Source organism: Chionomys nivalis, chromosome 3 (genome assembly GCF_950005125.1).
Source record: "Chionomys nivalis chromosome 3, mChiNiv1.1, whole genome shotgun sequence".
NCBI lineage: Eukaryota > Metazoa > Chordata > Mammalia > Rodentia > Cricetidae > Chionomys > Chionomys nivalis.
This window is the reverse complement of record NC_080088.1, coordinates 71,043,068-71,114,103: the sequence shown is the minus strand read 5'-3', so window position 1 is coordinate 71,114,103 and position 71,036 is coordinate 71,043,068. Positions and strand designations below refer to the sequence as shown.

The 71,036-nt window shown below is 41.9% G+C and overlaps 2 protein-coding genes and 5 non-coding genes across 8 annotated transcripts; 6 read left to right on the top strand and 1 right to left on the bottom strand.

Annotated features, from left to right (window-relative positions):
• The first annotated feature begins 40,709 nt into the window (after window positions 1-40,709).
• On the top strand, window positions 40,710-47,335 carry Eif4a2 (eukaryotic translation initiation factor 4A2). 2 transcript variants are annotated; one of them, XM_057764438.1, is made up of 11 exons: window positions 40,710-40,880; window positions 41,655-41,700; window positions 41,785-41,917; window positions 42,182-42,321; window positions 43,056-43,224; window positions 43,312-43,421; window positions 43,652-43,795; window positions 44,528-44,665; window positions 44,898-44,987; window positions 45,212-45,291; window positions 46,554-47,335. In XM_057764438.1, exons 1-11 carry the CDS (start codon window positions 40,852-40,854, stop codon window positions 46,696-46,698), a joined length of 1,224 nt encoding a protein of 407 aa, XP_057620421.1. In that variant the 5' UTR covers window positions 40,710-40,851; the 3' UTR covers window positions 46,699-47,335. The 2 variants fall into 2 exon arrangements, with proteins under 2 accessions (XP_057620421.1, XP_057620420.1); XM_057764437.1 differs by having other exon boundaries at window positions 41,652-41,700.
• On the top strand, window positions 42,018-42,084 carry LOC130872325 (small nucleolar RNA SNORD2). The gene has a single exon (XR_009056932.1). It is a non-coding gene; the product is annotated as a small nucleolar RNA SNORD2 (small nucleolar RNA).
• On the top strand, window positions 43,458-43,582 carry LOC130872296 (small nucleolar RNA SNORA63). The gene has a single exon (XR_009056906.1). It is a non-coding gene; the product is annotated as a small nucleolar RNA SNORA63 (small nucleolar RNA).
• On the top strand, window positions 43,832-44,009 carry LOC130872324 (small nucleolar RNA SNORA81). The gene has a single exon (XR_009056931.1). It is a non-coding gene; the product is annotated as a small nucleolar RNA SNORA81 (small nucleolar RNA).
• On the top strand, window positions 44,708-44,839 carry LOC130872294 (small nucleolar RNA SNORA63). Its single transcript, XR_009056904.1, has one exon. It is a non-coding gene; the product is annotated as a small nucleolar RNA SNORA63 (small nucleolar RNA).
• Window positions 45,011-45,150, top strand: LOC130872304 (small nucleolar RNA SNORA4). The gene has a single exon (XR_009056912.1). It is a non-coding gene; the product is annotated as a small nucleolar RNA SNORA4 (small nucleolar RNA).
• On the bottom strand, window positions 47,321-65,934 carry Rfc4 (replication factor C subunit 4). The gene is made up of 11 exons (XM_057764439.1): window positions 65,885-65,934; window positions 64,713-64,854; window positions 60,899-60,977; window positions 55,179-55,258; window positions 51,205-51,324; window positions 48,805-48,948; window positions 48,477-48,597; window positions 47,927-48,052; window positions 47,754-47,834; window positions 47,566-47,682; window positions 47,321-47,485 (listed from the first exon to the last, which is right to left on the bottom strand). The coding sequence occupies exons 2-11, from the start codon at window positions 64,841-64,843 to the stop codon at window positions 47,390-47,392; spliced, it is 1,095 nt and encodes a 364-aa protein (XP_057620422.1). The 5' UTR covers window positions 64,844-64,854; window positions 65,885-65,934; the 3' UTR covers window positions 47,321-47,389.
• Window positions 65,935-71,036: the final 5,102 nt, after the last annotated feature.

Here is a 71,036-nt window from a genome sequence, read left to right as displayed (position 1 = left end):
TCTGTAGACCAGGCTGGTCTCGAACTCACAAGATCCGCCTGCCTCTGCCTCCCAAGTGCTGGGATTAAAGGCGTGCGCCACCACCGCCCGGCCAGAACACTCTTCATAGCAAACCACATTATATGTTTCCTGCTGCATAAACCATGACATATTTAAGTTTCCTTTTCCAAAACTTGGCAAGGGTAGGGAAATACTGTGGTTGTTAAGAGAACCTGCTGCTCTTTCAAAGTCGTGAGTTCAATTCCCAGTACCCACAGCAGGAGATCCAGTGCTCTCTGCTGGCCTCTGGGGGCAGAGCACACGCAAAGTGCCTGTACTCAAGCAAACACTCACACACATGCAAATAAAAAATCTTTAAAATATGAAAAGTATAGGCCAACCATTAACCAGCTGTTCTACCAGACAGTTCTGTGTGGGAGGCACTAGAATTCGTGGTCTGTGAAGCAGCATCAGCGACAATGCTGGTCATGGTGAGGATTTTGTTTTTGTTTTTTTGAGCCTCAGTATTCTAACCATAATATAAGAAGGCTAAAATTGGACGGTTTTTCAATGCTCAAATAACCCCATCATGCTCTTGCCTTTCCTTTGGATTCTTTTCTTTTTCCTTTCAGATGTTCAGTGTTTCCTCGTTCTACTCTCTCTCAAGAAGAAGTTGTAGAAAAGCTGTGCATTGGCCTTGCTGGTGGCCGAGCATTGAAGGCTGTGACTGTCAGAAAGGAAGCTGGCCAGGTGAGGCAGGTAGACGGTGTGTGCCCCTCAGCTCCCCCACCAGGTCGGAGCAGGGAAAACTCACCACTTTTATAACCCTCTCTACTCAGTCCACTCGGAAAGAGGCAAAGCCATTGTTCTCCTCTTTGTACTTGTCCAAGGCATTATGGGCTTGTTGTCTATGAACCTTGGACTCTTCAAGGTAATCAAGGAGCTCAGGGCTGTCTTTGGTGTTGCTCAGGGCTAAGGAGACTGAGGAAAAAGAAAGAGGGTGAGGCCGCGGGGTCAGAGGACCAGGTCTGAATACAGCTCATGTAAGTGCAGTGCGCAGGGGACACTAGGTTCTGTATTACAGACAGAAGAATTGATGCTTAAAGTAACGTGTCAGGATCAGTCAATCAAGCTGCACAGACACCAGGCTGTCCCTGCCTGCTGGTACTTGTTGGGTCCTCTACCCATGATGCCTTGCCTACTCCAGACTTCACAACTTATTATTTTTGTCAAGGAGAGAGCTTAAAGTTAAAGGTACAGAAAAGGATCTAGCAGTCTCTTTCTCTATTTCTCTTTCTCCTTTTTGTTTTTGTTGTTGTTGTTGTTGTTTTGGTTTTCGAGATATGATTTCTCTGTGTAGCTCTGACTGTCCTGGAACTCACTCTGTAAACCAGGCTGGCCTCAAACTCGCTGAGATCCACCTGCCTCTGCCTCCCAAGTGCTAGGACTAAAGGTGTGCAACACTACGGCCCAGCTCTCTCCTTTCCCTGTGGTCTTTCCAACCACAGGGAATCACTCTGTAGCTGGCCTCAAACTCAAACCTTGACCTCCTGACTTCTGGGAGGTCAGACCTGTACCACTATGCCTTGCTTCTTTCTTTCTTTAAACAATTTCCTATGGAAGCTGCTGGTTTGTTGCATACATTCAGTCATTATGAAATCTGTCCTTCTGAAACTAATTCTTTCAGAAAAATAAATAGGAGTCTGGACTCTGGAACCAACGCTGTAGAGTTGTAGCTATAGGCATATCTATCATGTCTCCATCGCTTCTGAAAATACACATTGGATCTTTGCCAGATCCAGTTAGTTTTATCTCTAAAATAGAAAGTTTTATGATGATTACTTCATAGTCTTATGTGAGGTTAAACAAAATGACCAATGCATGACATAATACAATATATAACTACTCTGTACACTGTGGAGTGATATAGAACGTCTAACTGTCGAAGCAGTTCTTACCAAGTGTTAAGGATTCTGTGAAGATGACACAGTCTATTTGATTCCAACAAGAATCCTAAATGAGAAAAACCTGAAGAGGTTACATAACTCGCTCCCCAAGCCACAATTATTTGGAGATAACATATCTGGGCTGGCAGAAGTTCATGACCTTGAAAACAAAATCTAGACATAATGAAGACATGATTCCATCCCAACGGTGTTGATTCCTAGGCAACTGTCAAATAAGGAAGTTTGAACTTAAGCTCAGGCAGGTCGAAACTCAGAGCTAAATCTCTTTAATGGTATGTGTACTGTCTCTTTAAGTCTCTTTGTTTACATAGTAAATCTCTTTAAATGACTTTTGCCAGGGTGGGGCTGTCGTCTATTTCAGCAGTGAGTGCGAATGGAGAAGGGAAAGGCAGCAGCCCTCTCTGATGGCTACCATGTGTTCCATTACGAACATCACCTTATGATCCAGCTCTGTGTTAATCTGGAATGAGCAATTCGGCAGACAACCTTACCAGAGCTCATGGTGCGGGTATAGCCATTAATTCTAAAGTCTTAAGACTCGTTAGAGTATCTTGTAGCTACGACCTTAAATTGTCCAGTTACTTGCAAAACAAGACAATTTTAAGCCCTTATAGAACGATGTGCACAGACGGCCTATGGCAGAATACCAAGGCCGTGTTACACTGTCTCATGTAACGTGTATTTGGGGATTCGTCCATCAGTCTTGTCCCAGAGCGGCCTTTTCAGCCTGCTCCGTGTGCTGCACACCATTGGCACGCCACACCCTGCTGAGAGCAACTGTTTAAATGGATCGTGACCACTTCCCAAACATTTTCAAAGGAGACAGAACTAGGGCCCCTCGATGTGCAAAATTCTTCTGGCCCTGACATCCCATGTCTGCTGATTCCCTTGTGCTGTCCCCTGTGACAGGGAGACTGGCCTCAGTAACCAGGGCTAGCATGCACAGCAAGGCCGTGTTCCTCACTGCAACCCTGGCTGTCACTGCTAACAGAAGGACCGATCATCAGTCTTCACAGCACACAGTTCCCAGTTCATAAATGTATAGACTGTGGGTCTAGAAATGACATGGGCGTTCCAGTTGAGGAGACTGAAGTCTAAGATAATTGGGGATTTGCCCAAGGCTCCTACCTTCTGATGCTCTCCTGGGGAGACCACAAACCCTAACAACTTATTTCAACAGGGTTCCCGAGAATAGTACTTAAGAGAGTACTACTTTAGGTTGACGTCATCTTCATGCATAAGCAGCTTTTTCTAACTTCCATGTGGCTCCACTGAGTGAGCGGAGTGGATAGAAGGAAGAAGAGCAGCAGTCCTAATTACTTACTATTTCAGCTGGCCGTGAAGCTTCAAGACAATCATTCCCGGATTTTGTGGATAGGACCCAACAGTCAGATTCTTTCACATCTAGGACAAAGTAGTAGATGGTGGCATTTCCCTAAGGATGACAAGGAAGGACCAGGTCAGTAGGATGTGGGAATCCAGAGATTTCTTGTTTTGGTTTGTTTCTGTTTTTATTTTTAATGATAAGAATTTCTTCCTTTCCCTTTCCTTCCTTTCTCTCCTTTTACCTCCCCTCCGTTCCCCTCCCCTCTGTTCTCCTCCCCTCCATTTGCCTCCCCTCAGTTCCTCTTCCCTCCATTCCCCTCCCCTCCATTCTCCTCCTCTTCATTCCCCTCCCCTTTTATTTTTTCTGTCCCTTGCTCCTTCTCTTTCCTGTTTAAGAACAGATCCTAGGATGTGAAAATCCTGGCTGGCTTGGAATTGAGCTTCCTGCTTCACACCCCCAAGTGCTGAGGGTCATAGGCATGCATCACTATGCCCAGCAGCAACCACCTTTCCCAAATCAAATTTCTTGGCATACCCAAATTTCTGCAGATACTCTTTCTATTGTTTGGGTATCAGGGTAATTGTAGCCTCATAAAAAGAGTTTGGCAATGTTCCCTCTGTTTCTATTGTGTGGAATAATTTGAGGAATATTGGTATTAGTTCTTCTTTAAAAATCTTGTAGAATTCTGAGCTGAAACCATCTGGTCCTGGGCTTTTTTGGTTGGGAGACTTTTGATGACTGTTTCTATTTCTTCAGCAGTTATAGGTCTGTTTAATTTGCTTATCTGGTCTTGATTTAATTTTGCTAAGTGATATTTATCCAGAAAGTTGTCCATTTCCTTTAAGTTTTCCAATTTTGTGGAATACAGGTTTTCAAAATATGACCTGATGATCCTCTGTATTTCCTCTGTGTCTGTTGTTATGTCTCCCTTTTCATTTCTGATTTTGTTAATTTGAATATTCTCTCTTTGCCTTTTGGTTAGTTTGGATAAAGGTTTGTTGATTTTCTCAAAGAACCAACTCTTTGTCTCATTGATTCTTTGTATTGTTTTCTTTGTTTCTATTTGGTTGATTTCAGCTCTCAGTTTATTTCCTGCTGTCTAGTTGTCTTAGGTGAGTTTGCTTCTTTTTGTTCTAAAGTTTTCAAATGTTCTGTTAATTCACTAGTGTAGGATTTTTCCAGCTTCTTTATGTAGGCGTTTAGTGCTATGAACTTGCCTCTTAACACTGCTTTCATTGTGTCCTATAAATTTGGATGTTGTGTGGTCATTTTCATTGAATTTTAGGAAATCTTTAATTTCCCCCTTTATCTCTTCCTTTATCCATTGATGATTCAGGTAAGTATTGTTTAATTTCAATGTGTTTGTGGGTTTTCTAGAATTAGTATTGCTGTTGACTTCTAGTTTTAAATCATGGTGATCTGATAGGGTACATTGGGTTATTCCAATTTTTTTTGTATTTGTTGAGGTTTGTTTTGTTGAGTGTGTGATCAATTTTTGAGAAGGTTCCATGAGGTGCTGATAAGAGGTATATTCTTTTCTGTTTGGATGGAATATTCTATAGATGTCTGTCTGTTAAGTCCACTTGAGTCATAACATCTGTTAGTTATTTCTCTGTTCATTTTTTGTCTGATTGACCTGTCCAGTGGTGAGAGGGGAGTGTTGAAGTCTCCCACTATTAGTGTGTGGGGTTTAATATATGATTTAAGCTTTAGAAGTATTTCTTTGACATATGAGGGTGTCCTTGTATTTGGGGCATCTGTTCAGTATTGAAATTTCCTCTTGATGGATTTTTCCTGTGACTAATATGAAATGACCTTCTTTGTCTCTTTTGACTGATTTTAGCTATTTTGTTAGATATTAGGATAGCTACACCTGCTTGTTTCTTAGGTCCATTTGATTGGTATATTTTTCCCAACCCTTTACTCTGAGATGATGTCTGTGAGTTTGAGATGTGTTTCTTGTATGCAGAAGAAGGATGGATTTTGTTTTCGTATCCAATCTGTTAGCCTGTGCCTTTTTATAGGTGAGTTGAGACCATTTACATTAAGGGATATTAATGACCAGTGGTTACTGTCTACTGTTAATTTAGTTTTTATAGTTGGTGATGTTAATTTGTGCATTTTTTTCTTCTTTGGGATTTGCTGTAATGAGATCATCAATTGTCTGTGGTTTTGTTGATGTAGCCATCTTCCTTGAGTTGGAGTTTTCCTTCTAGTAATTTGTGTAGGGCTGGGTTTGTGGCCAGGTATTGGTGAAATCTAGATTTGTCATGGACTATCTTGTTTTGTCCTTCTATGGTTATCGACAGTTTTGTTGGGTATAGTAGTCTGGGCTGACATCCGTGGTCTCTTAATGTCTGCATAATGCTTGACCATGACCTTCTGGCTTTCATTGTCTCCATTGAGAAGTCAGGTGTAATTCTGATAGGTCTACTTTTATATGTTACTTGACCTTCTTCCTTTGCAGCTCTTAATATTCTTTATTTACTCTCTATGTTTAGTGTTTTGATTATTATGTGGCAAAAGGACTTTTTTTGGATCCAGTCTATTTGGTGTTCTGTAAGCTTCTTGTATCTTCATAGGCATATCTTTCTTTGGTTAGGGAAAGTTTTCTTCTATGATTTTGTTAAATAGATTTCCTGTGCCTTTGAGTTGAACTTCTCCTTCTATACCTATTATTTTAAGATTTGGCCTTTTCATGGTGTCCCATATTTCATATATATTTTGCGTTAAGCTTTTGTTTGATTTAATGTTTTCTTTAACTGGTGAGTCTATTTCCTCTATTGTATCTTCAGCGCTTGAGATTCTCTCTTCCATTTCTTGTATTCTGCTGTTCATGCTTGCATTTGTGGTCCTGATCTTTTTCTCATAATTTCTGTTTCTATAATTCCTTTGGCTTGTGTTTTCTCTATTGTTTCTATTTCGGTTTTCAAGTCCTGGATAGTTTCTTCTATATGTTTGATTTCTTTTTCTTGGTTTTCTTTAAGTGATTTGCTGATATCTTCCAATTTTTTGTTTGTTTGTTTCTTCCATTTCTTTAAGGGAATTTCTCATTTTATTTTTAAGAATCAGGGCTGGAGAGATGGCTCAGAGGTTAAGAGCATTGCCTACTCTACCAAAGGTCCTGAGTTCAATTCCCAGCAATCACATGGTGGCTCACAATCATCTGTAATGATGTCTGGTGTCCTCTTCTGGCCTGCAGGCATACACACAGACAGAATATTGTATACATAAGAAAGAAAGAAAGAAAGAAAGAAAGAAAGAAAGAAAGAAAGAAAGAATCAAACATTCTCTTGAAGTTATTTTTTAGATCATTTTCTTTTGGTTCATCCATATTTAGTTATCCAGGTCTTGCTGTTGTAGGGTTTTTAGGTTTTACGGGTGTTGTGTTGCTCTTTGTGGTGTAGCGTGTGATCTTACCTTTTATACTCATCTTTTCCTCTAATAAGTGTAGTTGGGACTGTCTGAGATTCTGTTGAATAATCTTCTAGGTGCTGGTGAATCCAAAGCTCAGATGGTTGTTCCTCATGGTACAGTCAGTGTCACAGTTCTAGTTACCCTGTTGGTTATTCGGTGTTCCTGGCAATCACTCAGCACTCCTGTGCTTTGTTCTGCTCCCTTGGAGTTTTCTGTCTCAGGTCTTCTTTGGCCTAGGCTACTGGCTTTGATCTGTTTCTGTAAATCCTAGTCTGGATCTCCTCCTGCAGAAGTCCCTGGCTTGGAGTTGGACCTGTTCTGATGGAGATGGCTAACTCTGGATCTGGTTGCTGGCTCGGTCCTGGTCTGCCAGTGTTCCGGGACTGGGTTGGCTCCCAGGGCTGGGTTTGCTCCTGGCTTCTGCTCGCAGTGGAGCTTGTTTCCCCAGCCCCCTCTGTCCTAGGTGTCTAGTTCAGTTCCATCCCTGTGGGATTTGTTGCCCAGGGTGGTGATCCTTGCCTCCAGACACCTTTGACCTGTATCTGTAAATCCTGGTCTGGATTCCCTCCTGTAGAAGTCCCTGGGTTGAAGTTGGACCTGGAAAGGTTTCTGGTTCCAGTCTACTGCCTTGGAAGTCCCAGACTCAGGTGGGCCTGAACCCACAGACCTGCAGGGGTTCCAGGTTACAGTCTATTCCCTTTGATGTCCCAGACCAATGCCCAGACAAGCAAAGGTCCTGGCTCAGGCCCACTCACTCTGAGGTCTCAGACTCACGTCTGGTCCAGCCGAGATCTCTGGTTCCTGCCTATTCCCTCAGAGGATCCAGGTTCACTCACGCCCAGACTAGCAGAGATCCTGGCTCAGGCCTATTTCCTGGGAGGTCCTAGACTCTCACCCAGACCCACCAGGGTGTTGGCTTAGGTCTACTCCATTGAAGGTCCCAGATTCATGTCCCCAGCAGTCTCTGGCTCACTTGCTCAGCAGTTACTCCCCTGTACCTGTTCCGATGGAGATCACTGACTCTGGATCTTATCGCTGGCTCAATCTAGATTCGCCCATGTCTCAGGACTAGGTTTGCTCCTGGCTTCTGCTCCTGTGTCCTAGGTAGCTCGTTTAGTCCCACTCTGGTTCCGGTGAAGATCAAAGACTCTGAGTCAGGTCATTGGCTCAATCCTAGTCTGCCAGTGTCCCAGGCCTGGGTTGGCTCCTAGGACTGGATTTGCTCCTGGCTTCTGCTCCTGGTGGAGCTTGTTTCCTCTGGCCCTCTCCTCCCTAGGTGTTGGTCTTATTTTAAATTAATCCATTTATATTAATCTACATTTGCCTCGTAGCTTTTTCCCTTTCTTTCATTCTGTATGTCTGGCTCCTTCCATGTCTCACAGCCACCTCAGATATTCTCTTGTGTCCTTTAATCTACATATTTGAATAAACAGCTTCAAATAGTGATTTCTAAATCCTCTCCTTAAGGATCAGGATGTTTCTTCTTTCTCCTTTATAAAGGTGCCACTAAATGGCCCTGTTGGCTTAAGTAGAGGTATTGGATATGCAAGCCTGGAGTTCAAAGTGACAGCAGCCACTGCCTTCTCTGGTCTGTATTTGTGGTCCTGTCCTCTGTTCCTGAACTGACTTTCCCTCCTTAATCTTGTCTGGAGCTACATGAGATGTAGGCAATGTCTCCCGGAATCATTTAGAAGGGAGCCTCCACTGGCCTGTTCTTCGCAATAGCTTCTAAGCATTGTGTGCCAACTAAATGGCCCGATGGGTAAAGGGGCTTTGTGCCAAACCTGATGACCTGAATTTGATCTCCCCATGCAGCCCGGGGTGAACCTGAACTGGTGATCATCCTGGTTCAGCCTCCTGTGTGCCAGGATTACAGGTTTTTTACCATTATAACCCATACATCCTTAAAACAATGATATTGCACATGAGCCATGCATAGGACAGATGTATTTCAGAGGTTGAAGCTGTAATTATCCCCTCCTCTTTTTAATGGTAAAAACATTATTATTCATTTGTTTTTTCATTCTCTTACTGCCCACCCCTAAAAAAACTAACCATTTTTTTAATTTTATGTTTATAACTGCTCTCTTAGACTTTCTATAGTCCAAAGAGACATCATGATCATGGCAACTCTTACGAAGGAAAATATTTAATTGGGGCTGGCTTATAGTTCAGAGGTTTAGTCCATTATCATCATGGTAGCCACTCTGCTATCCGGCCAGCTGTGGAGTAAAAGTGAAAGTATGATATTCAGAAGTAAGAAAAGGAAAAGGTCCAGAGGCAGAAGGTAATTGGGATAATTCAAGTTAAGAAAAGCTGACAAGAAACAAACCAAGTTAAGGCCGGTTCCCGATACCTGAGCCCGATGTCCAGCGCGTACATGGTAGGAAATAACCGACTCCTGCAAGTTGTTCTCTGTCTCCGTATGCACAGATCCGCTGCCCTGAAGAACAGGGAGCAATGTTAGGTGCCCACCACAGCCAACTGCACGGTTTCTCTCATCTACAACCATATATGCAATAAGAAATGAATTTAATCACTTAAATTCTAGATAAACTTTAAAGTTTTATTTTTATTACCAGTATGGGTGTTTTGCATGCCTATCCATGTCTCAGGTCCGCTGGAACTGGAGATACAGTTGTGACCTGTTCCGTGGGAACTCAGAATCAAGTCTGGTTCCTTTGGAAGAACAGACTATGCTCTTAAACACTGAGTCAGCTCTCCTGCCCTCTAGATAAACTTCCTTAGATTTGATTTAAAATAACCTAGCTCAGCCGGGCATGGTGGTGTATGATTTTAATCCCAGGACTCAGGAGGCAGAGAAGGTGGATCTCTTTGTGTAAAGAACAAGTTACAGGAGACCCAGGGCTACTCAGAGAAACCCTTTCCTGAAAATCAAAATCAAAGCCAGAGGTGGCACATGCCTTTAATCCCAACACTGGGGAGGCCAAGGCAGGAAGATCTCTGTGAGTTTGAGGCCAGCCTGGTCTACAAGAGCTAGTTCCAGGACAGGCTCCAAAGCTACAGAGCAAACCCTGTTTTGAAAAAAATAAAACAAATAAACCCCAAAATCGAAACAAAACAAAAATGAAAAATAACTCACTCACGAAAACAAAACCTAATTCTTGATTCACGGTACTTTGTTGTTGCTATTTTTCAACACAGCGTTTCTTTGTGTAGTTCTGGCTGTACTCTGTATGCCAGGCTGACCCCAAACTCACAGAGCTCTGCCTGCCTCTGCCTCCCAAGTGCTAGGATTAAAGGTGTGCATCACCACTGTCCTGTTTCCCAACTTTTATTATTTATTTACTTTTATTGTGTGTATGTGTGTGTATGTGTGTATGGTTCCCAAGTGTGTGGGGTGGGGAGTGAGATGTATCCCAACAGTGTTTCAGCCTCTTCTGAAGAGAAGAAATTAGCTGTCTTAGCATTTGCTGTCTATACCCTTTAGTAGCTTCTCAGGTGACATCTCAGAAGATTGCTAAAAAGCCCCTCTCCCCACTTTCTCTCTCCCTTCACATAAGAGAGATGAGTAAGCTGACTCTAGAGAACACAGATGGAAATGGAGAGATTCCTGGAAAATTGCAGGTTCGTGACTGGAAGGGGAGAAGACCTCAAGCAGTTGGTAATTTCTGAAATTCTCCCTCCTTTCTCCTCTCCCTCTCTTCCTCTGTGATATCTTTTGCTTGTTTTGCTATTAAAAGCTCTATTCATATATGTAATTTACCTCGATTAATGCTCCCCACTACCTTCCCCAAGATAGCCCTCCACCAACACTTCCATCTCCCACCTTCATGTCTTTTTCTTTCTCAGTCCAATTAGTGCTGCTGAAATGCACACAGAACTGGGGACATCCCATCATGTTGGACAATGAGGTGTTTTAAATAGGTATGGCCCCCATAGACTCCTATGTTTGAATGCTTGACCCATAGAAGTGGTATGGCCTTGCTGGAGTACGCGTGGCCATGTTAGAGGATGTCTGTCACTATGGCAGTGGGCTTCAAGGTCTCCTATGCTTAAGCTATGTCCAATGTGGCCCACAGTCTCCTTTTGCTGCCTCTGGATCAAGATACAGGACTCTCAGCCCCCTCTCTAGCACCATGTCTGCCTGTATCCCACCTTGTCCTGCCATGATGATAATGGACTGAACCTCTGAACTGTAAGTCACCCCAATTAAATGTTTTCCTTTCTGAGAGTTGCCATGGTCATGGTGTTCTTCACAGCAATAGGAACCCTCACTAGGACAGAAACTTCCCAATTGTGCCGGACAATTTGCTACGATGCTGGTAAGTGTAGACAGAGTTGTTCTTCAGGATCACCAGCTCCTTAGTAAATCACATGGAGACTTAGGATTAATTACAAATGCTCAGCTGATAGCTTAGGCTTGTTACTAACTAGCTTTTCAACTTAACCCATATTTCTTATCTACGCTCTACCATGTGATGGTTCCTTTTTTCAGCATGGCATGTTTATCTTCTGCTTCCTCTATATCTGGCTGGTGAGTGACTCCACCCCCTTTTTTCCCAGAGTTCTCAGTCAGTTTCTTTCACCTAACCTCTTTTTCCTACCTACTGGCCAGTTGGCTCTTTATTAAACCAATGAGAACAATGCATCTTCACAGTGTACAAAAGGATTATTCCACAGCAGGTAGGTAGCTTCCACTAGATGTGGAGGTGAGGAACCTCTCCCTTCTCTTTCATGCTCCCCTCCCCCAATTTTTGTCCTTCTCCATCCTGGTGGCTTGACTGGAATTTGAGACACATCTTCAAGGGTCTATGAAGCCCTTCACATACGCAGCTTCTAGGCAGCTGTGTTCATTGGGTTGTTATGGAAAAGGAGAAGAAAGATAACAAGAAACCATCACATCCTGTGAGGGTAGAGGGATGTGTGGGGGTGAGAGACAGCTCAACAGACAAAAGCGCTTGTCAGGCCTGTGTTTTATCCAAGAGCCCACATCATGTTCCAAAGTGAGAGCCAAGTGCACAAACTTATTCTCTGATCTCCACACATATTTCATGGCACATGAAGACTCACACTCACACATACAATAACAATAAAGTGTATTGATTTATCTTGAAGAAAAGCAGACCACAAAACAGTGCCCTTAAGTATATCTGGCAGACCTGGTTGCCAAGAACAAGTTTCTTTTTCATTTTCTCATCCACTGGGCTTTGGACAAGGCAGTTTTGTGACAAACTCAGTAGGTGAACTCCCTACAGGAGATGGAAACATGAAATGTCAGCACCCATCTAGGAGATGCTGGAAGCTCTTAGGCCAGTTGCTCTAAAGTACAGCGTGGCTACAGACTAGAGACGTCAATCTCACCAAATCAGAAAGCTAGAAGCAATGCCTGTCTGTTGTCCTCTGATCTCCACACACACGATGTGGTGTTCTCTGCCTCTCTCTCTTCTTCCTCTCTCTCTCTTATCCCCCCCCCCACACACATAAATACATAAGTGAACATGTCTAAGCACAGTACTATTCTGACTTTTAGCAGATGACACATCTCCTAGGATCTGCTGTGGGAGCTCCTTCCACTCCTTCAGCAAATAGCCTTTAAGATACCAGACCACTGGGGTATGGGGTATGGTCTCTTTTGCTTTAGAAAGAAGCATTAGCCCTGCTCACTCTCTCTCTCTCTCTCTCTCTCTCTCTCTCTCTCTCTCTCTCTCTCTCTCTTGCTTTCAGCTCTGGCTTCCAGCTGCTAGGCTTTGTTCCTGGTCATGCTGAGGGCTGTTTTCTAGAAAAGTGTTCTGTTTTTCCCCTTAAATAAGTAACCCTTTCATTAATCATAATTCCAAACTAGTGTGGGATTGTTTTATAACTTATACCTTCATTTTGGCACCCAATGTTTGGCTGCCTGCCGCCAGCTCGAACTTCGCCCAGCTTGGCATGAGCCTTCCCTCAGTGGCCGTGACCTTTATATTTTCTCTTTACATGCCTCGGATTGACGTCAATCATCCAAGGTTTAATTAGCCTCTTTACCTACAGCATGTGTGAGGTTTTACAAGACTTATATGATGATCCTTCTACATCATTAATCTTAATTCTGGGGATTAGTTTTTTCCTCAATATTTTTTTTAAAAAAAAATGGTTTGACAATAGGGTTAAGAATGAGGCGTTTTTAGAAATGGTGCAGTCTTTACAGACTGAAACCACATTTCTCAAAAAAGAGTTTGGAAATCTGAAGAAGTATACAACTTCATTTAACTAAAGATTAAGCACTCTGGAGAAGGAAACAGATGATTTGGCACATAAAACCCAATCAATGACAGTGGGTGCTGAAACATTATTTGAGAGAATTCGCACTGTTGATGTACTAATTGGACTCTGTCAAAGGGGTATGACAGATTGACTGGTAGAATGTCTCTACAGGAAGGTAATATGTATGCTCTAAAGATTATGTCCAAGGATGAGACATTATCTCTGCTGGACAAAGTTCATACCTTGGAATCCTCAATGAGGGCATTAGAGCAGAACACTGGACAGGAAATCCAGACATTACAAAAGGCAATAGTAGACAGATTTGAAAAAATTGAGGAAATTATAGAATTTGATGACCAGGAACAAAAAGTACAAAGGCAAAATTAACCTCGTTGGTTCATAAAAATATCCAGGATAGCTTCCCCAGGGTTCTGCCTGCCTTTCCAGTAATAACAACAGAAAAAGTATCTGGCTCCAAGTATCCTAAGGTTGTCAAAGAATATACATGGAAGCCCATACATATGACTGATCTAAATGAAATTAAACAAGCAATTGTAACTTACAACTATATTCGTCCTTTGTTAGGTAAATGGTCAAAACCTGGGTTTTCAGTAACAAAGCAATGCCTCAAGATTGGGCTCAGTTAATCTCAGCAGTCCTAGAAAGTGAACAGCAACTAATTTGGGGGTGCTTTTTTAAAGAGGAGGTGAGAATTTTAGAGCAACAAGAAAAAGCAAATAAACTTGAGATTTCCCTAGATCAAATTCTAGGCAAAGGACCTTACTCTGATCCTAAGGATCAAGCTCTTTATGATGACCACACCTTGTCCCTATGTAGCACAACAGCTTTAAAGGCTTGGGACAGGATTCAGAAACCAGGAAATAGAGTTGAGTCATATCTTAGGGTTAAACAGGGTCAGAGAGAAACTTTTAGTGACCTCTTGCAAAGACCAACTAGGGCTGTATAGATAGGGGTAACTGACCCAGAAGCTAGACGTATAGTAATTGAATCTTTGGCTTATGAGAATGCCAGCATTGAGTGAAAATGGATCCTTGGGCTTTTAAAGATCAGATCAACACCCATGGATGAATGGGTCTTGCATACAGTGAATGTTGAGACACTCAACTATGGTACAGAAGCATGGGTAGGAGAAGCAATTTCCAATGGTAAGAGAAGACATCAAAATACCAAATGTTTTAATTGTGGTGGAATGGGACATCTAAGAAAGGATTGTAGATGATGGATTCCTAGGAATAATACCTCCTCTGGGAATAGGAGGACTCAGCCTTCAGGTGTATGTAGGATGTGTAACAAAGGCCAACATTAGACAAATGAATTTAGGTCAATGAAAGATAAACAAGGCAACCTGATACCATCGAGAAACACTGTGTGTGGGGGGGAGGGGCTCTCGCAGGCTCCCATGATGAATGTGGTCCAGTCATTCCCAGTTACAGTGGAGAACGTGTCTCACCAAGAAAATTAAAAAATCCAATGCCTGCTATAAAAAGCAATACTGGTCTGAATGATGGGTTAAATGTGGAGGATGAGTCAAAAACTCCAGTAGGACAGAGGAAACGTATATTTTGGCAGACTTCCATAAATGATCAAAGACCAAAACTAAGAGTTTGTATAAATGGCATTTTTATTGAAGGCTTATTAGACACGGGTGTGGATATAAGTATCATTACTCCAGAATCTTGGCATCCGAATTGGCCTCTTTAAAAGGTTCAGTTCCTGGGAATTGGAACCCTATCTTGAGTAAAACAAAGCATGAGATAGGTTGAAAGGAATAGGGCCAGAAGAATAAATAGGAAGACTAAGGCCATATATAGCCAATATTGCAATGAATTTGTGGGGTCGTGACTTATTGCAGCAATAGAATAAGCAGATTAACATTTCTGCAGCCCCAAAAACTTATGTTTCTGAGGAAAATATTAAAAGATATTATAGACGAAGGACACCAGCCATTTGGGCTGTATAAGAACACAAAGCAATTGATAAACCTTCAGAGGTACCAACAGCCCCACCTTTAAAATGGTTAACTGAGAAACTAATATGGGTTAAGCAGTGGCCTCTAGCTGAGGAAAAGTTGCAGGCTTTAGAATAGCTGGTACAAGAGCAACTAGATGCTTGACATATAGAAGAATCTACCAGCCCTTGGAATTCTCCTGTATTTGTTGTTAAGAAATCTGAAAAATGGAAAATGGTGATAGATCTAAGGACTATCAACAACATTATTCAACTTATGGGCCCTCTACAATCTGGAATTCCCCTGCCTTCTCTGTTACCAAAGGGATGGCCTCTCATAGTTATTGATTTAAAGGATTGTTTCCTCACTATACCTTTACAAGGAAAGGATAGAGAAAAGTTTGTTTTCACAGTGCCTACTTTTATTATATATATTCTCAGCTTACTAGAAGATATCAATGGACCATCCTCCCACAGGGAATGCTCAATATCCCCACCCCATGCCGATACTTTGTCAGCCAGCCATTGGAAATAATTCGTAAGCAATTTCCTAAGTCTATAACCTACCATTACATGGATGACATTTTGTTATCTGATTCAAATATAGATACTTCAAAATGGATGTTTGAAGAAGTAAAGAAAGTCATGCCTAAATGGGGATTACAAATTGCTCCTCAAAAGATTCAAAGAGGAGATTCTGTTTATTACCTAGGTTACAGAATAGGTTTATAGAAAATTAGAACACAAAAGGCACAAATTTGGAGAGGCCGGTTGCAGACTCTTAATGACTTTCAAACATTATTAGGAGACATTTCCAGTCTACAACTGGCTGTTGGGATAACACCTGCCCTAATAATTCATTTAAACAAAACCTTAGATGGTGATAAAGACTTAAATAGTCCCAGAGAATTAACAGTTGAAGCAGAAAAGGAATTGATGGTTGTTGAGAAGAAATTACAGGAGACACATTTGGATAGGGTAAATCCAATTCTTAATTGTATTCTAGTCATATTGCCTTCTAGAATTTCTCCTAAAGGAATTTTAATGCAGAGGGACGACATTATCTTAGAATGGATCTTTTTACCACATAAACCAAGTAAAAAATTAAAAACTTATGTGGAAAAGGTCTCTGAATTAATTATAAAAGGTAAATTGAGACTTCATCAATTAGCAGGTATAGACCCAGCAGAGATTATCGTGCCTTTTACTGCTGATGAAATAAAAAAGTTATGGGAAGACAATGAACCCTGGCAAAGAGCTTGTGCTAATTTTGGGAGAAATTAATAGCAATTATCCCAAAAGCGATAGATGTAACCTTATAAAGAGAACTTCTTGGATTCTTCCCTGAATTGTACATGATGACCAATAACTGGAGCCAGTGCATTATATACTGATGCAAATAAATCAGGGAAGGCAGGTTACAAATCAGAGAATTAAGTAAGATGGAACAAAGCTTTTATTACAACAAGCTAAGGAGATTATAAAGAGATGTCCTACTTGTTCTTTTTATAATCAAACACCATTGCCTGCAGGGAGTAACCCAAAGGGTACGCAAAGGAATGAAATCTGGCAGATGGATGTGTTCCACTGTTTGGAATTTGGTAAACTAAAATATGTACACCACACCATAAACACATATTCAGGTTTTCAATGAGCAACTGCCTTGAGCTCAGAAAAGGATGATTCAGTAATCACACATTTATTGGAAGTTATGGCCATCATGGGTATACCTGCACAAATAAAGACCGAAAATGGTCCAGCATATGTATCTAAGAAAATGAAATGCTTTTTTGCTTATTATAACATAAAGCACATTACAGGTATACCAAATAATCCTACAGGTCAGGCAGTTATAGAAAGGTCAAATTGTACTATAAAGGATATGCTGAACAAACAGAAAGGGATGGAAAATACCCCCAGAAATAGATTACATAATGCTTTATTAACCTTGAATTTTCTTAATGCTAATGAGAAAGGAACAACAGAAGCAGAGAGGCATTGGATAATGGAAAAACCTTCTGAATTGAATCAACCAGTATATTTCAAGGATGTGTTGACCTCACAATGGAAACCAGGAGATGTACTACACTGGGGAAGGGGTTTTGCTCTTGTTTCCACATGGGAAGAAAAATTATGGATACCATTAAAATTAATAAAGATTTGCTTTGAAAGGAAGAAACCTCCTGAGAAAGAGAAATGACAGCTCATCCATAGAGGTGTCAATCATTACAGGTGGTAAGAAAAGCCATACAGTTTTGGGGCAGGGTTCTGCTCTTATATTTGCAGGAAAATACACATCATCAAAAATTCAAGAGAGAGAGCACGAGCAAGGAACTCAGGACCACGAGGGGTGCACCCACACACTGAGACAATGGGGATGATCTATCGGGAACTCACCAAGGCCAGCTGGACCGGGTCTGAAAAAGCATGGGATAAAACCAGACTCACAGAACATAGCGGACAATGAGGACCACTGAGAACTCAAGAACAATGGCAATGGGTTTTTGATCCTACTGCACGTACTGGCTTTGTGGGAGCCTAGGCAGTTTGGATACTCACCTTACTAGACATGGATGGAGGTGGGTGGTCCTTGGGCTTCGCATAGGGCAGGAAACCCTGATTGCTCTTTGGGCTGATGAGGGAAGGGGACTTGATCGGGGGATGGGGAGGGAAATGGGAGGTGGTGGCGGTGAGGAGGCAGAAATCTTTAATAAATAAATAAAAAAAAATTCAAGAGACCCTGGATGTTTGTATGCTGACAGAAGAAAAAATAACTATCCACTAAGGAGCATCTAGGAAACAGAATATGGTTTATGAATCCAGGTATGGGTTACACTTACATTTACACACACACACACATATATTAATATATTCAGCTGGTTTTGGAGTTGGACAATGGCTCTGTATTTCTCAAAATCCAAGAGTGTTGTTAAGAGGAACATTCAGAGTTTCTGTCTCATATCAGGAGCTATCTGGTATGGGACAGAAGAAAGATTTTAGGAAAAATTTTACTTTCTTCTTTTTCTTTTTTCTTTTCTTTTTTTTTTTTCGAGACAGGGTTTCTCTGTGGTTTTAGAGCCTGTCCTGGAACTAACTCATGTAGACCAGGCTGGTCTCGAACTCACAGAGATCTGCCTGCCTCTGCCTCCCAAGTGCTGGGATTAAAGGCGTGCGCCACCACCGCCTGGCATAAAAATTTTACTTTCTCCATGCCTTTTTGTCTATATCATATTCTTCATTGAATGTATGTTTATATGAATGATGTTTAAGTTTTTCATGATGAACAATAGATTTTCCTACAGATCCTTTTCCCGCAGTAATCTTTGAAGTTTCCAGGAAGAAGATGGGGCCCCATAGCAACAACTCTACCTAGTTGAGATGACATCGTGATGCAGTGATACTATAAAACTGCTTCTTTTTGGGGGTACCAGCTGCTGAAATGGTGCCCAACGTGTGGACAACTGCATCCACATAAAGCCTGACAGAGCTTAAGAAGTAATTTTAGACAGCAAAGAATAGAGTTAAGCATGGTTTTTTAATAGCAGCATTTTCTCAGATGGGCTCTGCTTGCTAGAGGCAAGTGCTCTCATTTAATAGAGGTTTCCTGACTCAGGCTTAGCTGCAAAACCTTGCAGCTCTTTAAAGAGGTCCTGCCACAAAACACTTAAATGGTGTGGATGAAAAGCTGTTGGAGGCAGGGACCTTGAAACATAGAGTTGTGACTCTAGCTGGTACCTCAGCCACTAGGGTGGAATATCAGAAAGCTAAGGAATGGGCTGGATCCAGCCATCAAGGTCATGGCTTTAATCCTCTCCATATCGCTTAGCAAATTAAAGACTCATATGATCATGAAAAGAGAGAGAGATACAGTAAAGATAGATTCAAAGAAAAAAACTCTAAACAGTTTACTGTGTTTAAATATATGTAGGCTTGGAAAAAAGAGCATAAAGTCCTTAAAAGAAAAAAGGAAAAAAGGGAGTAGTTGGGTGTGGTGGCACACACCTTTGATCCCAACACTTGGGAGGCAGAGGCAGACAAACCTCTTTGAGTTCAAGGACAGCCTAATCTACAGGGTAAATTTCAGGACAAAGATACCCAGAGAAATCCTGTCTTAAAAAGCCAAGAATTAAAAATAAAAGAAATAGAGTTTAAAATAAAGCCACGTATAGATGAAAAATACACAGAGAGCCTGGATACTGTATGTTATTATGTTCTCTTTGAATTGTTTGAATGCTAAGGAAGGAGCAACAGCTGCTAAAAGATATTTGCTTATAAATGCTGCTGAATTAATCCAAGGCTCACAGGATACTCCAGTCAGGACTTGATTATAATTCTAAATTTTCTTAGGTCCCCATAAGATTATCAGTGCCCCCAACCAGCACGAAGTAGCCTGGAAAACTATGCCCTAATTCCGAAAAAATAGACTATAGATATTTTCCTTTGTTTAGAATGTTGGTTACCAGTTGTTATGGATAATAGAAGAAAAGCTAAACAAAGGACATTAGATTCAGAGTTCTTGCTTAGAAAAAAAAAACGAGGGGGAAGTGGTGTGGGACAATGGTTTATATTCTGTCAATTACATTTTAAATATTTTATTAAAAAATATATACTGGTCTGCAGTAGCCAGGCAGGAAGTATAGGTGGGACAACCAGACAGGAAGTAGAGGCAGGTCAAGAAAAACAGAAGAATTTTGGGAAGAAGGAAGCCCATTCCTCTGCAGCTGTGAGCTCACCACAGAAGAAACAAATGTGACTGTCTCTCTGAAAAAGGTACCAAGCCATGTGGCTAGCATAAACAAAAATAATGGGCTAATATAACTTATTATAGTTAATAAGAAACCTGAGCTAACGGGCCAATCCATTTATAGTTAATGTAGACCTCTGTGTGATTTCTTTGGAACTTAATGACTGCAGGAACCGGGCAGGACAGAAAACTCAGACAATAGTATAATAAGATTATAGAAGGGAAATAAATCTTGTAATATTTTCTATATACATTTCAAGCCATTTTATCTTATAAATGGTATCTTTATTTTTCAGATTATCCTCTCAGAGCCATATAGTCCAAGCTTTTATGCCTTCAGTGCCTTACAAAGTATATTGATGTCCTCAGGCCTTCATATTTTTGGACTATATATAATAAGTATATATATATATACACTTACAATATATATTGTCATAATTATTTTTTTCTGAACTTATACATATTTCTATATTTTATAAGTATTTTATAGACATAAAGCAGTTAGACTGTAGTTTTATTTAACTAATCATATAGAACTCTATAACCTAGAGAATTTCAATATATTGATTAATTATTAACTTATATTTTGGACCTCAATCCTCCTTTTACCTTTAAAGAACATGGTTCCATTTTTAACAAAACTATTGTGCAGTGAAGAATCACCAGTGTTATTAAAGAAAACTGAGCAGAATTAACATGGTTAAAATCTCCAACACTTTTTATAGTATCCTTTAAACTCGGTACTGTTCATAGACAAATTCCTTTTCCTATTTTATTTCAGTCTCTTGTTTGTCCTCTTGTCCTTCAGACAGCATGCAAATCTCCATCAATGTCTCCTCTCATGATTTCTTCCCCAGAGTCTAGAACATTGCATAGAAACATTTCAAACAAGTCTCTCTGTGTGTACATATCTATCATAATAGGAATAACTTAAATTAGCATGAACATATAAAAACTTATACCAAAATGAAACTTTTGAAGCTAGCAGTAGTTTTCTTTATCTTAATAATAATTTGAACACAATTTCCTAAAATGATGACAAGTATTTGTAACCCAATGGATCTAAATGATTAAAACCCATATATTTTTCTTTTCCTGTAGAACCAAAACCCTAATTTACCAAAACGTAATGTATCTTTGACTTTTATTTTAAAGTCAAATCTTCCCAAAGTATACAGGTTGGTATAAGTCAACATTTTTATTTCAAGCAGTCAGGACAGAGAAAGGTTAAGATGGGAAGCTGCTGGCCAGCAGAAGAGACCTAGAGTGTCAGCACAGTGAAGAAGAACTTGGCTTAGGAAGGGAGGGGGAACAGCGCTGGTAGGCACAGAGTGTGTCCTTGGCTGCCAGTATTCCTGAAAAAAAAAAAAAAAGTTAACTTCTCCAGCCACAATCCCAGATTCTCTGTTTCATATTCATGCAATTTTTTCAACTGCAGGCAGTTAATTCCCCACCGCCGTGTTTGCATAAGCCTGTCTCCCTGTAGCATCCTCTCTGCCCAACTGAGCATGAGCACCCCCACCCTCTTTAGGAGCCACTAGCAGGCTGTGGGCCAGAGAACAACAGAGGTGGCCCTTGCCATGCCTCTCTTTTAGAAAAATTTTTCTTTCAGGACCGAAAATCCTGGAACTGATCCAATAAAAACGTACAAGGGGCTAGAGGCGGAGGCTGCCCGCCTCATCTCCTCGAGAATAACAAAGGAGGTTAATAGACAAAAACAGACAGTGAAAGACAACCAGGTACTGGTACCACTTAAGCTTTTCAGGGACATGAACACATGAGACAGAATGGCAACAGAGTGACAGTCAAGACACAGGCCAAGACAAAGAGCGCTCATCTCACACACACACACACACACACACACACACACACACACATCTTTTTAAGTTTCTAGTCTCATGCTCCTTCTGCAGGAAACCAGGAGCACACATCCTTTACACATGCCAAAAACTGGGGCAATTGCTGTTGTCCTTCCATAGTACCCTTAACCTTTAAAGTATTAAGAAAAACAGACAAATTCTGAAAATGTACACAGAGCCGGGTGGTGGTGGCACACGCCTTTAATCCCAGCTCTTGGCAGGCAGAAGCAGTGGATCTCTGTGAGTTCGAGGCCAGCATGGTCTAGAGGAGCTAGTTCCAGAACAGGCTCCAAAGCTACAGAGAAACTGTGTCTCAAAAAACAAACAAACAAATAAATAAATAAAATGTACATAGTTGTTGATGCCCTACCTTGGCACCTCTGGCTTTCAAAATATGTTTAATCAAATGTACAAGTTCCAGGACAGGCTCCAAAACCCAAAACCACAGAGAAACCCTGTCTTGAAAAACCAAAAAAAAAAAAAAAAAAAGCAAATGTACAAACAGTTGTTTACACTTACTTGACCCAGAATTATGTTTACACTTAAACTCAAGTTACTTCTTTTTCCTGCTGCCCAGCTAACCTCTTTCATTTACACCACACACTCACTTTTATCTGGACACCTGTGCAGGCTCCTGAATGCAATTCTACTTTCTCCGAGTATACTCTTTTAACCCACGATGGCCTTGTGAAAGTCCCTGTATCCAGCCCCATGCTTGGCACCACTTGTCAGAGCCGGCTCCAACAGTCAGCTGGGGTGCCTGGGAGGGGGCACTGAGGCTGAAGAGATGTTAGACTGAGAGAAATCCAGACAGAAAACACAGGATGGATTCGGGGGACTGCCAGCTTAGTCTGCACAGCCTCGAGTTTATTTCTCAGCCAGCATATATACTAGTTACAGGCAAAAGCTGATCAAAGAGCAGGAGAATCAGGTAACCACCTCCCTGCATTGTCCTTGAGAGAAAGAAGCAAGTAACCTTATTACCTATCTCGAGAGTCCTGCTAGCAGCCAGCACTTGTTATAGTTTTCAACTGGATGTGCCTTTGGCGGGCATTCAGCAGCCTGATTCTTAATAGAGAATGTGTTCTTTCCCATGGGCAGAAGTTTTCTTTCCCAGAATTTTCTCACAGCACTCAAGGGTACTGGAGCGAACAGAGCAGGCAAGCTTGAACTCAAATGATCTTTGAGCCAGGATGGACTCTGGGTGGAAATGGAGTCACCTGTGGACTACAACAATCTCTGAGCTCTTTCAGGTGCAGGAGTTGGGATGCAGATGCATCCGTCGCAGCTTAACTCCGTTGATCTCTGCATCATGACCAGTTATGGTTTTCTGCAATGATCTTGTTTGCTGCAAACAGAACTTTCTTGGATGAGGGGTAAGAACTACATTTACCTGTGGGTATAAGGCTGTCTTAGACTGTAGTTATGCCGGCTTAGTAAAGCGGTTGTAGTGGGTTAAGAGACACAATGCGGGGGCGGGGGAATGGTTAGTTTACGGTTTTTCAATACAGTGTTTCTCTGTGCTGGGATTAAAGGTGTGCTCCACCACCGCCCAGCTAAGAGACACAGTTTTAAAGATTAGCACAGTGGTGACACACATTTTTAATCCCAGCACTTGGAAAGCAGAGGCAGGCACATCACTGTGAGTTCGAGGCCAGCCTGGCCAACAGAGCTAGTTACAGGATCGCCAGTGCTACACAAAGAAAACCCTGTTTGGAAAAACAAAACAAAACAGATTATCAGAAGGAATGAAACTTCACACCAGAGTGAAAAAAACTCAAGAGGGAAGAGAACAGCAGTGTTCTGCCACCTAGTGCCCATGGGAGAAATTGCATCCTGAAACTTCCCAAAAATCCTTCAGGAAGTTTAAGTCTCCCAGGACTGAAACCTAAAGGTTTCCTCTACCAGAAGCAAACAGATGGTGTCTTTGCTTCTAGATGGAAGAGCCTCGGTTAAGACAGCAGTTAAAACTGTAATTCACCATAATAAAATTTACAAATATAAATTACATTCTGAAGAGAACTAAATTATTAACAAAAAGTAAACTCTTAGGTTTTCTAATACACACACACTCAAAAGTAGTCATTAGACTGAGAAAAACAGAATTTCCATTTCTGTGCTCACTTTGGCAGCACATATAGTAAAACTGGACCAATACAGAGAAAATTTGCGTGGTTGCTGGGGCCTAGCGATGGTGGCAAAATGGCTTTAATCCCAGCACTTACTGGGGAGGCAGAGACTATCAGATCTCTGAGTTCAAAGCCAGCCTGCTCTACAGAGTGAGTTCCAGGACAGCCAGGGCTACACAGAGAAATCCAGGGGGTGGGGGACTTCTATGTGGTGACACACCCCTAGAATTCAAGCAACATGGGGGATGGGCAGTGGCAAGGGGACTAACTACATTCTAGACAGGACTACAGAGCAAGAAACTGTCTCAAAAAATAATTATTGGGTTCCAGGACAGGCTACACAGAGAAAACACATCTGAAAAGCCAAAAAACAACCAGACCAAAAAAAAAAAATCCAGTTAATGGTGTCAGTCACATGGCTGAAGAGGTAAAGCCACCAGTTGCCAATCCTGAAGATCAGGGTTGATCCCCAGGACCCACATGGTAGAAGCAGAGAAACAATTCTCATAGACTGTCCCCTGGTTGACACACAAGTGCTATAGTACTTATACACCCAAACATGTAAACACCCAAAATAAATACACACCAAATAAACTGGAGGCTGGAGCCCTGACTCAGCAGGGAAGAGAGCTTACTGCTCTTGCAGAGGATGGCTTTGGGGCTCCCACCACCCACAGGATGGCTTACAATTCCAGCTCCAGGGAGTCTGATGCCTCTTTGGCCTCTGCAAGAACCTATGTGCACACACTGCCCCCCCGACATACCATTAAAATAAGTCTTAAAGGAGACAAATAAATCAAATGTAATTCATAATAGCCAATCAATCAGTATAGTTTCTGAAGATGACAGTTACGGCAGGCCACAACTGTGTATCAGCATTCAAGAGGCAGAGGCAGAAGGATCTTAGTTCAAAGCCAGCCTGCTCTGCATAATGGCACCCTTTTTCAACAAACAAGCAGGAAAAAAAACCCTGAAAATCATGAGGAAGAATATAAATTCCCCAACCAAAGTGAGTTGGTATCCCAATGAAATTGACAGTGCTCGGCGTCTAGCTATCAGTGGAGACTGGCTGGATTGTGTGCCTGGGACCAGATTAGAAAGGTTGTTGCTGCAGATGCTCTGCTCTGTGAGCTAGACTAGGAACCCAGGGAGTTCCTAACCACCTTTAAAGATTTAGTATTTTATTTACTTCCTGTGTATGCGTGTTTGCCTGCCCAACGCCTGCGGAAGTCAGGAGAGAGTGCCAGACCTCCTGAAACTAGTTACAGATGGTTGGGAGCCTTCTGTCGGCTGGGAGCCAAGCCCTGGTCCTCTGGAAGAGCAACCGGTGCTCTTAATGAATGAACTTGTGAGACCAAAACAGGAAAAATACACCATTCAGGATAAGGGTTCTGTAGGCAGCTAAGACTATCAAGAATGGGTTCTTGCTTGTCCTGTGTGGATTAAGCTTTCTGTTCGCAGTTAAAGAATAGGCTCTTGTTTGTCCCACGTTAAGACCTTGCAAGTTAAGGTTGCCTTTTGCAATTAATAATAAGTTCCTATTTCTTACATCTGATATAAACCGCAAACATATTTTTCAACCTGTACTAACCTTGCAACCCCATTCTGTAGATCCTTACCCTTATGCATTGTATTTTTTTAAAAAAAATATTTATTTATTATGTATACAATATTCTGTCTGTGTGTATGCCTGCAGGCCAGAAGAGGGCACCAGACCCCATTACAGATGGCTGTGAGCCACCATGTGGTTGCTGGGAATTGAACTCAGGACCTTTGGAAGAGCATGCAATGCTCTTAACCTCTGAGCCATCTCTCTCCAGCCCTCATTGTATTTTTCTAACAATGTGTGACGCCCACACACATACACACACACACAGTGAAAGGATTATCTCTCCTATAAGAAGGTCGGCTGGCACTGCTCTCTCAAATCCTGACTTAGGGTAAGACAGCTGGCTGGCCAGCCCTGGGTGCACCCCCAAATAGCTGACTTTAACTGGACAGTTGTGGACATGGTCTTTTCACCTTGCAATTCTCAGGTTTAACATTCTCCAGGTGTAAAACCTCCCTCCCTCCCTCCCTCCCTCCCTCCCTCCCTCCCTCCCTCCCTTCCTCCCTCCCTCCCTCCCTCCCTCCCTTCTCTCTCTCTCTCTCTCTTCTCTCTTTCTTATCTAATCTATCTATCTATCTATCTATCTATCTATCTATCTATCTATCTGCTACCTACCTACCCATCTCTAGCTCTCTCTCTCTCTCTCTCTCTCTCTCTCTCTCTCTCTCTCTCTCGCTCTCTCTCTTGGTTTTTGGTTTTTCAAGACAGGGCTTCTTTGTGTAGCCCTGGCTGTCCTGGAACTCACTCTGTAGACTAGACTGACCTCGAACTCACAGAGATCCACCTACCTCTGTCACCTGAGTGCTACGATTAAAGGTTTGCACCTCCACCAGGCTCCTAAAACCTTTTTCAATGTGTACCTCCCCCAATCAGCAGGAGTGGCATTATAAGAAAGATGTTGGAAATGCAAGATGGCTCAGCGGTTAAGAGCACTGGCTACTCTTTCCAAGGTCCTGAGTTCAACTTCCAGCAACCACATGGCAGCTCACAACTGTCTAACTCCAGCTCCAGGATATCTGACCCTCTCATACAGACATACACATAGGCAAAACACACAGAAAATAAAAATAAATTAATAATTTAAATAAAGAAATTCAAATTCCCCTGAAATCTATGTTCGTCAGAATTTGGGGGAAGGGTGAAGGTTAAAAATCTTTTAAATTGCCAGTGTGGTGCCACACTAGAAATGAGTTCTAGGTGAGCCTGGTTTATAAGACACATTCCAGAAGAGGAGAGGCACAGGCTATAATATAATGAATATATTGGGATTCTGTCTCAAAATATACACACAAAAAAAAGAAAGGAGGGAAGGAAGGAAGGAAGGAAGGAAGGAAGGAAGGAAGAAAGAAAGAAAGAAAGAAAGAAAGAAAGAAAGAAAGAAAGAAAAAAAGAAAGAAAAAAAGAAAGAAAGAAAGAAAGAAAGAAAGAAAGAAAGAAAGAAAATTGATGAGAAAAAAGAGAAGGATTGGAGGCTCTGGGCTCTCTAATCCCAGCATACAGAAATGCAGAAAAGAAATAACTAACCTAAAACCAGCATGCTGGGGGCTGTGTTCAAGGGGGCACAACCCAGAAACTGTTGACATGACTGCTTCCATGAAATATTATTTCCATGAAATAATAAATATGCTTTTATTGTGCATAAGAGAGAGACAATATAAGTGGCATCTGGAAGGGTTCACAGCAAAGAGAAAAGGAAACAGACTGGACATGACTGGGGCTGTCTGCAAGAGAAGGGAAAATAGGAGGAGACAGGGACAAGAGAGAGCATAGTGAGAAGAGCAGGGGCAGCGGAAACCCTGTGCTTATAAAGAGAACAAATGGATATCTGGGAGGAGGGAAGCTTAGGGAGGCTAGCATGGACTTTAGAAAGTATAACAGTACTTGTGAATAAGAACTGAGGGAGCTTGGTGGCCTGCATGGGCCACAGGGGTATGTCAATGGAGCTATATATCCCTTTCGTCAAGGTGATGGGGAAAGCCTTGTTAACCAACAATCTTTAAGAGGTGGAACCTAGTTTAGGCATGGCTTTCTGGGACTGGGAGATAAAAACCTGTGCACCTTCCAGTTGTGTTCTTGTGTAGCTTCCCCCGCGGTCGAGCGGAGCTTGGATCTTCTGTTCCTGTGGAGTTTTCCCCTTAAAATAAGTAAAATATGCCGGGCGGTGGTGGCGCACGCCTTTAATCCCAGCACTTGGGAGGCAGAGGCAGGCTGATCTCTGTGAGTTCGAGACCAGCCTGGTCTACAAGAGCTAGTTCCAGGACAGGCTCCAAAACCACAGAGAAACCCTGTCTCGGAAAACCAAAAAAAAAAAAAAAAAAAAAAAAAAAGTAAAATATATTTGTCTATCTTTAAGCTAACCTGGTTATTTCCATATCTAGATAAATTCAACACCCAGGTAAGGAAATGACTCTTTTGTCAAATAACTGGTTTCACAATTCCTGAGCAACTTTTATCTAACTTCCACAAATCCTTCTACAGTTGAAATGGGTCCAGACTCAATTGTGTACTTAGACAGCGAGTCTCGCCTTTTGGGGAATGAGGAATGGGGTACCCTTTTGACCAGGCAGTGAGCAACTATAGTCTATAATTTTAGCTATAGACTTAGTTGAGGTAGGAGGATCACTTGACTTCAGGAGTTCAGTAGAAGACTTAGGTAAGGGGCTGGAGAGATGGCTCAGAGGTTAAGAGCATTGCATGCTCTTCCAAAGGTCCTGAGTTCAATTCCCAGCAACCACATGGTGGCTCACAACCATCTGTAATAAGGTCTGGTGCCCTCTTCTGGCCTTCGGCATACACACAGATAGACTATTGTATCCATAATAAATAATAAATAAATATTTTTTAAAAAGACAGGTAATTGTCTTGAAACAGAGAAAACATATTCAGGGTTTTTCTGATATAGTTTTCTTTCTTTGAGACAGGGTTTCTCTGTGTAGCCCTTCTGGAACTCACTCTGTAGATGAGGCTGGCCTTGACTCATAGAGATCTGCCTGTCACTGTCTGCGTGCTAGGATTAAAGGCAAGCACCAACACTACATAGCTTGGTTCTTCTTAATTAAGTTACAAAAGAATTGTGCTAACAAGTCTTATGTCAATTTGGCATACAAACTAGAGCTATCTGAAAAGTGAGAACTTTAATTGAGAAAATGCCCTATAAGAATAAGGTATTTCTGCTGGGCGGTGGTGGCACACACCTTTACTCCCAGCATTTGGGGGGCAGAGGCAGGTAGATCTCTATGAGTTCAAGGCCAGCCTGCTCTACAAGAGCTAGTTCCAGGACAGGCTCCAAAGCTACAGAGAAACCCTGTCTTGAAAAACAAACAAACAAACAAAAAAAAGTAAGGTATTTCCTAAATCACTGATTGATGGTAGAGCACCCAGCCTTTGGTAGGTGGTGCCATTTCTGGGATAGTGGTCCTGGATTCTATAAGAAAGCAGGTCAAGGGGGCTGGAGAGATGGCTCAGTGGTTAAGAGCACTGCTTGCTCTTCCAAAGGTCCTGAGTTCAATTCCCGGCAACCACATGGTGACTCACAACCATCTGTAAGGAGGTCTGGTGCCCTCTTCTGGCCTGCAGACATGCACACAGACAGAATATTGTATACATAATTAATAAATAAATATTTTAAAAAATAAAAAAAAAGAAAGCAGGTCAAGTTGGGCAGTGGTAGTGCACACCTTTAATCCCAGCACTCAGGAAGCAGAGGCAGGCAGGATCTCTATGAGTTCAAGACCAGCCTGCTCTACAAGAGCTAGTTCCAGGACAGGCTCCAAAACTACAGAGAAAACCCTGTCTTGAAAAATCAAAAAGAAAAAAAAAAAAAAGAACAAGAAGAAAATAAGAAAGAAAGAAAGAAAGAAAGAAAGAAAGAAAGAAAGAAAGAAAGAAAGAAAGAAAGAAAGCAGGTCAGGAGGCTGGAGAGATGGTTTAAAGGTTAAGAGCACGGCTGCTCTTCCAGAAGTCCTGAGATCAGTTTCCAGCAACCACATGGTGACTCATAACCATCCGTAATAAGATCTGGACCCTCTTCTGGCCTGCAGGAATACATGCAGATGGAACACTCTATACAAAATAAATAAATAAATCTTTTTAATAAGTTTTTAAAAAAGAAAGCAGGCTGAGCAAGCCAGTAAGCAGCATGCCTCTGCATCAGCTCCTGCCTCCATGTTCCTGGCCTGTCTGAGTTCCTGTCCTGGCTTCCTCCAATGATAGACTATGATCTGAAAACGTAAGCCAAATAAACCCTCTCCTCTCCAACTTGCTTTTAGTTACGGTGTTTCGTCGCAGCAATAGAAACCTTAACTAAGACAGGGACTTTGCCCTTCTCACACATTCGTAGAAATGTAAAAAGAAAAATTCAAACAAAAAAGAAGAGGGAGGGCAGAAAGGGAAACAGGCGGGGAGGCACTCTCCCCACCCACCTGACTTCCGCATTCTTCTTTGGGGCAGAGTATTCTAGCATATCTTTTTTTCTTGGGGTTCCAGTTCTTTTATGCTTTCGTTATTGTGAAATTTAATCCTTTGTTATTTCTTGTAGACTCTTCTATTTTATGAAGTTTATAGACATCAAATCTCCAGGGCTTGCTCTGTCCTGAGAGAATGTACTAAATCTTGGGTGGAAATTAAAAAAACAAACAAACAACAACAAAAAAAGATCCTAGCAGATGTATCATCTGCTAAAAGTCAGAATAGCACTGTGCTCAGACATATTCATATGTGTGTATGTGTGCGTTTGTGTGTATGTGTGTGTGTGTGAGAGAGAGAGAGAGAGACAGAGACAGAGAAAACCACATCGTGTGTGTGGAGATCAGAGGACAACGATGAGGCATTGCTCCTACTTTCTGACTTGATGAGCCTGACGTCTCTAGTCTGTAGCCATGCTGTACTTTAGAGCAACTGGCCTGAGAACTTCCAGCATCTCCTTTATGGGTGCTGACATTTCATGTTTCCATCTCCTGTAGGGAGTTCACCTACTGAGTTTGTTACAACACTGCCTTGTCCAAAACCCAGTGGATGAGAAAATGAAAAAGAAACTCATTCTTGGCAACCAGGTCTGCCAGAGATATTTAAGGGCACTGTTTTGTGGTCTGCTTTTCTTCAAGATAAATCAATACACTTTATTGTTATTGTATACGTGAGTGTGAGTCTTCGTGTGCCATGAAATATGTGTGGAGATCAGAGAATAAGTTTGTGCACTTGGCTCTCACTTTGGAACATGATGTGAGTTCTTGGATGGAACACAGGCCTAACAAGTGCTTTTATCTGTTGGGCTGTCTCTCACCCCCACACATCCCTCTACCCTCACAGGATGTGATGGTTTCTTGTTATCTTTCTTCTCCTTTTCCATAACAACCCAATGAACACAGCTGCCTAGAAGCTGTGTATGTGAAGGGCTTCATAGACCCTTTAAGATGTGCCTCAAAATCCAGTCCAGCCACCAGGATGGAGAAGGCCAAAAATTGGGGGAGGGGAGAGTGAAAGAGAGGGAGAGGCTCCTCACCTCCACATCTAGTGGAAGCTACCTACCTGCTGTGGAATAATCCTTTTGTACACTATGAAGATGCATTGTTCTCATTGGTTTAATAAAGAGCCAACTGGCCAATAGGTAGGCAAAAAGAGGTTAGGTGAAAGAAACTGACTGAGAACTCTGGGAAGAAAGGGGGTGGAGTCACTCACCAGCCAGATATAGAGGAAGCAGGAGATGAACATGCCATGCTGAAAAAAGGAACCATCACATGGTAGGGCGTAGATAAGAAATATGGGTTAATTTAAGTTGAAAAAGCTATTTAGTAACAAGCCTAAGCTTGTACTGGAGAGCTGGCAAAGAATCTGTTGGTCCATTTGACCTAGGAATAAAAGATGCAAAATGTCATTTCTACACTTTTGGATCACGTCTCACAACTTTTGGATCACGTCTCACAGTTCCAAAAACCCTTAGCATCGCTGCTTTTGTCTACTTTTCACATTAACGGCCTTTGCTCGTGTTTTTAGAATTCCTTTTCTATTGAGTTATTCAGGGCTCTCTATATATTTTAGATACTAGTACGACTGGTTTGCAAATCTTTCCTCCTGTGTAGTTTGCCTTTCTAGATTTACTTTACCAGAATCTTTTAAAGGCGTTTCCACACGGGCGGTTGCGCTGCAGCAGCAGACTGGGCTGCGGATCTTTGCAGGCTCTAGGGAAGGTTGTGCCTGCTTAGCAGCCACATGCCGGGAGGGGGGAGGGGCTGAGGAGCAGGGATGGAAGGAAGGACTGGCGGAAGCAGGAGGTGGATCCAATGGTGGAGGAAGAACAGTAGAAAGGCGGCAGGAGGGAAGATACGACCGGAGGACGCCAGGGGCAAATTCTGAAACTGAGCTGCTTTTCCCGCAACTAAGAAAGTGAAGCTTGCTGCAGGCGGCTTCTAGGGGAGCCCACCTCTGCACCCCAGGAGCGCGGGAGGCACCAGCCCAGGGCACTCTCAACTGGTGACCTAGCCACACAGATGTTCCCACCCCAAGACTTCTGGATTGGCTTTCTTTGTAAGGAGCAGGGCTCCCTGTGGGGATCCTGGTGCTGCTTAGACCCCATCTTGCTGTGGGCCATGTGGCCAGCCTCTAAATCCGAGTCAAAGTTCATAGCAGTTGAGTGTGTCTCTGCTGGCTACAGCAGAATACTCTCCTTTGGGCCCCTTTTCAGCAAGACTGACCCTTCTAGCCTGGGTGTGTCCCACCTTTGAAAGATGGATGGGAGATAGGAAACAGAAAACTGGCTTCTTTGGTGTTTTCGGGCCCCAGGCTCAGCTCCCAGTCCTGCTAGCCCCAACTCCTTGCCTTCTTCCAGCTTCCACGCAGACGCAAAGGGCAGGAGAGTTGGAGCATTGGACACATCGGGGAGCATGGCCCCTAGTGCTGCTTTATCTGCCCGGGCCAGCACCTTGGGACCATCAGCTATTCTCAGTCTCATCCTTCCACAGCACGTACCACAGTTGTGAGCTCTACTCTGTGTGCCCCGAGTTGTAAAGCCTTCCTACCTTTGCGGGGGGGAGGGGAAGTGGGGAGCGAGACAAGCAAAGTTTTGAGGATCCGCCCAAGTTATCCCCCCCACCCATCAAACATACACACCAATACACACACCCATCACCAACACACACACACACACACACACACACACACTAGCACAAACTGGTTTTGAATCCTTAGTCCTCCTGCCTCAGTTTCTCTAGGGCTGGGATTACAGGAGACTGACTCAGAACTACATATCAAGTGGAAACTTTGCTCTAATACATTGGGTTATAAGCAAGAAACTCAGAAAAACAAAACAAAAAGCAAAAACATTTTCTTTTCATCATTACTTTTTTTTTTTTAGTAGACAAAATCTCTTTATGTATAACAGTTTGAGGCTATTCCAACTCACTGCGAGTCTGGCCCCTTAAGCAGATGGGAGATCTACACAGCAAACAGAATATATTGTCAGAATCATTTAAAATACACCAGGGTTTTTGTTTTGTTTTGTTTTGTTTTTCTGAGACAGGGTTTTTCTCTGTGTAGCCCTACCATCCTGGAACTCGCTTTGTAGACCAGACTGGCCTCGAACTCAGTGATAACACCTACCTCTGGCTCCTTAGTGCTGAGATTAAAGGCGTGGACCACTAATGCCCAGCCATTGGTGGTCTTTCTCTCTTTTTCTTTTTGTTTTTAAAGATTTATTTAGGGAGGGAAATGGGAGGAGGGGAGGAGGTAGAAATTTTTAATAAAAAAAAAAAGAGATTTATTTATTATGTATACAGTGTTCTGTATTGCATGTATGCCTGCAGGACAGAAGAGGGCACCAGATCTCATTATGGATGGTTGTGAGCCACCATGTGGTTGCTGGGAATTGAACTCAGGACCTCTGGATGAGCAGCCAGTGCTCTTAACCATCTCTCCAACCCTTGTTTTTTTTTTTTTTTTTTTTTTTAATAGTTGTTGCTGGGGTTGCCTTACCCACCTTGCTGACTGGCAGATTACGTTTTCCTTATAGGAGCACAGAAGACATAATGGCAAACAGAGACTTGATGGTGGTTGTGACCCTGCTCTGCTGCCCTTGAGTTGGTAGTTTGTCTTTAATGTGCAAACCAGGGCTACGTATTCTTTGTCAAGGGAATGGAATCGAAAGACTGGTCAATCTTGGTGAAGGGACATTTACACCCTAGCATCTAAATTTCCTTTATCTTTAGCCGGCCTGGTTGGCATACTACTTATCTTGGGGTGTTTTGGAGGCTTTGTCCCTTTACCTAAATCCCATCTGTGTGACTTGCTGATACCTAACCAAATCTAGTAATAAGTTCTATCATATTACTCTTGTTACTTTTGGGTTTCTTCTATATCAACACAGTCTATGTAGCCTAGACTAGCCTTGAACATCAAGCCCTCCTGCCTCAGCCTCCTGGCCCCGGAATTCTAGATGTGTGTCCTTGAATTCTGTGTGATATTTGATTGAATCCCAGTTTCAAAAATGGAGACTGTATAAAAAAGAATCTATTTGCAATAAAAAGGAAAAACACCTGAACTCAGATTCAAGGTTAATGTGCACCATGAAGTGCAGTGTTTTACTGTTCTTAGAGATAATGTTTAATCAAGAAAAGTAGTGGTTTGTTTTTGTTTGGTTTTATATCTCTTTCTCTCTCTCTCTTCTTTTTCTTCTTTATTTTTTTCAAGATAGGGTTTCATTGTGTAGCCTTGGCTGTCCTGGAACTCATTCTGTCTCACTCTGTAGATCAGGCTGGCCTCAAACGCATAGAGATCCACCTGCCTCTGTCTCCCGAGGAAGGGGATTAAAACTGTGCACCAGGCAGACGGTGGTGGTGCAGGTCTTTCATCTCACCACTTGGGAGGCAGAGGCAGGCAGATCTCTGTGAGTTCAAGGCCAGCCTGGTCTAAAGACCGAGTTCTGGACAGCCAAAGTCACACAGAGAAGCCCTGTCTCGGAAAAACAACAACAACAGCAACAACAACAAATGTGTACCACCATGGCCCAGCATGAAAAAGACTTCTAATATTTTTGTACCATCATGTTTCAACATGGAAATAACAAACTAATTTCTTTGTTATATTGTGTTAAAGTTCTTGACTTTAAAAATTGCTGGTTGAGTTTCTAACTCAAGTTTCTTAATACTCATGCAATGAATTTTGCCTTAGGTTTAGAATAGAATTTCTAACAGTTTCTTAAATGACCCTAAAGATATTCCTGTCGCCGGGCAGTGGTGGCGCACGCCTTTAATCCCAGCACTCGGGAGGCAGAGGCAGGCGGATCTCTGTGAGTTCGAGACCAGCCTGGTCTACAAGAGCTAGTTCCAGGACAGGCTCCAAAACTACAGAGAAACCCTGTCTCGAAAAACCAAAAAAAAAGATATTCCTGTCATCTTATACTATATATTTATACAAAACAAACTATCAGAAATGATGATTCTAAAATCAAATACTGATTAACTATGAAATTTCTGATATGCTGTGTCCTGTAATATCAAAAATTCAATCAAGATTTCTATTTGTAAAAAAAAAGTCCATTCATTTTTTATTTTATTTACCATTCATTCGTTTGTTTGTTTCAAGTCAAAGTTTCTCTGTGTAGCTCTGGCTGTTCTAGAACTTGTTCTCTAGACCAGGCTGACCTCAAACACAGAGAGCCACCTGCCTGTGCAGGGATTAAAGGCGTGCGATTGCGATACCACCACCTGACTTTAACTATCTTTATCTTTAAGAAGTAAACAAAATTCTTGGTTTGTCATTTCCGCTTCAGTTCATTTCAAATGCTGTTTTTTTTTTTTTTTTTTGCTTTTTTGGAAGATCACAAACACTATAAATAGAAGCGAAACAAAATCTTTCCCCAAAATTTAGCCATAATGTTTTCTCTTCTCCCTTTTTGTTTTTATCTCTTTCCTCTTTTTTTCTTTCCTTTCTTCTTTTTTAAGCCAGGGTCTCACTTTGTAGCTAGCCTGGAACTGACTATGTAGACCAGACTGGTTTTGAAAACAGAGATCTTTATGTCTTCATTTCCTGAGTGCTGGGTTAAAGACGGGCACCCACCACCACACCTGGTTTTGCTTTCTTTCTATTTAACATTTTAGAAAGTCACTTAAGGGATAGAAGGCCATGCAGGTGAAGATTCCTGGAGTCAAACCTGAGGACCTGAGTTCAATACCCAGGATCCATGTGGAGGGAAGAGAGCACCAACTCCTAAGTTTTCCTCTGACCTCTACATATGGGTGTGATGTCATCTGTGGTTTCTTCCTCCTCCTTCATATAGATAAATGTTAAAAATGTAAGCTTTTTATCTACTTAGTTAAAACACTTTAAAATGTTCTTGTGTGTGTGTGTGTGTGTATGGTGTGCTGTGTGTGGTATGGTGTGTTGGGGTGCAATGTGTGTGGTATGCATGTGCAGTGTGTGTGGTGTGTGTGGTGTGTATGTTTGTGGTATTGTGTATGTGTGGTGTGAGTGTGGGGGGTGTGGTGTGGTGTGGGAGGTGTTATGTGTGTGTGTGTGTGTGGTGTGGTGTGGGGGGTGTAGCATGTGTGTCATATGGGGGTATAGCATGTGTGGCGTATGTAGAGTGTGTGTGGTATGTTGTGTTGGGGTACAGTGTGTGTGTGGTATGTGTGGTATGTATGTGTGTGGTATGTATATGTATGGTGTGAGTGTGGTCTGGTGTGTGTTGGTGTAGAGTGTGTATGGTATGGTGTGTATGGTGTATGTGTGTGTGGTCTGTCTGTGGCCGTGTGTGTAGTGTGTGTGTAAAGATGGGCATGGGTGTGGAGGCCAGAGAGAGCTTTCAGGAGACTGTCTGTGCCTTCCATCTTGCTGTGGCCGTGCTTCCTTGTTTCTGACTGGCTGTACACTCCAGCATAGCTGGCTGGTGGGTTGTTTCTGACAATTCTCCTGTCTCAGGAAGTAGAACTGCTGGGATTACAGATGGAATTACCACATCCAACTTTTAAAGTGGCTTCTGACTCAGGTCACCAGGCTTGTGCTGCCAGCTGAGCCAGCTGGGCCCCAGTAGCTTCATCATTAACAATAACACTGAATTGCTGGTAGGTCAGTCTGTTTGATCCTCCTGAGACCTAAAATTCTAACTATGCGAGAAAGCACCTTATCTCCCGATGTTTACAACTGTTATGTGATTTAGCTACATTGGTAAAGCAGTTGTGGTAGTTTGAATGTAATTGGCCCCCATAAGCTCACAGGAAATGGCACTACAGAGGTGTGGCCCTGTTGGAGTAGGTGTGGCCTTGTTGGAGGATATGTGTAGCCGCCTCGACGGGTTACTCTGTCTAGGGTTTGTAACCCGCCTGGCTGGTCAGTTATTCCAGGGTCACGGAGAGGCACCACCTAAAAGACATAGGCTGATAAGGGGAAGAAGGCTAAGCATATTTGTCAAAGCCTTCGTTTATTAGAGTCATGGTTACAGCTTATATAGCCCCTGGATGAGGAGCTTGGGGGGCTGGGGCATGGGTCTTGCCACGTGGTCCACGCCCATCACGCAGTCTGAGAGGTTACGATGGGTCAGGTCACGATTCCTTGGTCAGGAAGTCACAAGTTGACACACCTAGTTGTCTAGATAGTTTGGAATGTGAGGCAGGTTCCGTTAACAGATAGCTCTCTATTAACAGTTAATTTGGGTGTGAGATAGGCTTGGTCAATAAGACTATTCTCAGTACAATTGGGAAGTAAAGCTCTCTGCAAAACTCCTCACGGCGGTGCTTCCTATAATAATTTGGGGGGGACACGGCTCCTGACAGATATGTGCCACTGTGGGGGTGGGCCTTGAGGTTTCCTGTGCTCAAGACACTGTCCAATGTCTTGGACCACTTCTTGTGCCCTGGAAGAGGTAGGACTCTCAGCTCCTTCTCCAGCACCATGTCTGCCTGCATGCCACCACATTCTACCATGATGATGATGGACTAAACCTCTGAACTATAAGCCAGCCCCAATTAAATATTTTCCTTTGTAAAAGTTACTGTGATCATGGTGTCTCTTTGGAAAATAGAAACTCTATGAGAGCAGTTATAAACATGAAATTAAAAAGGTGGTTAGTTATTTTAGGGGTGGGCATTAAGAGAATGGAGAATAACCAATGAGTAATAATTTTTTTACCATTAAAAAAGGGGAGGGGATAATTACAGCTTCAACCTCTGAAATACATCTGTCCTATGCATGGCTCATGTGCAATATCATTGTTTTAAGGATGTATGGGTTATAATGGTAAAAAATCTGTAATCCTGGCACACAGGAGGCTGAACCAGGATGATCACCAGTTCAGGTTCACCCTGGGCTGCATGGGGAGAGCAAATTCAGGTCATCAGGTTTGGCACAAGCCCCTTTACCCATCGGGCCATTTAGTTGGCACACAATGCTTAGAAGCTATTGTGAAGAACAGGCCAGTGGAGGCTCCCTTCTAAATGGCTCCGGGAAACATTGCCTACATGCAAACAGAATCTGTCCTCCAACTGCTCCAGCAACTGAATGATAAGAAGCGGTAGGTAGGCAGCAGCAGCAGCCATTCTCGTCCAGCATGGGTCTTCCCAGACAAATTACGGATTAAGACAGCTGCAGGTACTGGGCTGTCAGCATACTGAACAGTAAATTTTCGTAAGTAGTAACTAGGTCTTCAAATATGCATGAATACTATTTTGTGAATCAATTGATTACCAAAATGCTGTTTTATTTTTGCTTGCTTTTTATTTTGTGTGGGTGGGTATTTAACACTGGCTGGCCTGGCACTTGCTATTGTAGGCCAGGCTGGCTTCTAGCTCACAGAGATCTACATGCCTCTGTCTCCTGAGTGCTGGGATTAAGGGTATATGCTATGCAGTGCTCTATTAAATGTTGTTTGTTTTCTTTTTAAACAGTTTTATTTAGCTCAGGGTGGCCCAGGCTCACATTCTAGACCAGGTGGACCTTGAAATTGTGATTCTCCTGGCATAGCCACCTGAATGAGTGAGATCACGGACCTGTGGCCTGTGTAAAAAAATTTTTTGTTGTTGTTGTTTCTTTTGTTTTTTGTTTATATCTTGAGTTAGAGTTTCTCTGTGTATCTCTGGCTATCCTAAAACTTACTCTGTAGACCAGGCTGACCTTGAACTCAGAGATTTGCTTGCCTTGGCCTCTCTGGGTGCTGGGATTAAAGGCAGGCACCACCACCGCCCAGCTGTTTCTTTTCTTTTCTTTTTAAATCATTTGTAGCAAAAGTGGTTTCACAAACTCCAAGACTGCTAAGGAGCATTTATAACTAATTTTGAGGCTAATTTTAGACTGTAAGCAGAGACACCTTAAACTGAAAAGGTAAGCATCTTCAATGCAGATTTGCGAAACATTAAAACATATACGTTATTTTCAGCTCACGTGTTACTTGATGCTATTTATATGGCGAGAATAGAACAAAGCACAGTATTTATTGGAAATACATTACAGGATAGCGATACTTTTATTATCCGTTTATTATTTATATCATTTATTATTTATTTATTTATGGAGACAGGGTTTCTCTGTAGCTTTGGAGCCTGCCCAGGAACTCTCACTTGGTAGACCAGGCTGGCCTTGAACTCACGGAGATCCACCTGTCTCTGCCTCCGGAGTGCTGGGATTAAAGGCATGTGCCACCACCACCACCGGTCTATTTATTTGTATTTTTGAGATAGTGTCACACTCTTTAGCTCTGGCTCTCCTGGAACTCATTATGTAGACCAGGCTAGCCTCAAATTCTTTGCGATCTACCTGCCTCTGCCTCCCAAGTGCTGGAATTAAAGGCATGGACCACACCTGCTTATGCTTTTTAAATATGAAATTCCTTCCATAGTTGTAGTCTAAAGGCTCACCCTAAGGAAAACACTCAACAGGAAGGTGTGTCGACCTATCCCATCCTCAGTGAAGTGAGCCTAGACAGTAAGCAATCACATTTCTGACTTAGTGCTTTGAGTTTCTGAGGTCAGGCAATTTCTTCCCCCAGCCCGAACTTTCCTTTACTGAGACCATCTACAAGAAGGCCAGTCCATTTTGTCTCTCACACATACCTCTTCCCTTGAGGCAAGGTCCCTTTATGTGCAGCCCTTGCTGGCCTGGAACCTCTAAATAGCACTTGGAGGGATCCACATGCCTCTGTGGCCCTAGTCCTGGGTGAAAGGCCTGAGCCACCACACCCGGCCTCTATTTTGTCATCTTGATTGTGTTACAGCTTCTGACTCAATACTTCCACATAAGTAAGTAATTTGTTTTTGAATAAGGAGAGTAGGCTGGCAAGGTGGATCTGTGGGTAAAGGTGCTGGCCTTAGGGCCTGATGACCTGGATTCCATCACCCACTTGTGGGATCCACGTGGTAGAAGAACCAACTCCCAAGGGATGTCCTCTGACTTCCACAGGCGCTGAGGTGCATGCAATAAGTAAATAAACAAATGCAATGTAATCATAAAAAAGAATGGTTTTTAGAACCAAATATCTGTAAAGTAGAAAACTGAGCCTCCCCCCCCACCCCTGTACCTCTGGTAAATCAGCATTTGGTGTTGGTCTTCTGAATTAATGAGAAAAAATTTTCAGCTTTCACAATACTAATACTGTCTTGAATAGAGACCAGAGCTGTGTTTTAAAATTCAATTATTATATATCTTCCTATATTTTTTTAGCAAGGGGTGGGAGCTGGAAACCTCTTGGCTTAAGGAACCATGCAAGTTTATTACGGGCAAAAAGAACTGCATTGCTCTCCATTTCCGTAAAGCGACATTAGGCGATTAAAATCTGTTTTTGTTTTGTTTTTGCAGTAGGGAGGGAATTAACTTTTTAAGTGCTAGGGCTGAACCTGTCGGAAGCACCCTACGTTTCAGTACAAAGAATGACAGGTCCTTTGCAAAAGTTGGTGATGATTTCATTAAACGTTTCTCACATCTGTTAGGTTTAAATTATTAGCATTTTTTTTTAACTGAAGCTAAAGGCAACCAGAAGGACCTGAAAATAGAACCGCCACCAAAAGGGCATCAGTTAAATGACATTACAGGTCTAACTGCGAACTGGATTTCCTAGGACGTGCTGGGCGGCCGACATTTTCCGGGGCAGATCTGGGTGGCTAGGAAAAGGCTGGGCGGAATGCCAGGTAGCCCTTTACCGACCCATTAAACGGCAGTGAGCACGGGCGGAGTAACCGGCATCCGCTCCGGCGCGGAACGTGGCGTCCCGGCCCAGCGACACGCTGACGCGCAGGCAGCCCGGAGCTGCGTCCTGGAGACGCCTCCCGCCAGCGAACAGCGCCACCGGCTTCCGCCCGGGGCGTCCCCAGCTCCGCCGGTCTCTGCGGCAGGGCCGCGGAAACCCCGTAGGAGCAGGGCGGCCGAGGAGCGCGGCGCGCGGTCGCGCTGCTGCAATATTCTTCCGCCGATCGCAAAGAGTCCCAGCCCCGCTCCTGATTCATGGATCTCCGGGAACGCTGTAATACCAAGTAATAATGAATTGTGGATTTTGTCATCGACTCCCCTAGGATTTCAACCGCGGGAAGAAATCCGAGGAGGACAATTTTTGCGGCTTCCGAAGACAGCTAAGAAAATTCCTCCGCGAGAAAAACGGGTTCCGGCCGCGAGCCTATAAAAAACGGGCGGCGCCGCGCGGCTGTCTTTTTAGTCGGGCGCTGAGTGGGTTTTCGGATCATGTCTGGTGGCTCCGCGGATTACAACAGGTACGGTGCTCCCGGGGCGGCCGGTGGCCGGTAGTGAAGGTCACTAGCACCCGCGGTTGAGGTGGGTGGCAGGCGGCCACACTGCAGCCATTTGGGCCTTTTCTTAGGGACACACACAGTCCTCTTGTGCCCTTCGAGAAGCTTCCATCATGGTAGGGCTCCAGATGGTGGGGAGACAGGACGGGTGGGAGAACGGCGTGTTACGGATGCCTTTCCTTAGGAGACATTGTGACATGTTGGCCGCTGCCCCTCCCCATGCGGGACATGGCAAGCAGAGCCGTGGCGCAGTCAGCTGAGGACAGGGTGACCGTGTCCTGGCTTTATTTGCGGCCGGTGGCGCGAGCTGGGGGTTCCAAGGGTTCTGTCAAGGTGGGAGATTGGGCGGCTGGAGGACGATGACACCGGGCCGTAAACGGGGTGCCGACGAGCCGTTGGCATGGTCCTGGCTGGGCCTCCACGGCGTCAATCACGCCGGCTTGCGCAGAGTTAGGGGCGGAGCTCGGCGCGCGCAGCACTCGCGAGAGCTGCTTTAACCCAAACGGGAGGGCCTGGTCCTAGGGCAGTAAGTGAAGGGGCTTTTTACACATTTTACTACATTCCTAGCTAATGGGGAAAGAGAATGGTGCTTAGCCGCAATGTCACCTTGCTTGGGCATTTTCAGAGTACGCATGCGTGGAGGGTACTGAGGCACGGGGTGGAAAGGGCTTTGCGTCTAGAGGTCTGTTCGTGGCTTGGAAGGGGTGAGTTGTCTAACTGCAGTGTTCTTGTCAGCAGAGAACATGGCGGCCCAGAGGGAATGGACCCCGATGGTGTCATCGAGGTAAGAAATGGGTGGTGGATGCTAACGGTTTGAGATGGTAAACCTTTTATACATCTTACTCATAGTTTAATCATTAACTTACAGAGCAACTGGAATGAAATCGTTGATAACTTTGATGATATGAACTTAAAGGAGTCCCTTCTTCGAGGCATCTATGCTTATGGTTTTGAGAAGCCTTCCGCTATTCAGCAGAGAGCTATAATTCCTTGTATTAAAGGTAAAACTCACTGACACACTAAAAGTTGCTGCATATATATGGACCATAAATGGGAAAGTAACTTTTGGGGGAAATAACTAGCACCTGTCTGTATTCCTTAAAGTGAAATGATGGCAATCATCTTTCGGGACTGACCTGAAATGAAGAGATTCTCTTGCTGATCACTTACTTGGGCATAATTTATGTTCCAACTGGAATACATGGTGTATAGTAGACATGACGATTTGATGTGGGATCGGTAAATGTGTATCCTACTTTTTTTAGGGTATGATGTGATTGCTCAAGCTCAGTCAGGTACTGGCAAGACAGCCACATTTGCTATTTCCATCCTGCAACAGTTGGAGATTGAGTTCAAGGAGACCCAAGCACTAGTATTGGCCCCCACCAGAGAACTGGCTCAACAGGTATTGATAGTGTAGTTGAAAAAACTGCTTGCGTGTTGCATAGGTTTCAGGTTTCACAACTGTGAAGACTTTAAAATTAAAACGTATGAATCGTCCTAGTAATATCAGCCCCCTTTTAATTAAAAAATGCATGCAGGAAGGTTTTGTTGAAAGCTAAGCAGGAACTGGGTATTGTAGGTTTGTAGGGTTGTACCTCAACAGTTGAACCTATAGGTTTACTCAAAGGGTGGAGATTGTATCTGTACCCATTTGAAAACTTGGAATCCAGTTGTGCAACATGAAAACTGCAGTGACATGTTAAACATTTGACTGTCTCAGTAGTTTGTGATGCATCTGTTGCATGCTGTTTCAAAGCACTGCTATATTGGCTTTGAAGTAATGCTAATAAAGCTGGAAGTTTTATCCAGGCCAAGGTTATAAGGCACAGTACACTGGGAGAAAATTGACCAACATTTGCCCTTAGAGAATATATTTCACTCTACCCTACACAGTGGAGAAAGTGGAAATTTTTTCCTTAGTGTCCCCAGTTGGTGTTTGAGGCAACAGGGTCCCCAGTTTTACAAGAGAGGAGGGAACAATAAGTGAAAAGAATTGTAAGCTTGGGATTGTAAGTTTTGTGCTATGCATGCATAAAGGCTGTTGGCAGAAAAAAAATAGTGCAATTATGCCTTGGAGCTTAAGTCTTACAACTTATAAGTTTTCATAGGATAATAATTAAGCTTTTTGGCTTTTAGATCCAAAAGGTAATTTTGGCTCTTGGGGATTATATGGGAGCAACTTGTCATGCCTGCATTGGAGGAACAAATGTCCGAAATGAAATGCAGAAGTTGCAGGCTGAAGCCCCTCATATTGTTGTTGGTACACCAGGGAGAGTGTTTGATATGCTAAACAGAAGATACCTTTGTAAGTATTGTCTTCTATAGGTTTTTTTTTATTACTAAAAGTGACTAAAGGAACTTTGAAATACAGTATGTCTTTTTTGATTAACAGCTCCAAAATGGATCAAAATGTTTGTTTTGGATGAAGCAGATGAAATGTTGAGCCGAGGGTTTAAGGATCAAATCTATGAGATTTTCCAAAAATTAAATACAAGCATTCAGGTAAGGTTTATTTCCTACTCGTTTGGGTTTGGTTTCATGCAGGTAAAGTTACAATATAACTGAAGTGTTCTATTGTCGTTCCCCCTGCTGAAAGTATTTGATACTTTACTATCTCTGCTTAGCTCTACCATAGTCAGGCAGAGACACTTGGTTTCAAACATTTCTTTCTCCTGTATTAGCTGAAAGTTCAACAAAATACACAGGTAAAACAACCGTTTCTCTCCTTACAGGTTGTTTTGCTTTCTGCCACAATGCCAACTGATGTGTTAGAAGTGACCAAAAAATTTATGAGAGATCCAATTCGAATTCTGGTGAAGAAGGAAGAATTGACCCTTGAAGGAATCAAACAGTTTTATATTAATGTTGAAAGAGAGGTAATTTCTCATTGTTGAGTATAAAAGTTTTTCCTCACCTTCTTGTATAAGCACTGTGCTAAAATTGCAGAAACTAGGATTTTATCTTAGTTTTTGTAATGATGCTAGCAGAGTACACACAAGAAGAAAAGTAACTGCACTGGATCCCAAAGACAGGGGTGGACCTCTTTCTTAATGTCCAGTGTCCTTTGTCTTAAGATTTGGTGCAATAAGTCTTTAGAAACAGCAGTTTTCAACATGTCGTTTGCATAAGATTATATCAAAATTCTACATACCATACCATATATATTATGATTCATAAGAGCAGCAAAATAGGGAATTGCTGGGTTCTGGATGCACTTTTGTTTTTATTGTTTTTTTTTTTTTGAGAGTGGAATTTTTGGACAGGAAGAGAAAACTAATGTAAATTGGTATTTAATGATAAACTGTGAAGAACAGCTTCTATAAAGTAGCTGGGTTTTTTGTTTTACTTGATTGGCGCTTCCATTTTTGACAACATTTCAATTTTGGTTCTTTGTTTTAGAAATAAATTTCAAGGAGCATTGTATCTGTTTTAAGCTGCATTTATTTTCTTAAATAGCAAAATAAGTTAAAGTAGCAACAACATGGTTGGGTAAGCTCAACATGAGCTGTCTTAGAGTCACAGCATTAAGAAAGTTGAGGACCACTGTTAAGCATAACAGTCTTAAAATGGAAAATTTAATTGACATAACTTTGTTTAACCTACATTAGGAATGGAAGTTGGACACTCTTTGTGACTTGTATGAGACATTGACCATCACACAAGCGGTTATTTTTCTCAATACAAGGCGCAAGGTGGACTGGCTCACAGAGAAAATGCATGCCAGGGACTTCACCGTTTCTGCTCTGGTAAGAGTTGGATTTAGTAATGCTAATCAAATTACATTCATTAAGCAGGATTTAACTACAATATGGCTGTTAAGTGCTATGTTGTCGTTCCCCCTGCTCAAAACAATATTGTTTCTTAACTATACCTGTCTGCTATACACTCAGTAGCAGCCAGGGACGCTTGGTCTCATACACGAAATTAAATGTGTACCTTACTAGAGATACTTGATTAAAAGGTTGTTGACATTTGCAGCATGGTGACATGGACCAGAAGGAAAGAGATGTCATCATGAGGGAGTTCCGATCAGGGTCAAGTCGTGTTCTGATCACTACTGACTTGTTGGTAAGTGTGCCCCCTTTTAAAAAGTACCAAAAAGCTAGATTTGTGGGGAAGGCATTTTAAATAACCTTAACCAACTTAAGCTATTTGGCAGAATAAGTTAGACCACACTCCACAGTGGACTATACCATTTAGTATGGTTCATTACTATCTTGTGGCCTACAATAATCATAGGAATGTCTAGTTGTTGAATTTTAGGATATTGAAAAGACTTGTTTCTATTTCAGGCTCGTGGGATTGATGTGCAACAAGTGTCCTTGGTTATAAACTATGATCTACCTACCAATCGTGAAAACTATATTCACAGGTGAGGATAAAACATCTTCTCCACTTGTATTGGAGAAGGAATTTCGAACGTTTTCCTACAGTGTTTTGTACACAAGGTAATGGCAAATCAGGGAATAGATTCCAGTAAATAGGCATAATTTACCAAGGTCTAATTAAAATTGGATTTGGGAATATTGGTCAGAACAAAGTGGGAAAACTTGTAATGTGGCCAAGGTTGTGTACATACATGCAGATTAGGTTGCTTTAGTTTTTTTTGGTCTTAGCTTATGTTTGAGCCTTACTAGTGATTTTTCTTGAGTTCATGTGCTTTTTTGGTGATTGATTCTATATAGTTGGGATTTTCTTGGTGTTGCTGGTAGCATTGAGTGATTCCCTGGTTTAGTTATAGTGGCTTTTTATCCCTAAATAAATTGAATTGTACTTTGTTATATGATGTAAAAAAAGACTTTTTAAAAAATACAGGAGTCGATAGCGGCAGTTGATGACGAGATGGCGCTCAGAAACGGCGTTGACGTAATTTAGGACGTGGAATCATAAGCGAAACAGCACACTGTTTGAATAAAGAGCGAGTCGGTATTTATATTTGATTTTCTTTTGTCATGATTATTTGATATTTTAAGTTGTTCCAGCCCAAGGCATTTTGTTATGTTAGCATTTATGATAGGGAGCGTTAGGTGGTCTGTACTGTCTGGTACTTGGTAGGAAGGTAGAGCTGTTTTGGAGGTAACACGTTTGAGTAATCTTGAGTATAACGTGTGAAAAGCTGAGCAAAAAGCAGTGATAAGTTTGGGTTACCATACCAAATATTTGTTTTCCCACTGGAAAAAAGTAAGTTTTAGAAAATAGTTAACCTTGCAGCATTTGTATTTACAGTTTACAGTTCCAGAAGTGCGTCGAAATGGATTTTATAACTGTTTTCTTTTATCCCTGGTGTTTACATCTGTCCCAGGCTGACATCTGCTCCTGGCTGGCCCACTTTGGTATGGGCTTTAATTCACCCCAAACACAATACTGTCATCTGCTTTTATTATAATGCTCAAGGCGCCTATCTCATTTTGCAGCCAGACAAGCCTTGAAATCTTTTGGCACTAACTGCAGAGGAAGATGGTTCCTCCCACCTCTGGATATATTGGTTTTTAGCAGCTAGTGCTCCATTTAGAAGCACGAACTATAACCATAAGTAAACAGCAGCTGATGGTTAACAAGTGGATCGTCATATTCAGTAGTATGAAGTAATACTAAAGCAACATCCTGACTGCTGGTTTCTTTTTTCTTACACAGAATTGGCAGAGGGGGTCGATTTGGGAGGAAAGGTGTGGCTATAAACTTTGTTACTGAAGAAGACAAGAGGATTCTTCGTGACATTGAGACTTTCTACAATACTACAGTGGAGGAAATGCCCATGAATGTGGCTGACCTTATTTAATTCCTGGGATGAGATAGTTTGAATGCAGTGCTCGCTGTTGCTGAATAGGCGATCACAACGTGCATTGTGCTTCTTTGAGAATATTTGAATCTTGTCTCAATGCTCATAACGGATCACAAATACAGATTCTGATAGCAAAGCGACTTTAGTCCTGAGCTCTTGTGAGGAAAGGCATTGGCTTTATCCTCTTTAGAGTTAGACTGTTGGGGTGGGTATAAAAAGATGGGGTCTGTAAAATCTTTTTTTCTTAGAAATTCATTTACTAGTTATGTAGAAATGGTTGTATTAGATGTTCTCTATCATTTAATAATATACTTGTGGACTAAAAGATATAAGTGCTGTATAAAATCAGCCAATTATGTTAAACTAGCATATCTGCCTTTATTGTATTTGTCATTAGCCTGATTAGAAAGGCCTTTAAAAGTGATTTTTCTTTTTTTAGAAAACATTTGAATGCATTTTGTTTGGTATTGTATTTATTCAATAAAGTATTTAATTAGTGCTAAGCGTGAACTGGACCCTGTTGCTAAGCCTCAGCAAGCAATCATCCTAGGTAGGGTTAAACCCACAGTAAAATTGCCATATTGCACATGTCTTAATGAAGTTTGAATGTTAAATAAATTGTATATTCACTTTATAGGGTTTTTGTCGTTTATTTATTAGCTGAAAAGATCATCACACAAGTTGGTCTTCAACAGTTCTGAGTTAGCTGCTGCATCACAGTTGCACAGAGGCTCATCAACTGCAGGTGCTCATCTGCACCATCTGCCAGACATTTATCCACTTCCTGCAAATGGAATAAGGAAAGTTTAAGTCAGGCACCCAGGAGGCAGAGAGACACAGCCTCACTAATTGCTCAATACTTACAGCAAGTTTTTCTGTAATAATGGACTTCTGTTTATCAGAAAGCTCTTCATTTTCTACAACTGCATCATGAAGTTGATTAACAAGCTGAATAGCTGCGTGTCCTTCATCAATTAGGTCCTGCAACAGAAATAGTTATATTTTATCAAATAATAAAAATAAGATTTTCAAAGCAGTTCTTTAATAATTACCTTTACCACAGCTTCTAGTTTGTCAAAAGAGCCACTGTGACAGGCAGTGAATACTCCACTAATGGTTGTGCCTGGTATTACCTGAAAGAATAGACATTTAAAAGTCAGGGCAAGGTCTCTAACTTGAGTACTGAAATAAAGAGCCAGGAGTTGCCAAGGTAACTAGTGCTCACTCCAGCAATGTCTGTGATGATATCTTCCATGACTTCCTTTCCGCCTGTTAGTCGAGTAGCACTTTGAAGAAATGTAATGGCTTTCCGTAGATCTCCTTCTGATATTTTAACAAGATAAGCTATTCCCTGAAAAGAGTTAAGAAAATTGGTCTGGCCAGATGGCTCACCAGGTGCTTGCCACACAAAGACAACTGTAAATTCCCATAATGCTGGAGAGAATCCTGTTTGGGGTAAAGTTTTGAGTCTAGTCAGTTTTTAGACAGGGTTTCTCAGTCTTGCAGGTGGGTTAATTGAGATAGCATCTGTGCAAATGGGCAGACCTTTGCTTTAGAAAGGAATCAAATGTGAAGAGGCCATTTAAAAAGTGGTAGGGCATGCCTTTAATTCCCAGCACTGGGGGAAGCAGAGGTTTCTATAGAGTACACAAACCGTCTCAGGAAAAAAAAAATGTGGAATCATGAATTTCAATTGTGCTCAATTATAATTTTCAGGACCTCTTTAAGATGTACATTCATAAAAGGAATTAGTATATAATCAAATTACTATTTACCTCATTGCTGATTTTGACATTTTCCTTCTCAGCAATATCCAGTAATCGTTCTTGCTGAATTTTATCTGACAGAGGCTTGAAGCGGAACTTGGAACATCTAGAAGTGAGGGGTTCAATTATTCTGGAAAAGATTGAAAACCAACCATGATGGTGCACTTCAAATTAACATAGAATAAGGAATGTTGTCACTACAAATCCAAAGTGAAAGATGAATCAGTTACTTTGATACAACTATTACACATGTATGAATGTATAGACACGTCACCTGGCATACCGATGTTAGCTTTAAAAAGGCAGCTTAGCATGTTGCTTCAGGGCGTATACATACCGACTGACATAGTTACAGATGAGGCAGAATCTGGTTGTTTTAGACTCTTTTTCCATGGTACGTCTTAAAGCTGCCTGAGCAGCTGAGGTCATAGAATCTGCTTCATCCAGAATTATAATCTTAAAGGGAGGACATGGCTTCCCACTAAATCAGAAACAGGAGTTAAAACACCGATAAGTATCTTTGCCGAGATATAATGCACAGTTCACCCACTTGTATCTTAGTATGTGGTAACTTATAACTTGTAAATAACTCAGCTTATTAGGGTGTGTGATTAATGTGTATGGGTAGGTGCATGCTTCCCCCAGTACTCCTGTAAGAAAATAGGGTAACTGGAATGGGTTCTTTCCATCTTAACAAGGGTTCTGGAGAACAAACTCAGGTTTTCAGGCTTGCATAGTAAGTACTTTTTTCCCTCTGAATCATCTCAACCTATATTGTTTATAAAATGATACAGATAGATGAAATTTAACAAATATTACTGTTGTTTGTGCAACAAGGTAATTTTAACCTCCTTTCATACACCGGCAACAGTTCAGAGTGGGCATTCCAGACAAACTTACGTCCTAGACAGGTCAAAATGACATTGTCTCTAAGCTACTCAGAATGGTATGCAATTTAAACCAATTATTTCTGAAGTTCTCCATTAGTTGTTTTCAGACCATAGTTAACCACAGGTAACTGACAGTACAGACAGTTTGGGGAACCTACAGTATTCAAGAACTGTAAAGCCGTCAACAAATCTAATTTTAGACTTTTCCCCTGAAAAAGCAGCTGTTGTCAAGACCCCAGCTCCACTCCTGCCTGTATGAAGGTATGATCTATAGCTCGGTTTTTTCACTTAACTGTATTTTCAACATTAATCCATATAGTAGTGGGTGTCAATACTTAATTTCTTCTTTATAACCAAATAGGCAGATGGGTATTTCACATTTATTTACCCACTAATCATTTGGATATTTTGGTGTTTTGTCTAATAGGAATAATTACATCTGTACACATTTTAGGCATTCATCAATTTTAATCTTCTATGCAAGAATACAAGGGATGGAATTTTTGGGTCATGTGGTTTAATTCTTTTCAGACAGTTGTGAGCTACCATGTGGGTGCTGGGAATTGTGCCTGGGTCATCTGGAAGAGCCATCTTAACCTCTAAGCCATTGCTCCAGCACCCACGTGGTAATTCTTAATCTTAAAGAAAAAAGAGAAAAGAAAAAGGAAAAAGTGTGTGTGTACAGCAGTCAAGTGAGGTCAGAGGACAACATTTTTGGACAACCAGTCTTCTCCACCGCATGGATTCCAGGATTGGACTCAGGAGCTGGTCCTTCACTGTTGGCCATCTCACTCAAGCGCGATTCTACTTAATCATTAGAGGAGCTGACAAACTATTTTCTAAGACACTGTATTACTTTATAATCCAGCCATCAATAGGTGAGGTTTACAGTGTTTCTCCTTAACTAGTGCTGGTTGTTTTCTGTCTTTTTTTTTTTATTTTTTTTTTTATTTTAGCCATGGTATTGGTTGAAAAATGTCTGATCTTTGCCCATTTTGTAGTTGTATTTTTAATTGAATTCTTTATATATTCTGGATATGTCCTTTTCTAGATATGACTTGTAAACATTTATTTCAATTTTGTGGGTTATTTCTGTACATTGATTTTGCTTCATTTTTATTTCCTATAGCATTTTTCTTTAATGAAGATGAATCTTGTTTTGGGCTTTTACTGTTCATTTAGCTGGCCCAGGATAGTTTTATGATATTCAGGAAACTACTAGAAGCATTCTAAGGCTTTTTAGCCTTCATGTTGCCAGGCTATTAGTGACATAATGCCACTGCACAGGGCTCTGACTGACACCAATGCCTTTCATGTAACAACAGAGGGAGGGAGGAGGCATGCCCCTACTACCCACCCCAGGGAGGAGAGACAGAACAGCTGCAGAATTAGTACAGTGTAGGCTCTCATAGCAAGACCACATGCTGAGGGAGAACCAGATGCAATAGCAATAGGACCTTGCAGGGCCTGGGTGCATCAAGAGCAGGGAACCTAAGTTGCTGCCTATTCGTCTACTCTCTCACTCTCTCCGTTCACGCTAAGTGTAAGCACTTTCCACTGTGAACTCAGATTGATTTTATGCTAGTCGGTGTTATAACATGGTATCTGAGACTGAACGGTTGTGACATTTTATCTGTTGAGGATCTTTTTTTTTTTTTTTGTCAAAACTACTGAATAATTGTGCTAAATAGGGTCTACCATTTTCTTATAAAGACACGAGGGGACTTAGTTTCATAACTTCCAATTATCTCACCCAAATGCTACACTGGAGGCCAATTTAAACCTCAATCTACATTTAAAGCAAATAGAAGGAGCTGTATTACAGAGAGAGGAGGCAAGTTACTTACTCCGAACGACTTCCTGACACAGTTAACTGAGCAAAATTCTTCACTTTCTCACGGACTACTTGTATTCCACGTTCATCAGATGCATTTAGCTCAAGAACCCTTTGTCGAAAGAGTTCAGGCCTATTTCAAAATGAAAAGCATTATGAAACAACAGCACTAAGTAACCCGGTGCAGATGCTGTTTTAACTCGGGAGTTTAGAACACACCTGGTGAGCAAAACCAAAAGAAGGCACAATTACACACATGGTCTTTCTTTGTAGAGCTATGCATCTAACATTTTGGCTAAAACCTAGAGCCCAGGCATGGTGGCCAACTTTAATCTCAGCACTTGGGAGGCAGAGGCAATCAGATCTGCGATCTCTGAGTTTAAGGCCAGCCTAGTCTACATATAGTGAGACCAGTCTTCAAATAAATAAAAATAAATAATTTAATTTCTCAGTTTTGTCTAATAAGCATCCACTTTCTACTAAAACCGGTAATATATTCATTCCATTGTTAGATATCTATTGGGTTTTAAATGTTATAATTTAGCACATTGAATTATTCCCATACAGTAACTTGCTAAAAGGTAAATTTCTGGATTAAAACATGAATGAGTAAGGTTGTATGTGGCAAGGGTCAGACTCAGGACCTATACCTCAAGCCTAAATAGAACTTAATTTTTTGTTAAAAGATTTTATTAAGCCGGGCGGTGGTGGCGCACGCCTTTAATCCCAGCACTTGGGAGGCAGAGGCAGGCGGATCTCTATGAGTTCGAGACCAGCCTGGTCTACATGAGCTAGTTCCAGGACAGGCTCCAAAACCACAGAGAAACCCTGTCTCGAAAAACCAAAAAAAAAAAAAAAAAAAAAAGAAAAGAAAAAAGAAAAAAAAAAGATTTTATTATGTGTACAGTATTCTGCTTGCACATATGCCTGCAGGCCAGAAGAAAGCACCAGATCTCATTACAGATGGCTGTGAGCCACCATGTGGTTGCTGGGAATTGAACTCAGGTTCTCTGGAAGAGCAGCTAGTGCTCTTAATCTCTGAGCCATCTCTCCAGTCCCTAAATATGAACTTTTTAAAAGATGTTTTCTCCAACATAATATTTCTATTGATTATTTGGAAATTTCACACAATGTACCCCTATCACACTTGCTTCCCAGTCTTTCCAGGTCCCTCCCCCCCCACAGCCCCCACAAAGAGAAAAATACACCAGGTACAATTTGTGCTGTCCATATACTCACTGGAACATGATAAAATTGCCAGTGACCAGCTCCTTAAAAATGAGTCAGTCCTCCCCCACTAGAAGCCATCAACTGTGAAGAACTGTCTTCAGTATCTTCCTGTCTAGACTGCTGGAGTGAGCGTGGGGAGAGAGGCTCTTACAGAAGCCTTCAGAGTCTCTCACTGACTGTGAGACTGCAGTCATTGATACCGCTGCAAAATAAGCTTTCCTGTCCATAAGAGATGGATGCTCATAGCCAGGCTACATTAGAGCTATGTAACTCAGGGTAGCTCAGCTTTCAGTTCTATTTCCACTTTTCAGTACAGGATTTATAGGCATGTACCATCACACCTGGCATATAAACCTTTTGTTGTTACTATTATTTTTGGAGGCAGGATTTCTCTGTTTTATCTCTGGCTGTCCTAGAATCATAGACAGGCTGGCCTTGAACTCACAGAGATCCCTCTGCCTCCTGATCAAAGGCGTGCACCACCACTCCTAACTGGTATAAAAACATTTTCTATTTAAAGTAGTATATGCCACTACAGAGATCTGAGAAATAAAATTATTCCCTAGAAAACCACTGTTTTCCAAATTCTCTAGTATTTTCTCTACACAGACAAAATGTGCACATATACTTTTTCTTTTTGGAATCAGGGTTTTGCTGTGAAGCCCAAACTGGCCTCAAATTTGAGATTATTTCACTGGGATTATAGGAGTGTTCTATCATGTCTAGTGCATGTGTGTGTGTCTGTGCCCAGAGGCTAGAGGGTGTATTAGATCCCTTAGAGCTGATATAAGCTACCTGATGTGGGTGCTGGGATCTGAACTCTGGTTCTTTGCTACCTTTGATAAAGCTGAACCATCTCTCTAAGCCAGTGGTTTAGGTTATTCTTCATTTTTCCAAATTAGTATGAGATCCTAAATATTCTAAGGCATAAACATTTAGAGAACTCAGTGCATGTACTTTGAAAAGTCACATGTACAACTAAGTATGACATTTACAAGTACATTCTAATGTAAGACTTTAAGACAATTCTGAAGCCATTTTGACAATTCTGAATCCTCTCAGCCTCCGTGCCATAGTGCTTCCCCTCCTCCCCTGGGAACCAAGGACCTAACAGCTACACTCGCACGTACTCAGTTCCTGAACAATTACCCATATACGTATGTTTTGGTTCAGTCCCCTGGGAAACAGGGTCAAAATGACCTCTTACCTCACCTGATCTGGCAACAGCTCTCCAGTCAATTATTGGTAATAGCCCTTTCAAATAAGCCAATCAGAATAGTCAAAGAACCACCCCCCTGGCTTCTGTGGCCCCTTTAAAAGTAGACTGTAGCCGGGCGGTGGTGGTGCACGCCTTTAATCCCAGCACTTGGGAGGCAGAGGCAGGCGGATCTCTGTGAGTTCGAGACCAGCCTGGTCTACAAGAGCTAGTTCCAGGACAGGCTCCAAAACCACAGAGAAACCCTGTCTCGAAAAACCAAAAAAAAAAAAAAAAAAAAAAAAAAAAAAAAAAAAAAAAATAGACTGTACCAGTTAGTCGGGGTCCCTCGGCTTCATGGTCTCTGGGGGTGACTCCTCCTCGGTGTTTGGACGCTAGAGTCCAACACTTTAAGACCATTATAAACATTATTTTGGAAACTGTTCTTGTCATGTAGCCTTAGACTCATGAGCCCCCTGCCTTAGCCTCTTAAGTGTTACACGTATGCACAATGAGTGACTATGAACATATCCTCCCCCCAAGATGGGGCTTTTCTATGTAGTCCTGGCTGTCTATCTGTACTGGAACTCACTCTGTAGACCAGGCTGTTCTCAAACTCAGAGATCTGCCTGCCCCTGCCTCCCAAGTGTTGGGATTAAAGATGTGCTACCTCACCACCCACAGCTGTCTGGAGACGTCAGGGAATGAACCTTAAGTCTTTTAAAATATTTTTAATTATGTGTGCTTTGTGTGTGTGTTCAGAGTGCAGGTGCCCATGGAGGAAACAGGTATAGGATGAGCCGGAATTAAAGCATGGCTGGTCAGCATGGGTGCTGGGAGGGGAACTTAGGTCCTCTGAAGATCATAAAAACCGAAGTCATCTCTTCAATTCCTAGAGAATTGTCTTAACTACTGAGTCATCTCTCAAAACCATTTCTTTTACTTAAGATTTTTACTTACGCATGTTTCTATGTGAGTAAATGCCATGAGTGTTTGGATACCTGAAAACAAAAAGGTGTCTGATCCCCTGGAGCTGGAGTTAACAGGCATTTGTCACTCACCAGATGTGGGTGTGGGAACCAAACTCTGGTTCTATGGGAAGATCAGAAAGTTCTCCTAACCCTTAAGCCATATCTTTAGTCCCTGGTGTATACTCTTTAAAAAGAAATTGACCAGCTGTGGTGGTTTGGATATGAATGACCCCCAAAGCCTCATTTATTTGAAAGCATAGTCATCAAAACGTGGCACTATTAGAAAAAAATTCGTGGCCTTGTTGGAGCAAGTGTGCCATTAGGGTGGGCTCTGAGGTTTCAAAAGCCCATGCCAGACCTAGGCTATCTCTGTCACCGCCTGTAGATCAGGATGTAGTTCTCAGCACCTTCTTCAGCATCATGCCTGCCTGTGTGCCACCACGCTTCCTACCATGACCATAATGGACTAAACCTCTGAAAACCGGTACGCAAACCCCAATTCAATGCTTTCTTTTATAATTGTCATCTTGGTCATGGTGTCTCTTAATATCAATAGAAAAGTGACTAAGACATCAACCAATGTCAACTTACCCAAAGAGTTCTCTAGCTGCTGCCAAAATTGTGGATGTTTTGCCAGTTCCAGGTGGCCCATAGAATAAGAGATTAGGAAGCTGCAAAAATTAAATTTTAATTTTTGTAGATTATATTCTGTCACAAATAGATGAAACCAACAAAACCCAACTGTCTGTGAAATGGTGTGATGACTTTCCTGACAGACTACATTTAATATAAATGCTGTCACAGTATTTGAAGTTCTAAATATGCCTTTGACCTTGCTATGTAATTACAGATGACCTTGAACTCCTGACCCTCCTGCCTCCACTTAGAATTCCAGTCTACTATACCTTGATAATGCATTAAGCTCTAATTCAGGTAGAATTCTGAAGATAAGTAGGTAGTAGTTTGACTTTTACCAGATGTTGCCCCTCTTGTTCATTCATGCTTTACCCAAACACCCAGGTATTGCCCTGAGTGCCACTTAAAAGCCTTCATTGGCTTCCTACTCCACTCAGAAAACAGTAACAAAACCTCAAGCACTTATAATGACTTGCAGTAAGAAAGAACTTTCTCCTCTGAATGTATGTAATTCTCAATCTGGACTCTGACACCATTCTGCTTGCCATGTCAAGGCTATGCACTGCAAGTTGGATTCTATATTTGCTGCACTTTTTAAAATCTGCATTTATTAAGTGTTTAACAGTTGAATTTAATTATAAAATACCTGCCAACCTCATTAGATAGCTCACTTAAAAAGGTGAAAAACTTTTACTGCTGGGTGTAGTGGTGCATGCCTTTAAATCCTAATACTCAGGAGGCAGAATCCAGCAGATCTCTGAGTTTGAGGCCAGCCTAGTCCATAGAGTGAGTTCCAGGACAGCCAGGGCTACACAGAGAAATCCTACCCTAAAATAGAAAAAAGAAAAAGAAAAAAATTGGGGCTGGATGGTTCAGCAGTTAACAGCACTGACTGCTCTTCCACAGGATCCAGGTTCAATTCCCAACAACCATATGGCAGCTAATAACTGTCATTAACTCCAAGATCTGACACCCTTACAGACATACATGTAGGCAAAATACCAATGCAAATAAAATTATTTTAAAAAAAGACTACCACATTAACAACACACAGTTTAGATAAAGCTATGAGACCCTATTTTTTTAAAAAAAAAAATCAAAATACCCTATATGATGATTAATCTTAACAGATCCTGGGTTCACAAACCCTTGGGTATGTCCTTGAGGAATATCTCTAGGAATATTCAAGGGTCAGCCCAGAAGCCACACAGGTCTATGAAACAGTAGTTCAGACAGACCAAGCTACATGTTGAACTGGAAGCAGAACTTAGTACCATCACCTACATGGTACTAGTTTTACAGATATGAACAATTTAAGAATAAAGTCATAGTGCTTATGGCAAAGTTCAGAAAGGCTGCTGAGGTTACTGTGAAAGTGAGGCAAAAGTTGCAGTGGAGACCCGGGGATGTGGGAGACATAAGATAATGAGATGTCTACTAAGGAGCTAGTCCAAGATAGAAACCATGTGTGCTGGAGGTGGCCGAGCTGGAGGGATGAGGCTACCTGAGTCCTTTGTTCTAGAACCTCATGTTTGTCTGTCCAGCTGGTTTAAGATATGCTTTGATCTATTCTTCCCTTGCTATGTGCCCTTCCTCCCTATAATTGTATATTAAAATTATGTAACTTGGCTTGGATTGTAAGGAACTCACAGCTTACAGAGGGAGTCTCAGAAGTCTCTGCTCTTTAAGACTGAGAATTTTTGAAATTGTGTTGAATACATTTTGTATTATGAGCCAGCCATCAGCCTATGGGGATGAGGGTCAGAACAGCATAGCTTAAAAGTTGTATGTTTGGAGCCATTCCATGGTGGTGGCACATGTCTTTAATCCCAGCACTCGGGAGGAAGAGACAAGTGGATCCCTGTGAGTTTGAGGCCAGCCTGGTCTATAAAGTGAGTTCCTGGACAGGCTCTAAAGCTACAGAGAAACCCTGACTCAAAAAACCAAAAGACCAAAACAAACAAAAAAAGTCATATGTTTGGATGTCAAGTTGACAAGAGACTTGGGATGTAGGACTGATTGTAAACGTGACATGTTCTAGATTCACTGAGGAAATAAGCCTCAGAGCATCAAAAGGAGTCAGGGAGTCAGGACTAGCGTTCATCTCTATGCTTCTTGGTCATAAATGCAGTGTGACCAGCCAACAAAAGTCCCATGCCTTCCCTGTGCTGTGAGACAGCCTAAATCCTAAGCTGTTTGTGTCAGGGATGGTATCACTGCAATGTGCAAATGAATTAGCATACCCTCTCAGGTTCATATTTTTTAAGGTGATAATTACTTTGATATGTATATGGCTCTATTTGTAATGATTAATCAAGGTAACTATAACACCTCAGTTCTTTAAGCCAAGAGTAAAATTATTATTTTGGTTTTTTGAGACAGGGTTTCTCTTTGTATCTCCAGCTGTCCTGGAACTCACTCTATTGACCAGGCTGGTCTTGAACTCATGAGATCCTCCTGCCTCTGCCTCCCTGAGTGCTGGGATTAAAGGCATGTACCACCATCACACAGCTGAGTAAAATTATTTTAAAATGTCTTTAGTTAACATTTATTAGTTATACATTAAATAATTGTGTGTGTGTGTATCATGTTTTTACCCCCATTACCCTTTCTCTCTTTTTTGTTTTTCCAGACAGGGTTTCTCTGTGTTAATCCTGGCTGTCCTGGAACTCACTCTGTAGACCAGGTTAGTCTCAAATTCAGAGATCTGTTTGCCTCCCAAGTGCCAGGATTAAGGCGTGTATTGCCCCTGCCTGGCTACCTTCTCTTAATAGTATTAATTTTTATACTATATAAACTGATCTCAGAAAAAAAAAACTATTGTAGTTCAATTTTAAAATATTTGAAAGAAAGAACTTTTAACTCTTTAAAGTAAAACAAAAATCACTTTATAAATTTTGTCAGAAATGAAGTGTAAAATATTAAATAAGACCTCCTTTTCTAGGCCGGGCGGTGGTGGCGCACGCCTTTAATCCCAGCACTTGGGAGGCAGAGGCAGGCGGATCTCTGTGAGTTCGAGACCAGCCTGGTCTACGAGAGCTAGTTCCAGGACAGGCTCCAAAACCACAGAGAAACCCTGTCTCGAAAAACCAAAAAAAAAAAAAAAGACCTTTTCTGCAGCACTGGAGATCAAACATAAGACCTCTGTACATGCTATTTAAAAATCTACCAGTAAACATCTCTACCCTTTTTTTGACTTTATATTTTGAGGCAGGATTGGCTAAATTGGCCTGATTGGCCTTGAGTTTACAGTCTTCCTGCATCAATTCCCTGAGTAGCTAAGAGTATACCTACACTTGCAGGCCCAGCTAAAAAAAGAGGTTAACCAATGTTATATTAGGTGACAGTCTTACATTTGTCTAGAAATGTTAATAATTAGACTTTGTAATCTGTTAGTAGCCAAGTAACATTGTATACTATTATAGCATTAAAAGACAAATGGTATTTGGATCAAATCAAAATGAATACTGGAAAGGATTTTCAAATTTTAACTAAGTTTTTTTCTCATTGTGTAGTATAATACAGGCTGAGAATCCCTCATTGGAAATCCCAAATCCAAACTATTTTAGACAGGTCGGGCAGTGGTGGCGCACGCCTTTAATCCCAGCACTAGGGAGGCAGAGGCAGGAGGATCTTTGTGAGTTCGAGGCCAGCCTGGTCTACAAGAGCTAGTTCCAGGACAGGCACCAAAAACTACAGAGAAACCCTGTCTCAAAAATCCAAAAGAAAAAAAGGCCGGGCGGTGGTGGTGCATGCCTTTAATCCCAGCACTTGGGAGGCAGAGGCAGGAGGATCTCTGTGAGTTCGAGACCAGCCTGGTCTATAGAGCTAGTTCCAGGACAGGCTCCAAAAAAAAAGAGAAACCCTGTCTCGAAAAACCAAAAAAAAAAAACCAAAAAACAAAAACAAACAAAAAACTATTTTAGACATTAATGTGATGCTACAAGTTTATGGTTCCTCTGAAGACATTTTTTTTCACTGCACTACAAGGGAACGTTTGATGTATCACTAATAGTACTAATCCACTGATATGTGAATGTAGAAAACAGTAACTTACTGTAACAGGACAGTCAGAGCTACAGAGAGAAACTGTCAAAAAAAGGCAAATAAAAGAAGTGGAAAAAAAAAAGTCAGCAATGATGTGATATCAATCCACAACTGCCTACATGGGTGGGTAAGATATTTACAGCTTTGTTTTTGATTGTATGAAAACCTCAATTCACAAAATGCCACCGTATAAAATTCAGGGCATGGGTATGAAACATTAATGAATTCTGTGTTGACGTGCGGGTCTCAACTCAAATACATTTAATTTGGATTTATGTAAGTGTTAATGCTTAGGTTTTAAGTGTTTCCCAAAGGCCCATATGCTAAGGCTTTGACATCAGCCTGTAGTGCAAAACGTAATGAAACTTCTGAACTGTAAGCCAAAACAAACTTCCCTTTTAAGTTGTTTATATCAGATATTTTGTTAAAAAGATGCAAAGTTGCCTAACCCACAAATATTCCAAAATCTAATAAAAAACAAAACAAAACAAACACAATCAAAAATCCAAAACATATTTGGTTCCAATCACTCTGGAAAAGCGACACTCCTTAACCTGTACCATAACTTCAGAAATGAATAATGGAAGGGGAAACCAAGTCTCTAAAGGCAGTCAAGTTAGGAGACAGAACTTAAGAATAAAGCAAAAACTACGTCCTATGCTCACCTGACTCCCTTTCTGTACTGAGCTCATAAGACACGGGACACCTCTTCATATATAATTTAAAACTGCTTACTCAGCTAGGTGTCCTAGTGTACACCCGCAATCACATCGTTTGGGAAGTGGAACCAGGAGGTTCTAAAATATGAGATTATCTTCAGCTACACTGGGAATTCAAGGCTAGTTTAGAGTACCTAAAACCCAGTCTCAAAAACTAAACCAAACAAACCTGCTAACTCTTTAAATGGGCTTATGTTGACTATAATAATTTAAAAACAAGTTATCATGGATATTTTGTCCTATACATGGCAGGAAATGTAGTGTTCTAAGAATTAAATGCTCTATTTTTTAATAAAACTAGGTTAAAAAAATATGCACCTACACATACACATGTTTCAGACAGGGTCTCACTGTGACTGTTCTGGAATTTACTATGTACAACAGAGCAGCCTATTCTTCTGAAGTGTTAGAATTAAAGGCACATGCCACGACACCCAGCCAACTATATCTATTTTAAAATCAACTCTTTTCTGTCAGATGTATTTGTAATTACTTGTAACATGCTTATATCTAACTTGATTTACTTGTTTATTCTCTTTCCTCTCTAAAATATAAACTTATGCAGAAAGGGTCCCAATGTATCTTACTCACTGTACTTTGTTGTTGTTTTTCCAGACAGAGCTTCTCTTATAGCTCTGTCTTTCCTGGAACTCATTCTATGCCAGGCTGGCCTGAAACTCAGAGATCCACCTGCCTCTGCCTCCCAAGTGCTGGGATTAAAAGCATGCACTACCACCACCAGGCTGTATTCAGTGATCTTGAACACCACATAAGAATGCCACACAGAAGGTTGTAGCATCAAAGACTTATAGCATATATTTAAGGTTATATTTATGGATAAAAGGTTAAAATAAAGGAAGAGGTGAATGAATGCTAACTTCCCAATGCCATCAAACACCATCTACTTACATCAGCTCCTTCTAAAGACTTTTTAAGTACTGCAACCACTTCTTCCTGGAAAGCAACTTCATCCACACACTTTGGACGACTGAAGGATGGAGAGAAGGTAGGTTATTTAGCATATGTGGTAGCCACAGAAGTTTCAAGTGTTCCTTCTGCTAAAATACCAATCAATGATAACTTCTCAGTTATAAAACTGGAAGTAGGCAGAGTCTTCATTTATATTTACCGTAAGTAAATACACACTAGTGGAATGAAATGGTTTTTGCTTCTACCTATACTGCACGCATACATTATTAAGCAGAGGAATTTAATTTACAGTGAACTGGGTATGGAGGCCCACCTCTTTAATCCTAGCAAGGATCTCTGAGTTTGAAGTCAACTTGGTCTACATAGTGTATTCCAGGACAGTCAGAGCTACATAGTAAGATCCTGTCTTAAAAAAAAAAAAAGGAAGGAAGGAAGAAAAAGAGAGAGAGAGGAGAGAGGTGAAAGAAAGAAAGAAAAAAGAAAAAGGAAGAGAAAAGAAAGAAAAGAAAAAGGTGAACATCTGTCTGGTCTGTAAAATAATATATCTAACATCTGGCAACTACTTTGCATAAACACACACACAAACACACACACACACTTTCTCTCTGTCTCTACTAATACATTATATGGTTAGTACCATTTTTTTCTAACAACTAACTACGCCAAAATAAAGGAGACCTTTTTTGTTTTGTTTGAGACGGTTTTTATCTGGTTAGTTCTGGCTGTCCTGGAACTCATTCTGTAGATCAGGGTAGCCTTGACCTCAAAAATCTGCCTGCCTCTGCCACCTAAGTGCTTGGATTAAAGGCATGCACCACCACACCCAGATAATAACTTTTATTGTAAGCAATTTATTAGTAATTTTTATACTTTGAGTCAAAGTCTCACTATGTAGCTCTGGCTAGCTTAGAACTTGCTATCTGGACCACAGAGATCCGCCTGCTTCTGCCTTTCCAGTGCTGTGACTAAAGGTGTGAGCACCACCTCCAGCCATTAGTCAGTAATTACTATGACAAAGTTGTTCTCCCAGGTTCTACAACTCAAGTTTCTGCTTAATAAACTAACAAAACATCCTTTTATTTTAAGAAAGTTTTATGGGGGCTACAGAGATGTCTCAGTGCTTAAGAGCATCTGTTGCTCTTCCACAGGACCCAGGTTCAATTTCCAGTGCCCATATGGTAGCTTACAACCATCTATAACTATAGTCCTATGGGATCTGATACCCTTTTCTGGCCTCTATGGGCACATGGTACACAGACATACATGCAGGCCAAACACTCACATGTAAACTAAAATAAACTAAAATAACACAATTCAAAACTTTTTAGTGTTTTGTGTGTGTGTGTGTGTGCGCACAGATGATGAAGGGAACAACTTTCAGGAGTTACTTCTCTCCTTCCACTGTGGTGTTCAGGGATCACACTTATGTTGTCAGGTTTACACAGCCAAGGGTCTTTGCCACTGAGCCTTTTCACTGGCCCCAAAATTCTCTGACTCACACTTTTATAATTAATCAGATTAATACTGGGCAAGAATCATTGTGTGCTGTAAGTCAAACTCTCATCCAAATACCTGCAAGGACTAGACAGATAATCAATGAAAACGATGAACAGCAGCTATATGGTGATGTAAAGCCTTCTCCAAAGGAGAAGCAGCATACAGTCTGATGTCACACAAGAACATATCCAGACTGATTGGGGAAGCTGAAAATCTAGATTTCTCCCTTCTCCACATATTTTTTTTAAAAATTTATTTATTATGTATATAGTGTTCTGGGCACCAGATCTCATTATAGATGGGTGTGAGCGATCATGTGGTTGCTGGGAATTGAACTCAGGACCTCTGGAACAGCAGCCAGTTCTTTTAACCTCTGAGCTATCTCTCCAGCCCCCCCATATTTTTTTGTTTTTAATTAAAAAAATAATCTAGTTTTGGAGCTGGTAAGATAAGAGGCAAAAGTACTTAACTCCTGCAAGCTGTCCTGACTTCCACGTGAATCAAGGCATGCTTTCTAAGGCATGCACCATCCTTCCCCAACAATAAAACTTAGAAATGCAAAGAAACATAGAATTCTGAGCTCGAGTACGGTTCATTGGTAGAGTGCTTACCTACCATGTAGAAAAGTCAGTGAATTAATGCAAAGTAAATTAAAAATCTAGATTAGGGCCCGGAAGATGGCGCAACAGGTGAGTGCTAGCCTTTACAGCCTGAGGTCCTGAATCTGATCCATGGAACCTGGGTAGACACGTTAGCTGTAGTGGTACACATCTGTAATACCAGCACTCCTACAGGGAGACTAGAGAGGCAGAACTGCCTGGGAACTCAGGAGCTAGCTAGCCTGGGGAAGGCAGCACAGTAGGAGAAACAAGAGATCCTGCTTTAGCGGGGTGGAAGCTGAGAACTGATTACCACAAGTTGTCCTTGGACCGCCATGTGCAGGCTGTGACACACATGCACCTTTACTCTCCAGAATACACAATAAATAAAATTAAAAAAACAACAAAATCTAGGTTGCTATAAGCACTGACTTTGGGGACACGAACATGGAATGAGTTGGGGGTAGGGAAGGGTGGGAATGATGTACATGTACTTATATTTTAGTTTCTCAAAAATGATTAAAACAACAAAATAACACGAAGGCCTTGTTTGGTTTGTAAATAACCTGAAAATCCTTAGTAACAACAGAGGCTAGTTAATGACTGCGATTACACCGAGTATCACCTAGCTGATGACAACTTAGTGCTACTTCAAACCTTTTTTCTTAGCCGGGCGTTGGTGGCGCACGCCTTTAATCCCAGCACTCGGGAGGCAGAGGCAGGCGGATCTCTGGGAGTTCGAGGCCAGCCTGGTCTACAAGAGCTAGTTCCAGGACAGGCACCAAAGCTACAGAGAAACCCTGTCTCGAAAAACCAAAAAAAAACAACAAAAAAAAAAAAACAAAAAAAAAAAACCTTTTTTCTTATGCTAAAAACAAAACAACCCCCCAAATTTCCAGCATATTATAATAAATGGGGACAGAATTGAGATTTCAGTAGAACTACTGTTTATAGCCAGCTCACAGAGAGGTTGTTTATTTCTGTACCTAGACTCTAAAACTATACCCTTTATAAAAATTTTAGCTCACTTATAAAATAACAGAATTAAACTCAGCACTATATCAGTCCAAGGACCTATACTTATATAACTGGGTGATTTCCTTCCCACAAAGTTAAAATCTATATACGGCAAATCTCCTGTAGTGATATTGGGTGTTTTAACAAATAAAGCTTGCCTGAAGATCAGAGTGCAGAGCTAAGCCACTAGAGGCCAGGCACTGATGGCGGCACACACCTTTAATCCTAGAATTCAGAAGACAGAGGCAGTCGTCCTGTTAGTTCAAGGCCACCCCGAGCTACACAAAATTGATAATAGTCTAAAAGAGAGAGCTCACACAAGGTGATCCTAGCCCTTGGGATCTCATGCCTTTAATCCCAGCCCCAGGGAGGAGACAGGAGTGATGTGGCTGGGAGGAGACAGGCGCTCATTGCAGTCTGAGGGTTCATAGGCACAGGATTGCTCCTTCAATTGGAGGATTCAGTAGAGGTGAAAGGTCTCTCTAGTGGCTCTGCTTCTCTGATCCTTCAGCTTTCACCCCCTAATACCTCACTCCAGGTTTTTATTAAGAACAGTTAGAATTTGTGCTACATCTGATGCCCAAGCATATCCACCTTACATTAAAAAAAAAAAAAAATGGACTAGAACTGATGAAAGGAAACTTATTAGTTATTCCAACAAAAGAATTATTAATTCTTACTATTTTTCCACCCAAGGAACTGGTTTGACCTTCTTGGTTTCTCCACTGCTTCCTGCAGTGGCAGATACTGCCCGGTCCTTGGTGAACTGTGGTTTAGTGCCGGCAGATGTGCCTTTTAGAAATGCCTGCATGGTTTCTTTTCCTGGGTATAAGACAAAAGAAAAGGAAAGAAAGCATTATGAGCAAGTTCCCTGTGAAAGGACGCCTAACCTTGTGCAAAGACATTCAGCAATTACTTAATAAGTACTTAGTAAGTTATGACTTAGAATGCTCTGAATGCACTCAGGGTCACAGGATCATAAGAGGGAACAAGGTCCTCACAATTGAACAATATCGTCTCTCCTTTGGGCCTTGAGAGCAGCTTTTCTAGCAAAGCCAATGCTGGTCTTCAAAGACTTGGGGGCGGGGAGGGGAGGGTGGAATCTTGCTATAAGGGCAGGAGTCACTGTGATAGACTCAAAATAAGAAATCAAAATGAGAAAAGTGTTAAGATTTATACCAAACCTAACTACTAATACATAAGCACATTTATAGGCTATTTTCAGGGGCTTCAAAACCACCACCCCTCCGCTATCCCCGACTTCTCTGGTAACTCCCAGCATCGATGGCAATGTGTTTTGTTTTTGTTTTCTTTTTCCCACGGCTACAGTCGGTGCTTAAACGTGACTAGCTTCATGACATTTGGCGAACGCTTTACCAAATGAAATGTGAAGACGGGGCTAACGACGATTCAAAAGTAAACGACAGCAAGCTGGGCGGTGGTGGCGCACGCCTTTAATCCCAGCACTTGGGAGGCAGAGGCAGGTGGATCTCCGGATCTCTTTGAGTTCGAGGCCAGCCTGGTCTACAAGAGCTAGTTCCAGGACAGGTTCCAAAGCTACAGATAGACCCTGACTCAGAAAGCAAAATAAATAAATAAATTAAAAAAAACTGCAAAAACGGAGCTGTGCTTGGCCCACGGGTTAATTAACGCTCGACAAAACAGTACGTGGTCACTGTCTGGTCTAAGGTCAGTTTCTTGCCACCTCGCGGGGCTGCTGCCTCCCGCCGCGGGCTGCAGACGACAATGCCGCCCGAGCCGCGCTTTGCAGTGACCACCGCGGAGGTGGAGGACTCAGCCCTGTCCCCGCCAGCCCAGGCCCAGGCCGAGAACACGCAGAACCGACACTTACAGTCGCCACCGTCCCTCTTGTGCCGCGGTTCCCGCCACAGGACGGCGGCGAAAGGCACGGCGGGAGTGCGCGTTACGCTAACGTCACTTCCGGCGCGCGGGTCTGGGTGGCGCGCGAATGTTTGACTAGGTGTGGAGAGGTGCAGGTATCGGCTCCGGCTGCCGGGTTCCGCTGAGGTAATCCTGAGAGGACTCCGCGGACAGACTCGGGCACTCTCCGGTCACTGTGGAGTGCAGTGGGGATGACGCGGATCCGGCATGCTCCTCCGGGAAGGCACCGGCCTAGCTGAGGTCCGCCCGCTTTGGGAGCCGCTTTAAGCAAGTTTGCTGCCACCGTCACCCCATAGGTCGGGCCGGGACGCTCTCTCTCGGCCTTTCCCCAGAAGGGGGCACCCGACGGAGTCCTGCCCTCATCCCCGATCCTGAGTGGCCCCTGGGCAAACTACGTTCACAAATGCGGCGTCTGAAGCTAGACCAATGGTTCTGCAGTTAATAGCATTGGCTGCCCTCGCGGGGAGGACCACGGCTCATCTGGCGGCTCACAACTGCTAACAGCAGTTTAGGGGCTCTAACGCCCCCTTCGTGTCCCGGCAGTCCATATATATATGTGGTGTACATACATGCACTCAGGCAAACACACACACCCACACGCGGTCACGGCTAGAGAGAGGGCTCAGAGAGTATATACAGGCAAAATACCAGTGCACATGAAATAAATGAACCTTTGCCACACGGTGGAAGCAATGTCATTGTTTCCACCAGAAATGTGTCTAGGTTTGTCGAAGCGTGCTCATTTTTCTGGAGCCGGAGTTCTCAAAGGCTCCTGGGATTGCACCAGAAGCACTCGAGGGGTTTGTAAGAAGTACTTTTCCAGTCCTTACACAGACCCACAGGGCCAGAATCTCGGTGGTGTCTGGCAATAAGTATTTGTCGTGTAAGGTTTTTGGTTAGTGTCTCCTCTAAAACTTAGGTGGAAAGCCCCAATGTAATCAACCCCCTAGTGTCGTCCTCTGTAATCCCAGGATTCCTGACATAATAAAAGACTTTGTTTTCCCCCTTGAGATGACTCACCAGATAGTGGCACCTTAAGCTTCAATTTCCCAGGTTCCAGAACTAAATGTCCATTCCTTATCAATTACTCAGCACAAGACAGGCTAGGTTGCTTTTCACTACACTGTTGATATCCTAACTAATTTCTTGCAGAAAATAGCCCAGGTACTGTGAATGGGGATGAGAATGCAAACTATACAGGAATATCCAAACTGCAAAAAACTCCTCGTTTATTGCTCTAAAGTCGGTGGAACCTGGGAGAATGAGGCCTCAAAATGAGGCGGACTAGAGTCTCAAGTAACAACCAGCTTTATCCAGAGCCTCAGACAGTGTGTATGCTGAGAACAGTCACGTGAGTGAAGTGTAGCCTCCCGAGGACAAGCCATGCGTGGCTTATAAACAAATGACAGCAGCCAGCTGTAATCTGAAGCAAACTCCCTCCTCCCTCTACACCTGGGAGGGGCACCGAAGTACATTCCAAGAGCAATTCTTTGTTTCGAAGAAACTGAGGTTACAAAATTTGTCTTGGAGTTTTCTCACAAACATTCATTTATTCTAGGACCGTTTTCTGACACCATGTCAGTAGGAAAAACCCACTACTTGGGAACAAACACATGTACAAGGGACCCATGTCAGCCTGACCTTATGCACTAGGAGAGTGGTTCTCAACCTTCCAAATGCTGCGACCCTTTAACACAGTTCTTCATGTTGTGATCCCAACCATAAAATTATTTCATTGCTACTTCATAACTGTAATCTTGCTATTGTTATGAATCACAGTGTAAGTGTAAATACCTGATATCCGGGATATGTGACTCTCAAGGGGGTCAAGACCTACAGGATGTAAAGCACCACTCTAGGCTCTGATGGAAATGAGAAGCATGAAGGTTAGCTATAGGGGAAAACATACATTTATAAAATGTTCGAACCAAAGGGAAGTGCCAGCCCCTTCCTTTTGCAGATCTTCCTGTCTGCCTGTCTATGCAGGGGTCATTTCCACACTTGGCAGCTCCATCCAGTTGGGAAACATCGCCAGGAGCAATGCAAACAGGACAGTAAGAATCTGGAGAGGGTCACTTGGCAGTAGCCAAGTTTGGCCCCTGTGTGATGAGATGAGACTCATGGGGGAGAATGTGGACTCCATGGCATTCAGGGAATAGAGAGATGGTGATTCCCAAGGTGTTGTCATCAAGAATGTAAGGAATAGCAATGCCCTAAATCTCTCTAGCACTTTATGAAGCTCTAACAGATGGGCATCCCTCAGTTCATTCTTAGACTACCCTAGACTGCTTTCCAGCTGCGGGGATTGTTGGCGTAATTACTCTATACTGGGTAAGTCCTATATAAAGTCCTCAGGCTCATAGGTAAGAAGGACAGTAGAAAGGACCAACGATATGGCAGGTAAGTTCAATCTCTGGTACCCATGTGAAGGAGGAAGAAGGAAGTTTACTCAATAAAGTTGTCTTCTAAAGTACATGTGTGCACCATGGCACATGCACCACCTTCCAATATCAAATATGTGCATGCGTGCACCGTGCACACAAAAACACAAACTCTGTCTATCTATCTAAATTAAGTTTTAAAAGGAACAGAGCCTCCAAGAAACAGCCCAGGAGAAGAAAGCGTTGTACTCAGAGATAGGCTGCTGGGATTTGGGCGCAGGGGAACTGACGGTAGGGATACAGCTGTGCAAGAGTCGAGGAGGGTGGTGGGCACTGTAGTTTAGGGCAGACTCTTCATTCACGACATGACCACGTACCAATCGCATGGATAATCAGACGGTTCCAGGAACCTGGAGATCGCTGAGCTGCCTTCCGGTAAGCACAATTGATAACTATGAAGCTGCCTTGAACCAGCTCTGCAGACCACAGGATCTATGTGATGGCATTGCAGCAACATCCTGACTGACAGTACTAAAGTAAACACAGAGATGGGGCCTCTCCAACCAGGAAGAACGTAATACCTTCTATTTCATTTTATTGTTCTTTATTTCTGTTAATTTTTTTAATTTATTTTTTTTATTTTAAAGTGGCTTACAAAGTAACAGGGTTCCATATGGGTTTTTTTGAATATTTTAAATTTATTCTTTGGCAATTTCATACATGTTTACCAAGTATCTCTATCATATCTAACTCAAATCCCCCCTTACACACCAGACCCTTCCAATCCTTGCTCCTCCCACTTCCATTGTCTCCTCTTTTATACGTCATCCAGTCTAATTAGTGCTACTTACATACGTGTGGGTGTGGGGTCATCCCCTGATCATGGGCAGCCTATGAACATACGGCGACCTTTAGGACCACACTAAAACAAGATGAATTCCCCATCAACTGCAAATAGCTTGGCGCTTTGTGAACTTCCTTTCAATGCTAGGATGCCGACTGGCTTGACTTTGTTCAGGTCTTCTGCAGGCAACCCCAGCTGCTATGAGTTCCTGAGCGCAATGACCATGTCATATCCCGAAGACATTTCACTCTTCCTCCCCACCTATTTATGCTTTCTGTTTCCTCTTCTACAATATTCCCTGAACTTCGGGTTGTATGGGGTGTTGCTCTGTTGTTCCATTTAGGGCCAAACACTCAGCAGTTACTTATTCTCAGTATTTTGACCAATTCCAAGTCTGCAAAGAAAAGGCTTCTCTGACCAAGGTCGAGAGTAGTAGCGCTGGTCTATGGATATTCACTATCTGAAAGAAAGTTTGAAAACACGATCATTTAACAGCAGCAACAACAACAACACAGTAGTAGGTTCCCTTGTAGGGCCTATAAACTCCTGACCATGTGCTTTGTACTATGTTTACAATACTGGGCATGTATTTCCTCCTCTGGATCCCGCCTCAAATCCAATCAGAAAGTGACTAGCTATCTCCGGGACAGTCATGCCATAATTGCACGAGCAAGTATATCTTACCTGGCAGGTTAGCATTCATAGTCTGCTGCTAGGTGAATTCATTGATTATGTGAAAGCTAGTCATCAGGAAGGAAGAAGTTTCCATGTCTCCTCTTGATTGCTTTCTCTATGACCTGTACCCAAAGTGTGGTGTGTCTTCAGCAATAAAATCTTAACATGTAGCTATGTTGGGCAGACAAGAGCAATGGCAATAGTTTGTGTTGTTCAGGAGAACCTCCAAAAACTTTCTAGTCAATAACTCACAGACGGGTAGTTTTTGCCAGGCTCTGGGATTTTCATTTAATAATTCACTTTTTCTAGGGAAAGTATTGCCTACCCATTAAGGGAACCTGTGTTCAAACTCCTTATTTTTTAATTACATTTTAGAAATATTTTCTTTTAATAAAGGTTTATTTATTATGTATAGTATTCCGTGATAGTATATAGTATTTTGTGCATTATGTCTGCAAGCCAGAAGAGGGCATTATATCCCATTACAGATGGTTGTGGGTCACCATGCAGTTGTTGGGAATTAAACTCAAGACCTCTAGAAGAATAGACAGCGCTCTTAACCACTGAACCATCGCTCCAGCCTCCTGAAATTATTTTCTGTTCATTTAAAACAAGATTTTTCTTTTTATATGCCTATAACTTGTAGGTTTGGTTTCGTAAGAGTGCCATGTGTAGCTTAGAATTCCTGCTGGTATCTTCTTAATGTTCCATCCTTGTCCTTGCTTGACTACTCCAGTTGCTTTTCCTTATCTTCAAGCTAGAAAGTCCCTCTTCCTGACACAGTCTGTTGGTGAAATGTCCCACAGAGGTTTTTTATTTGACATATTGAGGACTTTTTTAGTCTTGCTTTTCTTCAGTATTTCTATATCTTGTTGAATTTCTTTCGCTTATTACGTATCTTCATTCTTTCATTCAGCTGCTTATGTGTTCTTCATCAAGAGCTTATTTCCTTCTTTCATTCTTTGAACATTACTTATAGTCATTCTTTGAGTTCTCTGTATGGGATTTCATTTTACTCCCTCTCTCGATGCCATTATTATAGTCTTAGTAATTCTTGGAGGAGTTACGTTTTCTTGTCTTTTGTATTACTGAACTTACTGCATTGGGACTTACTATACAACTAGGATGATTTCTTTCCTTGAGATTTCAAAAATCAGTTATATTTGTTATGTCCAATTTGAGTTGGATGAGGTGAAGTTGAA

Bases quoted from the DNA above. Each gene is read 5' to 3' on its own strand.
- Rfc4 (XM_057764439.1), bottom strand. From the start codon at position 64,843: ATGCAGGCATTTCTAAAAGGCACATCTGCCGGCACTAAACCACAGTTC. The intron at 60,978-64,712 runs GTAAGAATTAAT...TCCATCCTTCAG, and splicing joins GTTCCTTGGGTGGAAAAATA to TCGTCCAAAGTGTGTGGATG. The intron at 48,053-48,476 runs GTAAATAGTAAT...AACTCTTTTCAG, and splicing joins ATGTCAAAATCAGCAATGAG to GGAATAGCTTATCTTGTTAA.
- Eif4a2 (XM_057764437.1), top strand. From the start codon at position 40,852: ATGTCTGGTGGCTCCGCGGATTACAACAG. The intron at 42,322-43,055 runs GTATTGATAGTG...TTTGGCTTTTAG, and splicing joins CCAGAGAACTGGCTCAACAG to ATCCAAAAGGTAATTTTGGC. The intron at 44,988-45,211 runs GTAAGTGTGCCC...TTTCTATTTCAG, and splicing joins TGATCACTACTGACTTGTTG to GCTCGTGGGATTGATGTGCA.